This window comes from Candoia aspera, chromosome 5, assembly GCF_035149785.1.
Source record: "Candoia aspera isolate rCanAsp1 chromosome 5, rCanAsp1.hap2, whole genome shotgun sequence".
Classification (NCBI taxonomy): Eukaryota; Metazoa; Chordata; class Lepidosauria; order Squamata; family Boidae; genus Candoia; species Candoia aspera.
Window position 1 is genome coordinate 49,751,249 of NC_086157.1, and position 72,089 is coordinate 49,823,337.

Sequence of the window (72,089 nt, forward strand, 5' to 3'; positions counted from 1 at the left end):
TATTTATGTCCTTGAATGATCTGTTAAATATATATTTTACCGACTAGGTAGAATTCATTGTAAATTCCTATTTTGCTTCACATTTTATACTGTATTGCTGTTAATTATATACTAATTTGATTTTAATAATGACCTGCAGTTATTAAAATGATAGCAAGAGATTTAGCTATGTAAAACCAAATTAATGCTAGACTGGAAATTCTTATCTAACATTCCATTTCATTCAATTTCATATTTGTAAATGTCTTATGTATTTAATTTTATTATTTTAATTTAATTGGTCTTCCTTTTCTTATCTGTCCTGTCTTTTTTCTTCTTTTAAATGTTTATTGGAAATTAGGGGGATGTGGACCAGGTGACAAGCCTTTTCTGTTTTGGTCCCTAAAGTTTGGAATTCGGTGTAGTTCTCTCATGGCATTCCGAAAAGCTGCCAAAAGAGCCCTATTCCCCCAAGTTTTTCACTCTACTTGATTGCTGGAGGTGTTCATCTTGATGGAAGTGTTTACAGCTTTGTATTTTTAATATTCTTATTCTTCTGATTGGGGTAGGCTATAAAACCTGTAAATAAATAAATAAATAAATAAAATAATCCAGTAGAACATATTCTAGGTAATAAATGGATTATTGCAACATGACTCTGGAATGTTAGCTTTGTATTACATGCTTGCAAGATTATTTGAGCACAAAGTTGCTCATTTGCTCTGAACCACTTCCATTATTCATAAGCTTTCTGTGAAGTGTCCTGAGCATTTAGAGTAAGGACTCCTGAAGGGCAGTCTGAAAGACATTGGATTTAATATTAAAACTTTTCCAAGCAGAGTATAGAATTCTATTTTCTTTCATACTTGTTATTTCTGGTATGAATTATGCAGCTGGTATACTTCGCAGGTATTCCTGTAGATGGTTTAAAAATAGTTTAAATGTTAATTGTACTTTCTATCCTTGAAATTTGCATATATTGAATTTTCTCTTTTTCTATAGATCGAAATAGTCAAATTCTGTTCTGATAAAATTTATCTATTCTGTTTCCTTTAAGGTTTTGGTCTAGGGAACTATTTAATAAAGTTCTCAGACTGTTCACCAATCTATCTCAACTATGAAATGCACCTAACATACTGGGTTTTACTGGGATCAGTATGGGATTCCAAGGGATTCCTGCCATGAAAACCAAAATTTCTGGGGGACAGAAACACGGTTTGTCCTTAACCTAGGATTGGTCCTCCTTCTGCATAGTTTTCAGAGATCATTTGGAGACAGGGTATTTACATTGTCTTAAATATTGTATTTATGATTCCAAAATAAAAAAAAATTCTAAATCCAAAACACCTTGACTTTCCAGAAACAGAAATTATTTTTCTAGGGCTGGAGGCTACGCCAAAGAACACAGATGTTGGCTATTGTTTGTGGGCTAACAAACAAAAAAGAGAAAATGGGTAACAACAACAACAACAAAAGGCTTGATTCACACATCATACTAAGCAATAATCGGATGTTACATTTGGATCAATTCAATAAATTAAGGTTTGTTCAAACAAGCCATAGTTTAGTATAATGTGCTAATGTGCAAATCTTTATCTATTGTATCAGTAAGAATTGTAATCACCTTGCTATCGAAGATACACCTCAGGAATTTAACATTAACTGATACAATGGTCTTGTCCTATTATAGTTGCATCTGAGCCAGTATCAACAGGATTGTTAATATGATTCTGGATCAACTGATGTTCTTCACAGAGATCCCCAGTACTAGAAATCAAGATACAAGAATTGCAGACATAAGAATGACACAATCAGAAAATAAATCTATACTGTTTATAATGTAATTTCCAAGTCTTTTTTCTTTCTTTACCTTGCTATGCTTATCACTTTTGAGGCTGTACTGATACTGTTTTATGTTTTTGTACTTTTGTTCATTAGTGTAATCATAATTGTGCAAACCAGCTGATTTATTCAATTAACATACCATTATGTTTTATTTGATTACTGAGGATTTGAGGAACAGGTTTGCTGATCAGACTGAAAGGTCTAACTAATCCAGAATCCTGTTTCCAAAGCAACCAAGCAGATGCTTCTTGAAAGCCTCAAGTTTTAAAATGGATTCCATGCAGACACTGTGACAAAGAATCACAGCAGTCCTCATTTCCCTATATCTTCCTAATCCTATTTTTAATTCATCTAAGATGAACTGCCATCACTACATCATGTGACACTGAATTCCATAAACTATGATGTATAGAGTATTCTTTATGAGAGTAGATAGTTGCTGCTGACTACTTCAACTTTTAATGCTGCTCTTCTATCCCAAAGAGCCTTACATGTTATTAAACCAAATGTTATTTAAATAACAGTAAACCATGCAATTCAAACAATATTATGCGAACAAGAATAATAGATGACAATTTACTAAATGGATTTTATTGCAAATATCACAGAGAAGAATAGAATATGAATAACAAGGTAAGTCTTCTCTAACCTTGGCATCCCCTTCCAGAGGATGGAATTTAGCTCCCAGAATTCCCCAGCTAGTTTGACCACATGTGAAAATCCTGCAACTTGAAATTTAAAATTTTAACCGTAGATGCTTACAGAAAATATAAAAAAAATTGAGCATCTATAACGTAAAGCAAACTTAGAAAAATTGTGTTCTGTGTTGTTAGACACACACAGACACATATTTAATTTTTTAACAGAAGGGATTAAAAATGATACAATGCATATGTGATTGTACATTGGTGCTGCCAACAAAATGAATCTTAATTTGATCCATGATCATACCAAGTATCCACAATCTGAGTTCTTTTCTTTGGTATCTGAAACAGAGAACAGTACAAACATCTACCTAACTTTTAAATTGTGCCATTAACAAAATGTAGATTGTTACAATAAACTATACAGTAAACTTAAGTTTGCAACTATGAAATGCTAGTAACATTTTGAAACATTCATTTTACAACAAAAGGGGGGGGGGAAAAGCACGTAAGTCACACTGGCACCCAATGTCTAATTATCGCAAAATTTGTATTTCCTGCCTAAACTTACACATTCTGGGATTTGGAAAAATAGCAGTACATCAACAATACCCCTGATTCCCCATAAAACCTGAATCAGAAAACGTAGTAGATAACTGCATTTATCAAAACGATTGATGTATACGAGCAGTGCTTAAAGCACTGTATTTTCATTTTCCTGGCTCCCTACATATGAAAAGTCTGTTCTCGATCAAATTGGGGTTTGGGGGGGGGGGAAGACGGAGAGAAGAGACAGACAGCGGGATAGTACTTTCTTTAAAAATGCCGTAATAATAAGGTACCTCTTATTTTCACTTTCAAAAGGCTGTGGATAAATTTAATTTCGGCGAGCGAGGGGGATGTGTTACGATTCGGGAGGCGGGGGTGCCCGGGGCAATGCCTGTGGAGAAGCCACCCCAAAATGTTGGGGATTTTCCAGGCCTAAACAACTCCTTACTCCCCGGCGCCGAGTTGAGCAAGTCTGAGCCCGGAGCGGAATTTTACGGCCGAGCTGGAACGGAGGCGGCGGCAGGAGCGGCAGCTGCAGCGGGAGGGGCTGACAGGGACCCACCGCCCTTCTACTTCATCCACCCGGCCCGGCCCGGTTCCTTCTCAGCCGCGCGCCCGGCCCGGCCCGGTCTGGGGCCGAAGAGCAGGCGGCTCAAGCAGCAGCGGCGCCGGCATCTCCTTCCGCATTTCCCTGGGTCTCTCTCGGGCAGTGACGTGACGTGCTGACGGCTGCCCGGCCCGGGGAGCTTGGCCGCTTCCACTCAGCTCCGAGCTCGGCCCCTCCCTCCCCTTCGCTCCCGCCCGCCCCGCCGCCGCCGCCGCCGCGACACTACCACCGAGATCGGCCCAGCTACGCGGAGAAAGGCCTCCCAGAGCCCGCCACCACCGCCCCGCCTGGTAAGCAGCACGGGACAGGCCCGAGCTAGGCCCTTACCCCTGCGCGGAACCAGGCCTCGGCGCCTGCTTCAGTACAGGCCCCGAGAAGGCCGCAGCTAGGCCGCGCCGGGGTTCCTCCTTGCAGGAACGGACCGGAAGCCTTGCACGGGGGTCGGGCAGCTGTAGCTCAACTTTCAGAGAGGGGAAAGGCGGTGGGCTGTTGTAAGGTGCACAAGGAGTGGGGGTAAGGCCCAGGCTTAGGGGGCAGCGGAGCCAGGCCTGAGTCGGAGGGAGAGCTGCTAGGAGGAGGAGACAAGATGGCGGCGGCAAGGGAGTCTGAGGAAGAGTGCTGGACGCCATCTTGAATTAATCGCTTCTGGCCCCAGACAGTCCCCATTACAGGCGGGCAGGGCAGGGCGGAGACGGCGCCAGTGGGGGAAGCTTGCCCCTCCCTTCCCTCTCTTTCTTGTGCCCAGTTGTCCTGCTCGGCTGCTCCCGGGCCCTACATACTTTAGTCCCGCCACATTCTTCCCCTCCACGTAATATCCAGCAGGTGGAGAGGCATTTTCTGCTTATTATCGCTTTGCCTCTTATCCCCGAGCGTCAAACAATGACCGACGGAGCACCACTGATTTACACAGCCACCCCTCCCCCCCGCTATGTTGATACAGGGGTACTGCTTGCAGCGCCAGGTGCTCGATTTCGTCCAGATGGTTCTGTCCGCAAAAAAGTAACTCCCTAACAGAGAATAGATACATGCCAGCGGCGAGCGATACCGAGGAAAATAATGGTCTGGGTCAGTTGGATTCGTTAAGAAAGGCTGATTGCTTGATCGGCTTGAGGGAGCATAGTGGTGCCACAGCCTCAGCTCTAGAATTAAATTCAAAATCCCACAGAAACAGGCTTCCAAGTGCACACATTTGTGGAAAGAAAGTAGTCAGGGGAAGGTTAAGCTTTGATAAATTCATCAGTCATTAGGTGCCATAAATAATGTGATGTATGTTGCTCATTTGATAATTTTTTGTTGGTAATCAACAAGCTTCACATTCATTCTAGGATGGCTAACAATATATCCTTTGAGGTATAGGGAGTTGAAAAGCAGCTTAGAGAATTCTTCCTGCTGGTGTGATATGTGAAGTAGGTAAATTGGATTGTTATAGATCAAAAAACTCAGAATGAAGATCATTTGATTACTGTTTTGAAACAACATATTGCAGTCAGTAAACAAGCATCTGAAAAACAAATAGGATAAACAATACCTTCTGAATGACCATCTTAGCCAATTTGGTTTGTGCCTCAATATCAAGAAGACTGAGTATCTAAAGACTAGCCCAAGCACCAGCACCATCCAGGTCAGTGGTGAAGATCTAGTGAAGACAAACTCCTTCGGTTACATAGGATCCCATCTGCAAAGTGACAGCGGCATTAATGAGGGTGAATGCAACACGGCTGTGGTGGAAGGACATCACTGGAGTGCTCTGTGATAGGTGTAAGCCAATTCACCTAAAATCGAAAATGTATAAAATGATGGTCTGCCCAGTAGCACTGTATGGCACTGAGTGCTGGCCAGCCACCAAAAGTGCTGAGCGCCCTTTACATGCCATGGAGATGCACATGTGCCATTGGTCATTAGGCATTTCCCTTCTTGACCACGTCAGCAATGATACAGTCCGGCAGCAGATGGATGTTGCACCAATAACAGAGAAAATGAGGGGAAAAAATGCCTACAGTGGTATGGCCACATTCTATGAGCAGCACCCCACACCGTCGCCTGCGCTGCCTACCCCTTTAATATCAGTGGCAAATGCCCATGTGGAAAATTGAAGCAAAAGTGGCAGGACACAATGTGGACATGAAAATCATCCAGTTGGGCCTGGTTGCTACATTTGATCATGTGAAATGGAGTTTGTTGATCCAAAAAGCAGACCTGCACTTGCAGGAAAATGCTAGGATGAAGAAGAATAGCTTCTGAGTTTTAAGGGTTAATGAAAAAGGAAAACTAATTTGCCCTAGAAGATGAAAGTATTAACCAAGTCTTCTATAGAGAATACATGACTCAGGCAGGAAAACAAAGGTATAGAATGTCTTTATGGAACATAAAGGCACGAGCAGGAAAACTTCTTTATCCTTGTGAGGTGAGTGGAAGCAGGAATGTATTCCAGATACTATAGTAATAAATTTTAGTAGACTGTATATAGGACTCAGCAGTGATAGTCAAGCAAATACAAGTTTTTAACTCTCCAGAAGCTTTATGTTATTAAAATGGATGAAATTGCAAAAATAAAGTTAGTACTTGCACTATTTGAAAGAGATTATACCAAGAGATTATAGTCTAACTGAAAATGCCACAGAGTTCATGAGTAGGAAAAAAAGTTTGAAGTGTTATAAGGAAGGTACCGGTATTTTGCTCTGGTGCAAGTGAATTCTTCTCCCGTTGCTTATAGGAAACAGTGAGGGGATATCAACATATCAGCCATTCTTTTTGTACACATGGTACTGCTTAATCAGGAATGGGGCAAGAAGTTCAAGTCCCAAGGGCATGACAATTTCCTTTCCCCATTATATCCCTGAATGCATTATATATGCTAGGTGCTAGTCTGGAATGCTTATTAAAGGTCTATTTATATAAAACCCTTTTGTTTTAATTTTGTAGACATTGTGACTGATGAGATTTAAAGGCCATGGATGAGGATGGGCTTGAACTACAGCCACATGACCCACATGCGTTTTTTGATCCAACAGGTATGCAAGGAAATACCTTATTTCCTAAATTCTATAACCAATTGGGTCTTCGGTGAATGATACCAGATTACTCTTTTATTATCCCAAGTCTGGATGTAATTTATTTAATAGTTAATATTCTATTTTGAGAACTAACTTGAGGCTAAAAAAATGTAAGGAATATTATATATATTTAAAATATTTCCACATGAATACTGTTGTGTACCAGTTTTCTGAATAAAGGTAAGGTAACATTTACAGGCTATGTGGGAAGGCAGATTATGGAATGTCTGTGAAGACCGACTGAAAAAGAGATTATCAATTACTAGCTTTTACAATAGCTTTTTACCTTTTACCACACTAAACGATTTTGAGGGAGTAGTGCTGGTTGCTAGCAAGTGGGAAGCAAACTATATAGAATATTTCATAGGAGTTCCATGATTTGCATCTGATAAAGGGATAGAGAAGATTAAAGCCCTACAGATTAAATTTATTTCTGGTATACTAAATAAGTTATAAACATCCCTGTTATCATAATCAAAATTTGCTGATTTTCACTAAACTTAGATTTATAACGATATAGGACTGATTATTATTTTATATATTTCAGGAGCTGATGAAACGCATTTGAATGGAGATGAAATTGTTGTCGAAATACAGGAAACTGTATATGTATCAGATGTAGAAGATTCTGATATAACTGTACATAATTTTGTCCCTGATGATCCAGATTCTGTAGTAATTCAAGATGTCATTGAGGACGTTGTTATAGAAGATGTTCAGTGTCCAGATATCATGGAAGATACAGATGTATCTCAAACTGTTATTATTCCTGAACCAGTGCTGGACACTGATGTCACTGAAGAAGTGTCTTTATCACACTGCAGTGTTCCAGAAGATGTTTTATCATCTGACATTACAGCTTCAGCAATGGCGATACCGGAGCATGTACTTGCAAATGAATCGATACATGTACCTGATATTGGACATATGGAACATGTTCATGACCATAATAATGTTGTTGAAGCAGAAATTGTCACAGATTCTCTGGGAGAAGATGTAGTTTCAGAAGTCTTGGTGGCAGACTGTGCTTCTGAAGCTGTAATTGATGCCAGTGGAATATCTGTGGAGCATAATGATGAGAAAAGCAACTGTGAAGACTACCTGATGATTTCCTGTAAGTGTCTGTGTAAAGTATTTTAAGAACTGTAGTTTAAACTACAGATTCCTTCATCCAGGCTACTTCCACTGATTTTGTTCTTGGATTTTTGCAGTGCTAATGTAATGTAATCAATACAGCATGTAGGTAGTTTTAGATCCTGGCATTTCACGTATTGGGAATGTAGCAAACACTTTTTAACGCCACCACCATTCTACATATTATAATAATTGAATTAGCCTCTGCTGGCCTAATGCAGGAGTAATTTGTTTGGTGATAAGCACTCTTTTGTTCTAAAAAAATAAGAAATATTTTAAAATTAAAATAATAAAATTAGTATCTGTATCCATGGCTACTGTTATAACATTATTTTTAAAAAGAAAGACCCTGCAGTGAACATATCCAGTTCCATTGGGACTGGGATATTTATATTGATCTAGGTACTATTAAAATACCTGTTCGTTGCTGCATCCATTGCCTGTCATTCTCTGATCATTGGGACTGCAGAACCTTGATAAGTGCAAGATCCAACACTTGACACCTGTTATTACTAAGATCATAATGGAGGTCCTACCGTAAGTTGTTGAGACTGATACAGTACCACTTTCCACTTATTCATAGGGTCTGGAATGCTCCTCTCCCCAAATTTGCAAGGTGCCCATTCTTACATTTTTTAGTTTCTTCTGGAAATCTAGAATTTTCAGTGGCTCTTCCTTATTTGTAAATTTTAGTTTTGTTTCATTTTCTATTCTTCCATCTTCTTTAATGAATAAAGGTTGTATGTTAATTTAATCTATTGTTCTTGTATTTCAATAATTTTAGCGTAAAACATAAGATGTGGTTGTATAGAGTCTATACAGGAATACATTAAATAAATGCATTTCTCTGTTTGAATGTTGCCAGTAGAAATATATGGTGTAGAGCTAAATGGCAACAGTTAAAGGATTGAAGAAATACTGATTTTTGTCCTTTTTCTATCAGAAGAGAATAGAGGAAGCATACTGAACAGTAGATGAGTAGTGAGTATGCTAGCAAAAGAAGGAGAATGAAGTTGGAGGGTCAAATGTAACTGGAGCAGGAAAAAGAGAAGTTATTTCCTAACTTGTGAACTACTTAATGTACATGTTGACACTGTAATTGTGCCTATTATTTCTGGGCAAATACAAATTTTACAAATAAAGTTATTAGTATCCACGATTAACAGGCAACATGTTACGGTCTATTTCCTAAGTCCCAAGCTCGTGATTTGCTGTTCCATGAGATTACAGTTTATTCTTGGGCTAAGTGTCTGCTGCAGTATAGTAACACTGTGCTTTGGTGCCTCTTTCTTAGTAACACTATTGATTGCTAGATACAGGATTGCAATAATATGCAAAGTTGTTGAAAAGTACAGAACTAGATAAAGGAGGCATCCCTACATTATCAAGGCAGTATTATACACTAGAAATCTAGGAGTAATCTTTCATAATCTGGCAGCAGCTGACTAACAGTAGTTGATGTGAGAGCTCCTCTATATCCTCTTAATGATTGATTTGCCTTTTTTTCTCTTAATAATATGTATACCCATGTAGAGTCTTGTTATATATGAGAATGTTACAATCCTTATTCCCAACTAAAAATATACTTTATTATTTTTCTTGTAGCACACTGTAAATCTATATTCTTTAGGATTTGATGTGAATGCCTATGCTACAATTTATGCTGGATGACAGTTTCCCTATTCATCTTTTTCTTAAAGCTTTATCAGAAAGTTGCATCTCTTTTATACCATGCCTAATTTGTGTAGTCTAGGCTAGCTATAATAGTGTTTCAAAGTAATATGAAAACATACTTTTCGAATTCAGTATTCCATTTACATAATGCATATATCCAGTGTGACATACAGTAGACACACCTATTTTGTCGATTGTAATTGAAATTTAATTCATTCCTGTAATATGTGACATATTGTGGAGGATTTTGCTGAGGGTATATTTCTCAATCTTTTAATTGTTTAAAATCATTCCCAATACAAGTACAATGTATTATTGCAAAGACAAAGCTATGGAAATTGATTGGGCAAATTATATGAAATGGCCATATATAGAATGCTGTTGTAGATGGAAGGCTTGGAAAGTAAGAGGAACAATTGATAAAGAGTATGAATTAATGAAATGAATTATGAAAAAGAAAAATGGTAATACTGTGAAACTAAGAAAAATGGGAATGATGTAGCAGATCTGAATAAAAGTAGTCTGATTTTGTTGGGTGGAGATGATGAATGCATTTATAAATATGAATGAAAATATGTATGTCAGAAAATATGAGTGAATTTCATCTAGGTTGAGGTGAGTGCGTGTAAAGGGATTTGGTATGTTAGTGATAATTGCATGTTGCACTTCAGTGAATGGTGATAATGGAAGAATTGTGTAACATTTAGAATTAATGCAATTTGGGGAGTGAAAAATTCTGTTAGGAGACATGAATGGATGGGTAGGAACAAGATAATGTCCATTCATACATAGATATGCAAAGGAATGATGGATTTGATGGTTCATGGTGAAACACTGAGAGAATTAGTGAAGGATACAAAGAGGAGAAGTTCTGAATGTGGGGCAAGACCATTTTTTATTAGAGCTAGTAATGAATCTTGGGAAGGAACGAGGGAAAGTAGAATGATTGCAAGAAAATAAAAGTACAGAGCCTGCTCGTAAAACATTAGAAGGTAAGTTAATTTTACAACAGAATGAATGGAAAGTGGACATCAGGAAAAATGATGTGAAATGGTTGGAAAAAATGGACAGAATTAAGTGTGAAGAGTTACACTAATGAGAAGTACATGAAAGGATTGGTTGAATGATGTGAAAGAGTCTGGATGAGAAGAAAAATACATATATTGTAAAATAATGATTGCTGCAGAAATGATAGGATAAAGATATGGTGTAATATGTAAAGAGAAAAAAATAATTGCAAAGAATGTAATCAAAGAATGCAAGAAATGGTTATGATTAAAAGAGAAAATGCAGTGTGATTTTGAGAGAAATACATTGTTTTGTGAGTAAGGAGGCTAAGCAAGAAGCCTGAAAGAGAATGATTGGAATTAAAAATAAAAGTTATGCAATAATTTGGGATGAAACTCGAAATAAGGGAAGACTGGAAAATTTAGAAAGTGCGGTGCAACTTTTTGCTGAACAGGTTGTGTACAGGCAAGATTTCTGCTCAATGGTCATTGGGAAACGTATGCATATGAGGAAGGAAGTTTGTTGTACATTTGCTGATTTAGAGAAAATGTTTAATAAAATAAATAGGATTTAGTTAAAGAGTGTTTTGTAGAAATACGGAGTTAAAGGCAATAATAGTGGTATACAGTGGAAGTAAAGTATGTGTGAGAATAAATGCAATGCTTAGCAAATAATTCATTGCTGAACATAAAGTAAAAGAAAGATTTATGATGTCCCCTTGATGTTTAATGTGTTTATGGATAAATGTATAAGAAATGCTTGTAAATATGTTAGAGGTATGTTATTCTGGTAATATTATTGATTTTCTTGTAGTGGATGATGCTGTCAAAACAGAAACTGACAATTCTGTTGACCTTAAATCTGAGTCAGAAGGTGATCCATGTAAAATGGATGGCATTTGCCCAGAAGTCATCAAAGTCTACATTTTCAAAGCTGATCCTGGAGAAGATGACATAGGTAAGGCTTTCTTAAACCAAATCAAAAGTTAATATGTTGCTCAATGCTTGGAGGTCTCAGGATGAAAGCTGAATCCCTGAAAAGTGTTCTGAGAATTTGTCATACTAAAAGCAAAAAGAACCTCAAAACAGCTTAAGAATGTCATCTGTGACAACAGCACTTTTATTACAATTATTCATATATCATACCATATATAGAGCCAGTTTGGTGTAGTGGTTAACGTGCTGGCCTAGAAACCAGGAAACTGAGAGTTCTAGGCCTCCCTTAGGCATGAAAGCGAGCTGAGTGAGTTTGGGCCAGTCACTCTCTCTCAGCCCAACCAACCTCACGGGTTGTTGGGAAAATAGGAGGCAGGAGTATTAGGTATGTTTGCTGCCTTGAGTTGTACATAAAAAACGGTGGGATAAAAATCTAATAATATGAATTAAACTTTGGTCAGTTATCTTTCACTCTGTGAAAATTCAGACCATAAGTTTAGTCTGTAATCCTGGGCACACTTACTAAATTAATTAAGCTTACATTTCAATAGGTTTTCATAATATCCCCTTTTTTAAACTCAGTCCTTTCCAAATGTCTGTTGACAAAGGCTTCTCTTACATTTTTTAAAAAATTGTGTTACTGTTTTTTTCAGTTTCTTGGATTTTTACCATAGTGAAGTAGAAGAATATTCTTACAAATAATGTTGCTAATTCTTTTTAACATAGGAGGCACAGTAGACATTGTGGAAAGTGAATCTGAAAATGACCATGGTGAAACTTTAGTTAATCAAAATAGCAGTGTTCGCATTCCAAGGGAAAAAATGGTCTATATGACAGTAAATGATTCTCAGCATGAAGATGAAGATTTAAGTAAGTATGTGACCTTCATTTTGATTAAAGATTTTAAAAAAATATATAAAACGTGCGTTACATATTGTTTCTTCTGTTAGATGTTGCTGAAATTGCTGATGAAGTCTATATGGAAGTGATAGTAGGAGAGGAAGATGCAGCAGCCACTCATGAACAGCAAATTGATGACAGTGAAATCAAAAGCTTTATGCCAATAGCTTGGGCAGCAGCTTATGGTAGGTCATCATTCCCAAAAGTTAAAGATTGCCTGATAAGGATATTGGTATCTGGTCTTCTATATTTGGAAAACTAATACAGACTTTCTTGAGTGGTGTTCAGTATTTCTGCCAGGATTTACATATAAGAGTACATATACATTATTTGCATCTTGTTTGAAAGGAATTATGACTTATTATTTGAAATTGAATTAAGAGGAAAATTGTAATAAGCAACCAACTCTACTTCTGTTATAGTTAGAATAGTAATAAAAATTTAAAAATGGAGAACAATTTAGCATCTAGGAGCATTTAGCATCTCTGCTAAATCTTTCTGCTAGATAGTTGTGCAAAACCAGATAATTGATTTCACCTTACAGAGAAGAGGGTTTTTTTTCTGAATATATTAAATACTGAAACTTGGCATTTGTTAATTTTACTCAATATTTTAAACCAGATCAATAAAAACAAAATTAACACACCTCCTATAAAATTTAGACTTTTGTCAAGTTAATTACACTTTTTTTCTTTTTGTCAGAACTTCCAACTTGGAAGTAACCAGCCATATGGCTACGGTATTTACATGCATTTTCCAGTGGCCTTGGGAAAAGACACACTATGGTGATTGGAAACCTGTGGTGTCTGCTTGCCAAGGACATCTACCTTTTACAATGTTCTTTCTACTTGTTTGTCATGATACAATCAAATTCATTCTGTGAGATAATAAATTCCCTTCTCACTCCTGTGGGTGGTATGTGTCTTCCTCAACCTCAGGCCCTGTACCAAAGGCCTGGGAGTTGAGGGTTCTGCGTAGTATCTTAGCTGTACCTAGCATTGCACTCTTCTGGACAGAGTTCTGATGTTGTTCCTGGGATCTGTTGGAGCCACTTTCCCAGCTTAGGAGTCACAGCCCTGAGTGCTCCTACCACCACTGGGATGACTTTGGCCTTCACTTTCCATTTCCTCTTTAGTTCCTCTTTCAGGCTCCGGTACTTCTCCAGCTTCTCATACTCCTTCTTGCTGATATTGCTGTCACTTGGTACCACTACATCTATCACCACTGCTGTCTTCTGGTTCTTGTCTACTACCACAATATCTGGTTGGTTGACCAGTACCTGCCTGTCCGTCTGGATCTGGAAGTCCCACAGGATCTTAGCCCTGTCATTCTCTACAACCTTCTGTGGAATCTCCCATCTGGACTTGGGAGGGTCTAGCCCATACACTGTGCAGATGTTCCCGTACGCAATGCCAGCTACTTGGTTGTGCTGTTCAATGTATGCTGTTCCTGCTTGCATCTTCCAGCCTGTCGCTATGTTGGACTGTCTCTGAGGCCTCTCTGCACAGTCTGCCCCTTGGGTCCTGCCTAGTTTGGTAGACCCCTGTTTCTAAGGATCTGGTGCTTAGTGCCTGTTCTTGTACTGCTATGATCAGTGCCGTCTTTTAGTCCAGCCCTTTCCAGCCACTGGTAGGATTTCCCAAAGTCAGCCACCTCAACTATCTGTCGATGGTACATCCCATGCAGGGTCTTATCTTGCCATGGCACTTCCTCTGCTTGGTCTTCGTCCCATGTCTGCTGCTGCTTCTGGCATTCTCTCAGCAGTACATCTTTGGGTCCATCTTACTGATGTATTCCTGGATGCTCTGGCTTTCATTCAGGACAGTGGCTTTGACACTCACCAGACGCTGCCCATTGTCTCTGCATGTTGGACTTGGGATGGAAACCTCCATACATTGTGAGAAGCTTCTGGGTCTTCATATTGGCAGCCTCCATGTCTTCCTTTGGGAGCTTGTTGCTAGCAGCTGGTTCATTTGTGCTGCTAGGTGTTCATGCACTGCTGTTAGTTTCTTTATCCAGTAGGTGTGGATCATGTCTGGGCCAGGTGTTATCCAGTTCCTGTTCTGGGAGATTTGGGAGATTGCTGTGATCTGCTCTCAGGTCCTGCATCCACTTTGCAGTGGTGTTACATGTCTTCTCTTTCTCCCAGACGTTCTACTACTGTTCAGTTTCTGCTGCTGGTGGCTCTGCTGTTACTGTGTTGTTGCACTGCAGTTGGGAGTACACCTTGGATGGTTCTTTGGAGAACAGGGCATTTACCTTTTTGGCCTCTGCTTCTCTAGTGTATCTCCTTAGCCTGGTAGTCAATGCTGTGAGCCTTTGCTTAGCTGTCTCTAAGGCTTCAGATGGAGTCAGGCTCTTGTATTTTTTCAGTAGCCAAGTCTTACCCTTAATCTCCACACCCTTCTGCAGTTCCACCAGCTGACTGATTTCTTTCTGAGTTGCCTAGATTTTAGCCTCCAACCTCATTTTCCGGTGGGGTATGTACTGCTCTTCTTCTTGATCATGTAGCCAAGCATCTCCAGATTACAACGGCTGTAGCATATACCAGTTCATTGGTTTGAGTTGTGGTGGTAGTAGGGATTGTCTCTGTTGGCATCTTCTAGCATACTATCTGATGGTATTTCTCCACTGATCCTTGGTAATCAGTCTCAAGGGTTGAGTGTAGCTAGTTTATCCATGGTCTTATGCCTCATATCAGCTTCTGTGCTCTGCAATGGAGGAGGTGGCAGTGAAGTTCCAGCTACAGGTGTTGGCTGCACATCCAATTGTTCTTCTGGGTCTTCTTGAGTCTGGGATGTAATGTGAGTTGGTCTATCTCAAGTTGTGAGAGCAGCTTACTCTTCACTATGTTGAATCATTGGGTAACTAGCTGTTTCTCAGTTAGTGTGGATGCAGGTCTTCTGTTCATCAGTAGTTCCCTCATGTGTTTCATATATCCCCTCTCATTAGGTCTACTGTTGCAGTAGCATTCCATCAATTCCAGGTTCTCTTGTCTCATCCATGTATGGTTTGTTCCAGTAGCCCACTTATCGTCAGATTGTCCTGGTTCCCCAACATCTGGCATGGACCTTGTTAATCCAGGTGACATCTGAACTCACTCTCATATTCGAGATAGGCAGGTGAAGCGTTAGGGGTCTTTGCCCAAGGACCCCTACTGGTTAGAGAGGTACCAGCTGGAATTCAAACCCTGGTCTCCTGCATCAAAGGGTGGCACTCTAACCACTTATGCTATCCAGCCGCTACGCACACGCATACACGCAAACACAAATGTATTTGTGCCTCTCTGTATAGTCAACGAGGACAGTGAGCAAGATAGATACAGATATATAAGCAAAAAGCTACACATGAATAATTCACTGAATAGAAGAAGGCTTGATTTTTTTACCTGAATCTTGCTCACTGTCCTAATTGACTATACAAAGAGGCACAAATACATTTAATAACATTGAGAGCTGATGATTCAGTCTTATCTTTTAAAAATATAAAGTCATATTCAGAGGCAGTATGTGGACTAATCCTTAGAATGCTAAATTCTAATCCTCACTAGGAAATAACAATGATGCAGTTGAAAACCGAAATGGAACTGCAAGTGCCCTCTTGCACATAGATGAGTCTTCTGGTCTTGGGAGACTAGCAAAACAAAAACCAAAGAAAAGGAGAAGGCTGGAATCCAGACAATATCAAACAGGTAATAATTCAGCTACTGTGATGATTGCTTAAAAATAAAATTAAAATGGAAATGCATTCTCCATTAGCATTTTTAAAAGCACAGTCATGTATACATATTCTTGGTGGGAGTTTTGTGTAATATTGCTGTTTTTCATTGAAGTTGTATTATCAGCACACAAATACTATTTTAAATAACTTTTTTCTCAGGAGGAAAATTATTAAAAGTTAGGTTGAATGCTGCAAAATAAGAATAGAATAGAAATAAAACAAGGTTGATTGGCTGAAACTCAGCATGGAAATTTCAGCCAATAGAAGATGGCTGAATAATAGAGATGAGGGATCATTTTTGAATATGTGGACATATGTTCTCTGGATACATCCAAATAATGTGGCATAAGGTTTTGAACACAGTACATTTTTTCTGACAATTTAAGAAATTTCCCTGGTTTTTTGTCTTTTGCTTAAGGGAAGACTTGGTCCAAAATCATAACTTTTAGGTATACAAAAACAAATTGAATCTAATAAATTATACCAATTAATGCATTACTTGCAGTCCTCAAGATAGATTCAGGCTTTGGAAGAGGAGTTGACACAAACGGACTTGTCAACAGAAATGTACAAGTTATGTCCTAACATACAAAACAGGAAAAAAATGAAGCTGCAATGGCATACAATGGCACTCAAGAACTTATTGAAGGAAGGCAGGAATTAAAGGAAACCATCCCAGGCATACTGCAAAGTCACATTGGTGCACCTTACATACAAGTTTTTTGGGGGGACAGAAAATGAGAGGGTTTGCAATTCTAGTAACTAGCAGTCACCATTAATAAATACACACACACACACACACACACAAATACACCTATGTAACTGCTTTCCAATGTCCATTACTAATTTACTTGGTTACATGTGTACATGTCACAATCTTACGTTTTCAGGAAATAATAGCATATGTGCTAGGTTACAAGTGATGTTCCAAGTGAGAAATACATCTGATGGTGGGGCAAGTACGATTAAAAAATGTGGATATGGAGAGTTGAGAAGTGACAGGAAACAGGTAGTTTACCAAATCTTCCAAACTTTATTGGGATAGATACAACATTTTAAATCATTCTATTTCTTTTATACTTAGGAAAGATATTTAGGAGCAATTGCATCTCAAATACAGTCTTATAAATAAACAGCCAGTACAGCCAGGTATTTTACCATGCTATGGTCACGAACAAAAGCAGTTAGCAGTAACTCCATCAGTTCTCTTGTGAAGGACGGGGAAATCCCTAGCAAACCATGGTGATATCATCTTAGAAATGCTGCCACTATGTACTTGCATCCCAACATCTGATGCATGTGTTTAATTCATAGCATTTGTATGGTGATGTCACAGTCATCCTTTGCCGCCCTTCACAAATGTCTGTGGACAAGGATATTAAGGGGAACAAAGGAGGATAATACCTTCTAGCAACTGCAGTAATGAATACAATGAGATAGTGTATGTATGCACTGGTGTGCTCGTATTGCCAGCACAGGCTTGTTATAGGTGTGGTTGTACAGAAGCAATGAGCACAGTCTTCCTGGCATTTCTAGCAGTTGTGAAATGCATTTGAGGCAGGGTTCATGGAAGAGCAAGACTGCTATTAAAATTCTATCTTTGCTGGCAAAGTCATAGTGACTGAAACATTTCATCAGACTATATGCTTTGTATGTACTTGTATTCATCTTTCTAACATAACAAGTTATATAATATCTTTCTGAAGGTCTCTGCTCAAAATCACAGTTTCAAATTACAGTTAACATTACATTTTATGAATTTCTAGTAGATTGACTTCCTTTCTTATTTAAAAATTTCATGTAGCTATCTTCTGTCCTGATGGATATTTTGTGTCAGTACACACAGGCACATGTGTGTTCCTGTGTGTGAGTTCTTTTAGAGGTACATCTTCAAACATGACAGATATGAGTCATTCCTTGAAAAGATGTCTATTCTCACAAGATTCCTTTGAGAGAATGCAGATTTTGCAATTGCTGACATGTCAAGATACTCCTTTCTACAGGGTTAATTTGTCTAATTAAGGGATATGTTGGCACTTGACATTGCTACCTATTATTGAAATGCTGTAAGCCTTTCACATTTGTGTTGGAAGATTTTGATTCAGTTTTGTAGGAATAAAGCTGACATACCCTTGTGATTAATTCTTGACAATTAATTGATCTGCACTTAATTTGCAGTTCCAGCAGTGTTCAGGATGTTGGTATTCTACATAGTTCAATATGAAAGATTAAGCATATGCTTAATTTTGCTGCAGAAACTAATAGGAACTTTAAATGTATAACTTTGGTGCAATTATGGTCATGTTTGCCAGGTATTTAGTATATGCCATTTTTATTATTTCTTTTTTTCCTTTTATTATGCAGCCATAATTATTGGGCCTGATGGCCATCCTTTGACCGTCTACCCTTGTATGATTTGTGGAAAGAAATTTAAATCCAGAGGCTTCTTGAAAAGACACATGAAAAATCACCCAGAGCACCTTCTTGCTAAGAAAAAGTATCGATGCACTGATTGCGATTACACTACAAATAAAAAGTTAAGTCTGCATAATCATCTTGAGAGCCACAAGCTTACTACCAAGACTGAGAAACTAATTGAATGTGATGAATGTGGGAAAAGTTTCTCTCATGCAGGAGCTTTGTTTACACACAAGATGGTGCACAGGGACAAAGCATCAAACAAAATGCACAAGTGCAAATTCTGCGAGTATGAAACAGCAGAACAGGGATTACTGAATCGTCACCTTCTAGCTGTGCACAGCAAAAACTTTCCTCATATTTGCGTGGAATGTGGTAAAGGATTTAGGCACCCATCAGAGCTCAAGAAACACATGCGAATCCACACTGGTGAAAAGCCCTATCAATGCCAATATTGTGAGTATAGGTCTGCTGACTCTTCTAACCTGAAAACTCATGTAAAGACTAGGCATAGTAAAGAAATGCCATTCAAGTGTGACATTTGTTTTCAAATATTTTCTGATACCAAAGAGCTGCAACAGCACATTCTTATGCATCAAGAAAGCAAAACACACCAGTGTCTGCACTGTGATCACAAAAGCTCAAACTCAAGTGATTTAAAAAGACACATAATTTCCGTTCACACAAAGGACTACCCCCATAAGTGTGACATGTGTGATAAAGGCTTTCATAGGCCTTCAGAACTGAAAAAACATGTTGCGGTGCACAAAGGGAAAAAACTGCACCAGTGCAGACATTGTGACTTTAAGATTGCAGATCCATTTGTTCTGAGTCGCCATATTCTCTCAGTTCACACAAAAGATCTTCCGTTCAGATGCAAGAGGTGTAAGAAAGGGTTCAAGCTGCAAATGGAACTCAAAAAACATATGAAAACACACAGTGGTAGAAAAGTTTATCAGTGTGAGTACTGTGAATATAGCACTACAGATGCCTCAGGTTTCAAACGGCATGTTATTTCCATTCATACAAAAGACTATCCTCACCGCTGTGAATTCTGCAAGAAAGGCTTTCGAAGGCCTTCAGAGAAGAATCAGCACATTCTGCGGCATCATAAAGACATTGGGTTACCGTGAGGACTGGTAGATAATGGATTTGGGAAGGGTGTAAAAGATTTGCTTTTTAGGCAGCCATTGTATTTTAAAGCAGATCTTACAAACAAAATACTGTGCATTTGATTTAGTGCTGTATACAGATAGGAATATTGCTTCTAGTTGACTTTTATACATTTTGTTCATTAGTGTGTTCTGAATTATCTTCCGTTTGTTTAATAAATGAGGAAGGATGGCAACAATAAAGTTGCATTTAATAAAGTAAACTCTGTCTCATACTGAATTTTTCAACCACATTAATTCTCTGAAATATTTACCTGCCATGCCAACTGAGTTTTGACACAAATTAGATTTCTAATTTGCTCAAAGATGTCATAGGGCTGTATAAAAATCAGAGCAGAATTAATGTTAAAATATTGCATTGTACAATAGGATCCACTTAATTGTCCCATTGGTATTTAAGGAACTTATGACACGCTATTCATTTGAGTGGTTACTTAACTGTTTTCCAATATTTGAGGTTATTTCTTTATAGTATTGAATTCTTCCATAATAAGTAAGAAATACATTGGTTGCTGGGAGCATTTATTTTCAATAGGTGTGGATTTTAAAGAAAAACTTGAGGCACTTGTTCATTAAGTATTCGTTATCTGCTTCTCTGCCTTTTTGTTCTGTATTGCAAATGTAATTGTGTTTTTGAAACATATTGTTTCAGTTGTTGACAACAGATACTCAATTGACTGTTGCTAAGTTTACTCCAAATTAAATGCAGTTTTATTACAAGACTCCAACTGTATGGAATTTTTGGTTTGGTCTCATTTTTATCTATCTACCTGCAACCTTGGACAACTTTCAAAGATAAACCATCTAGAGGGAGAACAGGTGGAGGAATAAATAATAGAAGCAGGTCATTTTTATGGAATATTTATTTTCTTCCAGTTTTTAGAATGTTTCCTCTATTATTCTTTTAGGGACACAGAATTTTTCTTACCAACATAATTTCAGTAGGAAGGAATTAGACCTTCACATCAATAGCTATTAAGCAGTAACTTTTTAATTACTCACCGATGTACATTGAATGACCACCTATGCTTGGAAATTCTTGCTAAGATAAAGCTGCTTCAGTCTGTTTCATGGTAAATGTTGCATTAGTTTATAATGTTCAAAAGCATGCTGGAAACTTGACAAGTAAAAGATTTCACATTTCAAGTGAAATACAAGCTAGTTTTTTTAAAATAAGTTACGATATTCTGGCTATGTTCTGTTAGCTTGCTTTTCTCACCTGTCCTCCCTGACTTTGGTCCTAGAATTCACTGATCAAATGTACTGAAAGTGAAAAAAAAAAGTTTCAAATAAGTTTTTGCATCATTCCTTTCCCATGTCTCATCCCTCCTTTCATCAGAAATTTTAGGATTCCAAGGCATCAGTTTTATACCGTATTATTACATTGCCAGAGAATACAATGTGTGTACGTTCCTTCATATAGCTTGATATTCCCTGGGTGATTCATTTTAATATAAAATTAGAATTATAATACAAGATAGCTGTGATACAAACATAAAAGCTTAATGTTAACATCTTATTTTGTGTGAATTGTAAGATGTATGTAGAAGTATGTTTGTTTCTGACCTTTTAATGTGTATGAACTGTTGCATGTTCACCAAATTCTTAGAAAATGTTGGTAAAAATCTATTATTGTCAAGCACACTCTTGAGCTTTGATCGCACAGCTCCAGTGTGCACATTATACTGTCATAAATTAAGTGGAACATGTGAAATTGTATGGAACCCTTTAAAACTTATGCATTGTGGTGATAACTATTGCAGGATTAAGGCCTAAAAGCACTTGCATTTATTAAAGCAAGTATTTTCAAGATCCAGCAGTTATCCATGGAATGTAGGTGCCTCATTTTTCATTGAAGTCCTACATAGATTTCTTTGCACACAAATAATTTTCAAGCCTCTTAAGATCTATTAACTTTTGTCATATTCAGGGTGTTCCTCAGAAGTATTACCATATTGGAATATTTATTTAAACAAATCTCAGACTTAAGAGTAGAAAAACCTGGTTCACTTCCTATTTCTCTAATACTGCCTGGGATCATAAATATATACATTGAAACATAATTTTGGACACTTAGAAAAAGCAATTAAGAATTTATCAGTTGAGTGGATTTTGTACAATGCGGCTGTATAAAGAGCAAATGAAAACTAGTTATTGTTAATGTACTGACATTAGTTATAAACTAGTTTTATTTGATTAGCAAATGCTATAAAATTGATGCTTAAGTTTCATGTTTTAAACGGTACATAAAAAAGGACATAATATAAATAATTGTTCTGTAAAATGCTTGTTAAATAATTGATGTCCCTCCCTCTTGTACACTTTGTAAAAAGGAAAAAGAAAAATTACATAGACTCATATATAGGGATGTGTGACGTAATGTGTACTTGATAATGTGAAAAAATAAAAATCAAATTATTTTCCTGTTAATTATGTTTCATTTGCTACATCACTGTTTTCAACAATAATTCACGCTATTTTAGCAATAAAATTTTAAAATTCAGTTGTATAATTACTTTCATGGAGTACTGAGAGATGCCAGAAACTGAACCTGGAACCATCTTCAGGAAACCATACCCATAAAATGAAGCCGATGGCCCCACAAGCTAACCCTGTTTGGATTCAGTCAATTCCTTTCCTTGTGTGAAATGAATTGTTTCTGTGTGTAATGAAAATGATTCTGCTGCTAGGAACAGTAGCTGAGATCTCAGCTCACTTTAAAAAAAAGTTTATGATGCTCGATGAAAATTTTATATTTGTAGAACTATTTATTACAAACTGGACCTCCCATAAGACCAATTCTGTCAGAACTATTATTACACCTTCGTCTGATTCTTGATCCAGTTGCACAGGTGAAGCTGACTTTGTCTTCTAGCCTGTGAAACCCAACTCATCCAGGCTGCTTTAGGGACCTAGGAAGGGTGTGCTTCCAAATTCTAAGAAGGCAGCATACTGGAAGTGTTTGGTTCAACATTAATGCCCGACAATCTCTTAGGAGTAATCTGCAAGTTCAACTCAGGAGAAGAGCTGGCAGGCCTCTGCCCACTTGAGGGACACACTGGCTGGACTCAGGTCCATCCCTGATAAGTGGGTCTGGCTTCAGAGGACTCAGACAGATTTCTCTCTGGGATAAGTGAAAGCTGGCAATTGACAACTCAGGCTAACTGTTCCCATCTCCTGTTCTCCTCTGCTATGGATGAAAAAGGAGAGGCGATCATGATCGTGTACCTTTATATTAAACTATATAGTAATTGGAATGGATGGTCAAACTAGTATGAATAATATTTCTTCCGACTCTAAAAGGGTAAATAGAGATGTCATAATGAAGAAAATGTTATCAGATAGAAGGAAAGACAGATATTTAAGTACAGTGCAACATATTAGATCATTGTACTCTGAATCTTGCCAATAGGTGGCAATGGTGTATAGGAATTAAAGGAAGCTCAATAAATACAAATGAGAAAGTTTGCCAGCAATCTTAATTAAAAACATAAGATAAAGAAAATTTAACACTTGTGCTATAAGAATATAATGGGATTGGAATTCAATACCTATTTAATTCTAGGAAATGAGTTCCCCTTTTTTATGATGTCATAGATGCATAGATCTATCTATCATCTATTGACTATCTAATTGCTAAAGTCACCAAATTTCATAAGAACTCTGGGCAACATACTTCCTAATAAATTATTTTCTTTTTTTATATATAGATTATTGGAAGTTTTAAAAATAAACAAAAACTAATACAAACTAATACAAAACAAGGCAGAAAAAAAGAAGAAAGAAATCAGAGAGCTGAAAGTGCAAGAAAGAAAAAGTAAAAGAAAAATAGAAAAGAAAAAAGATACAGAGAAGTGGCTTTCAATCTTCTTTACAGCAGTTATAAATTTACCTCTTTATCTAAAGTTACATCATGACTCTCTTCTTTCTATAATCTATCCTATCTAATCGTCAAAACTAAAAATCATAAGTTTATATTTTTTATGTTTTATGCAAAAAGTCCATAATTGGTTTCCAGTCAAGCAATAAATGAGAAACTGTCTTTTCTCTAATCAAACAAGTCAGTTTGGCCATCTCAGCAAGCTCTATCATCTTCACCATCCATTCCTCCATTGTAGGTATTGCCAAATCTCTCTGCATACAATAATCTCGCTGTGGTTATCATATACAAAAACAAAGCTCCATGACTTTTTTTCCAGCTGTTTGTCCATCAGCCCCAAGAGGAAGAATTCTTGTCTCAATTGTATATTGATCTTTAAAATCCTCTGAATCAGTGTGTGTATTTGAATCCAAAATTTTCTAGCTTTCTTGCACGTCCACCAAGCATGATAAAATGTCCCTTCTTGTTGTTCACATTTCCAACATAAATTTGAAGTGCCTTTATACATTCTAGACAATTTCTCTGGTGTCATATACCAACGGTGCATCATTTTATAAACATTCTCTTTAAGATTATAACATGGTGTAAATTTCAATCCTTTCAATCACATATTTTCCCATTCGATTTAAAATTTATAGCCCACATATTTATAGCCCACCAAAATTTTTAGCTCACTTTATCATAAATTCTTTCACTTCTTCTGTTTCAAATTTCAATAAACATTTCTAATTTTAGCAATTACATGTTCATCATTTGTACACAATTCTATTTCAAAATCAGTGTTACAATGTTCAATACCATAAACTCTTTTGTCTACTTTAAATCTTTCTGATAACTAAATAAGAAAACCATTTGGCAAATATATCCCTCTGCCACCAATTGTTCTCTTGATTTTATTTTGTATTCCCCTTGCCAAAATTCTAGTATCTCACGATATGTTAGTAATTTGTGTTTGCGTTATTTCTCTTCTATAAAATGCTTCTTGTGCTAAGAGCCACAAAGGTGTTTTCAAGCACAATCTGGATTTGTATCTATTCCGTATTCTCAATATGGCATATCTAACATAATTTTTAAAATCCACATTAACCTTGACTTTATCATACCACAAATATCCATGCCACCCAAATTTCAGCTCATGACTTTCTAACTCCAAAAGCTTTCTACTTATCAGCAACACCTGCTCTTTCATCCAAACCAAATAGCAAATTGCAAAATACAATTTCAAATCAGGTAAACTCAATTCTCCTTTTTCCTTTGCATCTTGTAACACCTTATATTTAACTTGTGGTTTTTTTCCCTTGCTGCACAAACTTAGATACAGTATATCCTTTTGCTACTGTTTAAATGGTGCATCAGTTGTCAAAATAGATACTATCTGGAAAAAAAAAAATTCTAGGCAAGACATTTGTTTTTATCATAGATATTCTCCCCAGCAATGACAGTTGTAGTTTCTCCCACCTTAATGTATCTTTTTAAACTTGTCTTAACATAGTTATGATAACATACAATTCATATTTGCCACGGTGATACCCAGGTATTTTACTTTCTTCTCAATTTTAAAACCCATTTTATTCATCAATTCTGTTTGATCCTATATTTTCATGTTTTTTGTTAAAATCTTCATCTTCTGTTTATTAATCTTAAAACCTGCTAATGTACCAAATTATTTTAGTTTTCCCATTAATGTTTCAATTCCCTTTAAAGGATCTTCCAAAACCAACACCAAGTCATCTGCAAAAGCCCTTAACTTATAAGTCTCTTTTTAAATCTTTACTCCCACAATCCTCTCATCTTGTCTTATATCTCTATTCAATATTTCAAGGACTAAAATAAACAAGAGAAGAGACAATGGGCATCTTTATCTTGTTCCTTTTTGTATCTCACATGGCTTTGTTAGATCTCCATTAACAATTATTTGTGAAGTATAAATTGATTTCACCCATTTTATAAAGTTCTCTCCAAAGTTCATATCTTCCAAAATTTTGAACAAGCAAGCCCAGTTCAAATTGTCAAAGGCCTTCTCTGCTTCTAAGAAAATCAGTGTGGCTTGTTTTTCAGTATGTTACTCTAAGTATTCCAAAAGTATCTCCCTTTTTAGTGAAATTGTAGTTTCACTATCATTTTCTTTTTCTTTTTGTAATTTATATGCCAACCATTTCCATGGTTCGTTTGCAAACTCAAAGGTTTTTTTGCTTTACACAGTTCATTTTTATTTCCATTTCTCTTACAGTAGCTGTCATTGTAAAAGCTTAATTTGTTGAGAAGTACTTATCTTCTCTGCAAATGTCTTAATTTTTCTTCCTTTCTTTTTATCTTATCCAAAATACCTTGTGTTTTCACTTGCCTCTTCTTTTTGAGTTCACTGTTGTGTTGTATGAAATAACATCTGACAAAAGCTTTGCTTGAGTCCCAAACCATTCTTAAATCAATGCCTTTATCTTAATTATTTTCAAAGGATTCAATTTTTTTTTACAATCCTCTACTATTGCTTCTTTCTGTAGCAACATTTTCATTTAGTCTCCATCTACAAGAACTAGATTTCCTTTTATAAACAAAACTCACAGGTTTATGAACCAAAAAAGTATTTGGTAATATCTCTACTTTATGAACGTTGGTAGCAAATTCTTCTAAATTCAAATCATATCTATTCTTGAAAAGGATCTATGTCTTTCAGAAAAATACATATACTCTCTTGAATTGCCATTTTTCTGTCTCCATATATGAACAAGCCCTAAATTGTCCATCAAATTAAAAAAAACTTTTGGTAATTTGCCTTGTGTTATTTTAATATTTTTCTCAGAAGTTCTGTCTAGTTGTGGGGAGCTCACTATGTTCCAATCTCCCATCAAACACCAATTTTCATATGAGAAGCCCATTAGTCTCTCCATAAAAAAAGTCCATTTCTTTTTTTTAGTTCCTGCTGAAATAAATTCTTCACTGAAATTTTTATAAATCAAGTATTTTATGTCCTTTTTTCTAATATGTACCTCTTGTAGGCAAATTCTGTTTTGATTTTTTCAAATAATGATTGTTTTTCTCTATTGAGGAGCATTTGTTCCATTTATATTCCCCGTTAAGCATTTATAATCCATAATCAAGCCAAAAATTTAGAAAAGTCAATATCTGTAGCACCTAATTCAGTATCACCCCTTCCAGTTTCCTGTTGCACCTATCAAGTATTTTGTGTAGTCTCATATGACACCTCCATTGTTATCTCCTTGAACTCTTCTTTGAATTTTTCTAGACATTCTTTCACCTTCTGGACAGAATTCAGTCGGAACCTCTTACTCACAGTCACTCATGTCCTTGTCACCTCAGAGCTGGATTATTGCATTGCATTCTACATGGGTCTGCCTTCTCTGGGTTAAATCTGCTCACCCAGTAAGATCTGGGAGAGAATGCTTGCTGAAGGTCCTACCACCATTGCATTGCTATCTTCAGGGAATCTGAGGTTGAGCCTTCTCCAAGATGACCCCCTTCTTTGGAATTGCTCACCTCCCTCCCTACCACATTTTCAGAGAAGCTGTAAAAACATACCTCTTCAGAAAAGCATTTAGGAATGAGTAATATCATGCTGGTGTTTTGGATTGATTAATTATAATTGTATTAGTTGATTTTTGTTTCAATCTTATCAGAATAATGCTTTAAGCTTTTTAGAATCTCTAGAAATGGAGTGACCTATAAGCCCTACTAACAAATTTTAGGAAATTGTAACTACCCTCTCACCATTCCTATGTCATGTTGGAAATGTCACCAAACTCTACAAATATTAACTGAAATTGCCAGAGGTAGTACAGCAAACTGTTCATCTACAGATTATAATGGTTATGGAAAACAGAAGGATTGATAAAATTGTACAGGTTTTGACTGCACCACTTCAAATTGCAGATAGAAGATTACGTCTTTGATCCAAATAATCATTTCTCAAAGTCATTACTCCTTAGAAGAGATGTCAGAGTTTTCCTATAGACATTTGTGTGAATCAGCTATTTAGATTCACAGTTTCAAGAAAGTTTGTTATAGATTTGAACTATCAAGTTCAATTTAACTAATGTGTTAATGCATCCTCATTCTATCTTACTGAAATGTTGAACAAAGTTGTGGAAGTTGTTCAACTTTTACAGACTGCGGAAAAGTATAGAGAGTTTTCAGTGTTATAGGAACAAAGAAGTTGAGCAGGTTTTATAATTCAGCTTTATTATCATTAATAAATTTCAGTGTTCTGTTGACAACTTTCCTTATAATGCTGTCCTCGTCTTACATTACAAAACTTTCTAAGTTTGTAAAGACTAAGAGAAAATGCCTGCTTAGTTAATTAATGACTGGACTGATTATGGTTAATATAGTTCAGCCAACATAAAGGCTTAAGAAAAGTGAAATACACAAATATGTATTTACGAAAACCACCTAGAGCAGAAACTCACATTAAAATTATTTCTAAATTATTCTTAGCTTGTCTGGATTTGGATAATATTTAGTTAGACTTTCCAATGTATTATATAATTTAGTCTCCTGTAGCCACAAATTATTCTGTTGGATCTCCTCTAGGAAGAGCAGATCAGAAAATTGGACAGAACTGAGTAACTTCTTTTAAATTAATACTATATTAAGTTCCCATGGCTTCTAAGAAAATGTGGTATAGTCTGAAAAGAGCTGAATAGATGGTGGAAAGCAGGGTGTAAAGGAACAAATACATGCCCTCCAATCCCTACTCCCTTTTATTCCCTCTGTTAATATTCCACATTATTGTTCAGAATATTGATGGAAAATGTCAGCTTTCTAGAAATAATGTAAAAATATTCAGAAACCTTATAATGCAATATTACATTTACATTTAATTCTGAGCATTGAAGCATTGAAATAAAATATATGTTTAAATAGGATTAAAAAAGAAGAAAAAGTCTGCACATTTCCTGAGCCTGTTCCTTAGTATCCCACTTGACTGATCTGAGTTAATCATAGAAGTTGTTACATTCTTTCTCATGTCAAATCCAATAAAGCTATGCTTAATTAAAATTATGTTACATATATTCTAGTTTATCAGTATGCTTTCTAATAAATGAAGCCTTGACATATCAAGGTGCAGGAGGATTGGTGCAATTGTGAAATGAGATATTTCTAGACAGAATATTGTGTACGTACGTGTACCCAAAATACCATTTCAGGCTGAGCAATGTGAGGCAGAATGCAGAAAAGGAGTGGAAAATAGTAAGCCAAAGAAATTAAAGGCATGAGATAAGATAAAGAAAAGGAAATATTGCTAGAGCTAGTTTACTGAAACATCATTCACTATACCAATCCATATCTTTCTGTACTTATTTCCATTGGAGGAAACAGTGAACATTGACTGCTTCATACATTGCCTTTAATTATTCAAACTTCTGACCTCTCTCTTTCTTTGAATATCTCAATAATTCCATCCAACCATGACTTTTTAGATTTCCCCTTCTGCTCGAGCTATTCATTCCTCCTTCATATATTTGTTTTACAATTCAGTCCTCATTCATTCTTTCTACATGACCAAATCATCTCAACATGCTTCTTTCATACATGTTACTGATTTTGTATTCAGTCCATATTCAGTCATTTCCCATTCATTCTTAACCCTATCCTTTCTTGTTTTATTACACACAAAGTACCCCATTTAACTGTTTTTATGTTTCTGATGACTTAACTCTCATTTGCATATTAAGTGAGCAAAAGCACACTTTTATACAAGCCGTGTTAGCTTCTTTTGACATTTGTCCATCATAACTATCCACATATTACTCACTATTTTCTACCAACATTTGCACTTCTCTAAAATTCTACATCCATTTTGCTATTTGTAGTAAATACAAGGTTATTACAAGTTATTATTATTATCCCACCTTTTTTTATATATAGCTGAAGATGGCAAACATATCTAATACTCGGGCCTCCTACTTTCCCATGTGGTGGGTTGGGCTGAGAGTGACTGGCCCAAAGTCACTCAGCCAGCTTTCACTCCTAAGGGAGGCCTAGAACTTACTGTTTCCTGGTTTCTAGGCCAGCACCTTAACTACTACACCAAACTGGTTCTTTATGTGTAACTTGCAAATGTTCACTCTATTTTCTTTGTCAAAGAAAACTTTGGTTTTCGAGCCATTAATTTTGAGATTATTATTGCACCATATAACCTAACATTCACTGCAAATCTTTCAGGTTGTCAGCCAACAAAACAGAATCATCTATATACAAAAATACTTGTACATTCACATCCCCAACTAACACACCTCTAATATCAGCCCATGTACTTCTTGTATATTCATTCATAACTACATCAATCAGCTAGGGGGACATCACATATCCTTGTCTGATTCTTTGCTTAATGTTGAACCATTAGTTGAGTATCCCATTTACTTTCACAGGCTTTATTTCCATCATGTACTACTTTTATCACAATCAGCAACCACTATTCAATTCCATATTCACACAAAATATTACGTAATTCAAACCTTTTCACTTTATCATACATTAAATACGTTAATACATTAAAATACATTAACACATTAAAAAAGACAATGCATGTTCTTTCTTCCTATGATGATTGGATAAAAAGACCTCACAAAGAGCAATATTCAGGGCATCTTACCCAAGATTATATTTCAGAGGGAGGAGGATTTGGGAAGTGTGGGTGGAAAGACAAGTTGAAGGGAAGCTTAGAATCCCACCCTTGGAAAAGCTCCATCTGGCAAAGTGAAACATCTATGAAAGTGATTGTTCTACATCTTCCCCATGTTCCACCTAGCCACTTCACCTAAGAGAGAGAGAGGGCAAAATCAGGAGGAGTTTTGGTGGCAGTAGCAAAAGCAATAGATCCTTTAAAGATACTGCTGGGTTAATGAGAAAGAAAAATAAAAAGGAGAGAGAGAGAGAGAGAGAGAGAACAGCCCCCACAACACAGAGGGCATATAACACTAACATTCATACATTTCTCTTTAAAAAAAATTTTTTATTATTTTTTATTAAGAACATTATTCAATTTCAACAGCTACCATACAATATAAAAAATATACAAAAGCAAGAAAAGATAGCCATAGAACAAAGAAAAGACTATAAGAGTAAAAAAACTAAAGATGGTTTCCGACTTCTCCCATGCAAGCACAAACAAAATTTGAGAAGTAATCTCCCACCTGCAGTTAGACCATATTAATATTTCAAATCAAACCATTTAGTCACTAAAACCCACAAATAAAGCTTCATTTTTTCCCCCATCACATGCAGGTAGTCTAAAAGTGGTTGCCAAGTGGTGATGAATCCGTAGGCAGTATTCTCTTATTAAAGCTCTTATCTTTGTCACTTGGGCCAAATCCATTAGTTTAGTAACCCAGCCCTCCACTGTAGGTATACGTGGCTCTTTCCATCGTTGTGCATATAGAAGTCTTGCAGCTGTGATCACATGTAAAAGTAAAGTTCCAAGTTGCTTCTCTAACTCCTTTTCCATCAAACCCAAGAGAATCATTTCTGGGCAGGGGGGTTGTTTGTTTTTTTGTATGTTCACTTTGAGAATCTTTTGTACAATATTACATATTTGGACCCAAAACTTTTTAGCCCTCTCACATAACCACCAAAGATGATAAAAAGTTCCTTCCCCCTGTAAACATTTCCAACAGACATTCATTACACATTATACATTTTTAACAACTTATCAGGGGTTAGATACCAACGATACATCATTTTATAAAAATGTTCTTTTAGATTATAATTCAGCATAAATTTCAAACCTTTGGTCCACATATTTTCCCATTGATTAAACATCTAGTCTGAAAATCTCCGGCCTACCCTAGAGTTGCATAACAATGCCCCAATTTTGCTCATTATCATCCAATATGCATTTTCAAGCCAAATTCTTCCCCGTTAGTAGCAGTTAGTTTGCAGACATAGCAAACTAATTCACCCATAGTTTGTGCTTTCACTCCTGCTGCCTATCCCTTTATTTAAGGGTATAATAATGGCATTCTTCCAATCCGCAGACATAGAAGCAGACAGATTAAACATGCTGCACAGTCACCCAATAATCAAACCACTTCCATATTTCAATATTTCTCCTGTTACCCCATTGACACCTGCAGAGCTACCTGTCATGATCGCCGTTGCGATGTTTGCGACATCGTAACGACTCGCATGACAAAGCGCAGATACGTGTCAATGACTGGAGAGGTGCGGGTGATAAACCGGACAAAGAAGGTAATGGGTTTGGGAGATCTATTGAACAACAAAGTCTCACCGCCCGGTAATCGACCATTAACACCATTACCAAAGAAATAATCAGGACGAGGTTCAGAAGGGTGCGGCTGGGCTTTCAAGGAATACCGAAGTCTAATCGCCCGGTAATGGACCATTACCTCGCAGGAAGATAAACGGGGCGATGCCCGGGGCGAATGAGGCTGGACGACCTCTCACCTAGCAAGCCTGGATGACCTGTCACTTCGTGAATCTCGTGGGGCACACCCGGGGAGTGTGGGGGTGGAGCGCTGTTTGGCGCGAGACTATTTAATTCAACTTTTGGCGCGCTTCCCTCACTCTCAGCTTTTTACTGGTGTGCATTCTATTCTGAATAAAAGCCAGAACCTAAACTTGACTTAGAGTCTGAGTCTTTTATTTAGTCTTAGGCATTCCTTACACTACCATTTTTCAAACTTTTCATGGCATTATGAATTTTGGGGGAGATGGGCGGTGACAAAGTTTGATAAACAAACAAATAAAAATCTCAATGTCACCTTTTAAGTATCATTTCCATACAAATGTCTAAAATTTCCTTTCCAGCATTCCTTCTCTTCAGTTTCACCTAAAAAATTTCATCATGTTTATCTTTTTACATTTCTTCACTCTTCTGGAGGGTTCAGCTGTCTTCACCCACTTCCTAAACATTTATTTGCATCGAAATCACTTGGCATTTTCTCTGCCTCTTTTAATCTTAACTGTTCCTGGCTCTCTCTGACTACTTTCTTTGCAACTATTTTTTCTCTCTGTACACATTACACAATATTTTTCTCTCATCCTCATTTTTGCAGCAATCATTCTCTTAATGCATTTATTCTTTCACTTCATTATTCCACTAAGCAAGCTTTTTCCATTCATTCTGTTGGGAGATATCTTCTACTAATTTTTCAAAGAGGACTTATACTTTCTCTTCCTGCAGTTATTCTACCTTCGTTCTTCTTTCTTTCATTTCTTTCCTTTATTTCCCATGATTATTTTCCCCCCAAGATCTGTTTTAGACTCTACCAAAAATGGTCTTTGTGTGTGTGTCTGTGTGTAGAATTGCTTTAATCAAGTAAGAAAATGACCCTATGCAAAGACATTGTTCAAAGATGCTATTAATGGTATTTGATAGATTTTTATTTCTAATCAATCCTGTAACATGAGTTTTCTGAAGATATTGCAATGCTTGAATGCATGAAGCATGAGCACAAAGGAGGAGGGACATTTTTCAAAGGCGTTTTCAGGAAAGTGTAAACATACTGGCATTTTTAAAAACTTGGGTACATTATTTGCAACTATCCCAACAATTCCTGTCCATCTTTGTTTAGCCCTGGTACTATAACATGGAAGCCAAAAACGTGTAAGCACTAGCATGTTTAAACATACTGCTTTTGCAAGAAGACAGAACAATACTTTTTTGTACCATGTATCACAATGTTCCTTATAGAAAACTTAAAATGCCTTGAGGTCCTTTATCCCGTTTCCTGCTGCACTAAATGGACCGTAACAAAAGTAAAAACAAGTATGTTAACAACACTAAGATCTTAAGCAAATACACTGTATTTATTTAAATTTATTAAATTTATTTATTTTAAATGTATTACCCTTTGAACGTGCCAAGAAAGCAAGGTAAGGAGGAGCACAGCTACTTCTCTGAAGGAGAAAGAAATAGAAAAGAAATCAGTTATTGGGTTTTCTTAGCACTGGTGATTAACTAATACAAAGCTATGTAGAGATGAACAACAGAGGCGTATTTCATCATAGATAATGTTACTCGAGCAAAAAACGAAGGCATGACAATGATTCTTCTCTTAATTTCCACTCCCTTCTACCTTTCCCTTGAAGTGTAACAAACTGGTCTGCACCAACTGCTGCATCATCTGGGCCAGATTGTCACCTTCTATTAAAAGGTCTAACTCCAACTGGCTTCTGTGGAAAGTTTACTGCTCTGACAGTGACATTAAACAAAGAAACTCTCTCCTTCCAGTGTCAGTGAGAACACATTTTAAATAAGGGTTCAGCTATGCTGCACTAATCTAAACTTCAATATAGCTTTTCATCAAAGAATAGAGCCTTGATTTGTTTTTTTCCCCCATCTTAAACTCCGTGACAGTTTCTGTGATTACTGTAACAGGTTTAAACTTCTCTCTGCATGTGATTGTGATGTAGCATATAGACATTTCTGAAAGACCATTATTTTCAGCTGCACTGTAAAAGAACGTTATATTAAAAATCTTAATTTATTTACATGACGTTTTATTTATTTATTTATTTATTTATTTAAGGACATGTGGTTAATTATGCTCTTATTTTCCTTTGCATTCTTCAGAATATACTCTTATTTTAAGAAAGGATTACTAGACATCCTAAAAAAAAAACCCCTAGTATAAAATCCTAATGCTTTAAACAGAAAAATCTTTTGATTTAACATTTTGGATGCACTTTATTGTACCTCATATTGATTCATATTAAGATCTAGATAAAATTCAACTGAATTCAAATTGAATAAGCTAACTTCGACAAATCTAATTTATTCCATGTGTTACATTACCATTGGGACATTTAGCCCACCATAATGGTGTATTTGTATAATTAACCACAAGTCTCCCTGAGATGGGTGGTGACTAAATTTGATATATAAAATAAATTTTAAAAAATATAAAATGTTGGAATGACCTTGGGAGACAGGAGGAAGAGCCACAGACTAGACAACAGTCAGACAAGCAGCAGTTGTGTCTGCAGAAGGAATGGGGGTCTGGCAAATATCTCAGAGGGGACCCTCCCTAGTTTCTTGGACTGTAAAGGCAAGGAGGTAGAGGTCTACTTTCAGACTTGCAAGATTCTGTTAATATAACCTTACAATAAAGTTAGAGCTAGTACTTCTGGATGTGCTTCTTATCTGGACTACCTTGCAAAGCTGACAGTATTTTTAAGATGAAAAATATATTAGTTGGTATATAGAGAGAAGAAGAAAGCCATATTTTAGTTCAGTGAGAAAACGGCCAGCTCAATGAAAAGAAAAGATGAACCAATTCATACATCAACATCAATCATGCTTGCAGTCATTAACAAATTACTCTTGCATTTTCATACCACAAAAAGCCAGAATTTGTCAGAAGGCTCTCTTTCTCACACACATCAGCTCCTTCTTTGACTGAGTATGGCTGACAAACCTGAAAAGCTTCATCCACTCTTTGTTAGCTCTGCATTCCCCAACCAATGTATCCTCTAAATGTCTTGACTTCGACTCCCAGAATTTCGCAGTCAGCATACCACTGCTAAGAGTGGTAATTCACTCTGGAAGAGACACAGATTGGAGATAATTGGTTCAGACTCAGAACAAACCAAGGGAAAACTCAGTTTGTTCTTGGAAGAAACCAGAACTCCCCAGTTTGACCAATGTGCTAAAGAAACCACAAATGCAACCTTTTCTATCTGTTGCTTACAAGCTGGCCCAAATAAAGCAGATGTGTCACCTTTTGTGATGCATGTAAATTGGAGGTGGGGGAATGTGACATGACCCCCACTTTCCAGAAGGGGGCATTCCTCCCAAGCCAAGTCCTTATTCTGGGCCACCTTGCTAAGACATTTATTGCAATCAGACTCCTTCAAACGCCAATTCGACAAAGCAATTCAGTGTGGCTATGACATCTTAGGTTTTATTCAGATGCTATGCCTCCCAACTCTCCATACAGCACTAAAACTGACTGAAACTCCATTTCTATTATTTTGTATTTTCACCTACCATATTAAGAAGGGGGATTGGGGCACCTTGTACCAGATATGAGCCTCCCTTGCCCATCCCTCAGGAAATGGACCAGTTTACACCATGGGTTGTATGTTGAGGAGTCAGCATCAAGTCCTTTCCTGTGAAATGTGAAGGCAAAGGATATGTTGTTAATTGATTGCCAGAACAACTTGCCATTCATCTATTAACTAGCTCATTTTAGGTCTTGCTATCATAGAGATGGTTTACCTGTGGCTGAATATTAGACTGACATAAATTCTCCATGCCAAAATATGCCCTGCACAAAAAAAGGTTGTTATATGTTGAGAAAATGATTTCTTATAATGTGTGAATGTATTCACAGCACCAACACACAAACAATAGTACTGAAAATCTGGCTGAGGCCATAATGTGCCAGTGCTAAGTGAAGCAGATATCACTATAGTAGCAGTGTGCCTTTGCATCAGACAGCTTCCTATGTTCATGAAATTGCTGTATTCAGTCCAGCGGCTTGGGTGGGAAGCTTATGGAAGTCTTAGACCAATTCCAAGTATATCATGTTGGGTGGGGGGAACCCCTAACTGTTAGGCTATTTAATTATCCACACTTTCCTATGCCATACTCTGAAACACCTACCTCTTCATTCCAGTCAGAGAGAAGCATTTCAGGCGTCTTTTATGTAGAGTATGAACATTTAACACCTCAAATAATATTGCAACTGAAGTGCTACACATGGCAATAAAAAATAACATGTTTTATCAGTCTGATTTATTTTCCTCACTTCTGTAGGACAAAGAGTGCACAAAACATAGACATTTCTCAGAGTGACAAGGAATTAGGGAGAATAACACAATTACAATTCTGTGGTATTGTTGGGTTCATTTAGTTGTTGAAGAATATTTGAGCCATAGTAATGGCTGGTATTTTATTTTAATAGCCTTTGAAGCTTTTTTCCAGTATATCAGTGAGTCCCTTATGTCATGTGCAATATGCTTTCAGTGAAATGTATTAGACTTGTTAGAAGTAAATGAGTCATAACATTTCAGCTCTCTGTTATGTTCTGTGTTGTTGCAGTTATTGCTCTGAAGGATATGGAGACAGTCATCTCAAGATAAATCTCCCTCTTTCTCTCTCTCTTTGATGGTTATAGATACAATTTTTATGTCTCCACAATTACATTTCTAACTTCAAAGCACTCCACATTTTACCACTTTACAGCTAAGATAAAGCAGCATCAGAAATCGATTCATATCTGACCCTCACAAGAATAATATACAAGGTAAGGGGATCGAAAATCATTTTTTTGACAGAATTAGGAACACTTTCAGCTTCCATTTTTTTAGGCAGAAAAGAAGATACCCACACTTATCAAATAGTCTGTGAATTCAGTGGTAATCAGGGAACCAGCAAGCAGGAAGAGAATAACATTATGACTGAGAGGTGCAGATAAACCAAAAAGATTATTTTAGGGACAAGTGGAGAAAAAAAGACAATAGAAAATAGAATGAGGCTTTAATACAGATATGTAATATGACAGGGAGCGACACATAAACTTGGGTTGTATAGTTAAAATTCATTAGGAATCTGGAAGGCGTTTGGCTTGATACGTTATTTTCTCCCAAGTGTGAAAACACTAAGGAGTAATTACATTATATGAACCGGGCACCCTCCAAACTGCATTCTCAGCCAGTTAGAGCCAGCATATATGGCCCCAGAGTAACTGGAAGGCACCACATGTGGAAAGCTGCACTGTATAAAAATATAACTATATAGGAATGCCATGTTGTCAACTTTGGATTTAAAAAATGCTAGTAGCCTGCTAGAGTCAAAGTGCAGAGCCAATAGCAAAAGTTCTAATGTTTGACATAGTGAATTCCAAATGAAGACATAATTCTGGTAATGGAGTGAGGTGATTTCCTGTCCTTCATGACCATAAGATATTGTAAGCAATTGCAATGGTAAGCAATTTTAGTATTTCTATTTCTATTATTTCTTTTATTCCTATTATTCCTATTATTTCTATTTCTATTTCTGTTTCATTGTATCAATGAATGGGAAATGATGTTTCTAGACCATGAATGCTGCTTGAGAAACACCAGTGTATCACTTACTTGTGCTCAAAGGGCAATCTGTATTTTTAACAGAAAACTGCCTGCTTCCTTGGTCCTGGATCTTGTGACAATAGCATGCTTGCATGATTATGTAAAGGAGACCAAGTGAAGAATTATTGACATGACAGCATGAGGAATTTGGAAGCCAATCAAGGTTTACCACTGAGATAGAAGCTTGGGGAGATACGCATAAATTATTCCATTTTTGTAAAGAAGGGAGATGAAATGTACATATGCACAGACTCGGTGGGCAGAATGGGGCCTTCAGTCACCTGAGCGGCGGTCTGTTTTCTGGGCTCATAAATTGGCCAGGTAGGAATAGTGTGAGTGGCTGGTGGTTTTCTGTGATTTCTAGTCTTGCAAATATTTATTCTTCATATTTATTCATTATATTTATATGGCCACCATCTCACAAAACATGATTTAAACACACTGATGCTCATAGCATCATGATGTCTGTCTGAATAGATTTGAAAATTGAAAAACTGAAAATTGTCAAGATCATTTTTGTGTATACTTTAAGCTAGATACAGGAGGGTTGGGAAACAGAAAGGCTAGCTGAAGAACCCAAAGACACTGCCCATGTCATTTTTATAGTTTTCTAGATTTCCTGAAGAGAAATCATAGCAACCACTCAGGAAAAAAATGAAGCAAGGTTAGCCGGGGAGAATAACCTCTTCTGTTAGCATAGCCAAAGTTTCGTAATGCACATGCGTTATGTTTCCACCCTGAACATAATGCAATTTAGGGTAGACACAGAATCACAAAAATAGAGAAAAACCTTCATTTTTCATAAAATCATAGAGTTGGGAAGGGCAGTTTAATAATGAGTCCAATTTCCTGTTCAATGCAGGAATGTAAATAAAAGCATTAATGAGAGATGACTGTCTAGCTTCTCCTTCACATTCCAATGAAGGGAACAGGAGCCCACCTCTTCTCTACCATGGTTAGGGTTTCCTCCTCTAACATTCACCGGCATCTGGGTTTCTGTACCTTAGATCTATTTTTCCATATCCTGCAATCTGGAATGGCAGAGAATTTATTTTGCCTTTCTTCTCTGTGGCACTCTTCTTGCTATCCTCTCAGAATCTTATCTCACTTCCTTCCCCCTTCCCACTTCTTTCCACCTCTCTTCATAGGACTGGTTTTAGATGCCTGACCAATCTTGTGGATTTATGACTTATACCAATTTAGAAATTTTTCTACTCTTGATACAGCCTCAAACCAGCATTGGCTTTTTTTGTTTGTTTTTTTGCAGCCAGATGGTGCTGTAGATTCATATTCAGTTTGTGTCAGGCTCATTGGCAAGAGTTCGGCGGAATTTCTAGATGTCATAAGTCCAGCTTGGGAGATGGGGACAGAACCAGTCAGGAGGCAAAACAATTCCTTATTGAAAGGTTTTATTCCAAAAAGGTTTCGATCCAACATGAAGGTTCTAGCTTTGTGTGTGTTATTATTTTTGTGAAAACTATCCTGATTTCCTACTTTCAGTCTTTCACTCTTATTCTAGCCATTAAATCTGTATTACTACATTTTACACTCTAATCTCAGATGTTTATTACAAGTTTTAATTCAGTATTCTTACCTACAGTATATCTGATTTCTATTCCGATATAGAGCATATCTTATATTCTCATGTAAGTTTTCTATAATACTATAATTCTACACCCTTATATCCCAAATGTTTCACTCTCAGTTCCTACCCTAGCTGTTCTGTCACTGGTGGCTGAGCTAAAACTTGTTATCTCATCTTCAGCAACAGCCTATGCCATTGTTCTGCACAGGCCATGTATACACTATGTGTGCACCCTTTATGTACTCCAATTAACCTACTTCAGGACTTTTTGCCCCCAGGCATAAAGTCTGATGAGTCACTGTATTCAGCCTCTCCAGTTGTTTAAATAAGTTATTTGGATGTTTCTTGGGTTCACGGGTAGGATAGCAAGTTCTGGTATCAGGGACGGTATGGAAAGACGGTACTCACTGTCTGCTTGGTAGTAAAGCCTCGCTGCTTGCCTTGCCTGACCCAGACTCTCCTACCCCAAACCCATCTGGAAGTGACTTTTTTCTCTTATTTTTGTGCCACCTCCAACTGTTAATTGATAAGGTGCTGGTATTTTGTCTCACATGTAACCTGCATCTGTCTAACCAACCTGTATTACCCTCCCTTCCCCCCCGCAGCTCACCCCAGTTTAAATCCTAGGCACACTATGATTCTGATGAAGTGACCTGCAGCTCACAAAGGCTTTTGTCTTTTGATAATATTTGTGACTTGGAAAAGATACTACCAGACTCCTGATTTTTTGCCATAGAAGTGAAGGAACTGCACACAAATCTGGACAAGTTCTGTGTTTATTTTTCCCATATTAGGGGCCTCATTGTCAATGCGAAGAAAGGAGTTGCTGTTGTGGAACATCACCAGTAGACAACCAAAAAAATCAGCTGTCAGCCTGCCATCATCAAGCCCCACCACCCAGAGAAGTTTCAAGGCATTTCCATTGTGAAGAAGTATGCTATTCAAACAGTACAAGACACACACAGTCTCTGGCATTAACCCTGCATCTGTCCCATTTGTCCTTTGTGTAACTATCTGTTTGGGAGATAGTTTGCCTGTCCTTTTATGTTTTCCCTGCCGATTACCAAGGCTACTTGCCAAACTTCCCGACTTCACCTAGACACCAAGGTATTTAGAGAGCAAGGGGGAGAGAAAGCCAGATGTGCCTCAATAGGATGCACTGTGTGTGTGTGTGAATGAAAATACATAAACTGGGTTTTTATTTTTTAATAAAATTAATGATACACTGTTTCATTTGACTGAGCTGTGACTTTTTATAATTTCATCTTCTTAAATTACTTTATTCAAATGTATCTGACATTATTAGAATAGCTATATATATTTGAATGTTTAGTATTCAGTGTTCAGTGCATGCCTAGTTTGTCCATCATGCTAAGCCATCTTTTGCTTATCTGTGTTTATTGAACGAAACACAATTAGGTTCCCATAATATGCCAAACTAAAATAATCCATAACTTAGTTGATGTGTGTACCCAGCCACAACACTGAACTATATTGCTTTGAAATGCCTCCACTGGAACTGGAATATTGCTGAAGCATTAAACTATGCTCTGGGATAAACCTTGGATTCCTCTGAAGCTTATCACGGTGTTGCTAAAACAAGAAAAACGTGAACTTATGATTTATGGGTTTGATCATTAGAAAGGATAGACTATGGGAAGAAGGAAATTATGTTGTAATCTAAGAGAGAAAGGATAAAATATAAATGTACTGGTGGTAACTGCTGTTAAGAAGATTGGAAGCTCCTTCTTTATAACCTTTCCTTTCCCTATTTCTTCCTTGTACTTTTTTTACTTCCTTTGTACTTTTTTCAGCACTGCACCCTGCTGAGCACAGTGAAGTTAGTAAGAATTAATAGGAAGGGGTGGGGACACACAGACCACATCCTAGCCACATCAGAAGACCCTGCAGGTCTGAGGTCTCTCTTTGGCCTCTTTTTTCTTGGCCACCTCCTGTTCCTTTGACCAAGTCTTTGCTGAACCTTACCTTGTGAAACTCTGGAGGAAAAGTAGCAGAGCATTTGGACAGCCAAAAGAACATTGCTTTCAACAGTAAGTTGTTCTTACTAAACATAATAGAACATTGGTTCCCATCAAAATATTACAATGAATGTGTTCTGTATTGTGATAGTTTTGCTTTCCCAACATATCCCACATTAAAAAACAACAAGATGTTTACAGAGTGGAAGAATAATCCTACAGGCATATGTAATTGTGGAAATTATACTACACTCCTATACTTCTGAAAAGGGGAGGCTTCAATCTTTTTAAAAGATGAAAAATACAGAAAAGGGATAACACAGGGTCACAATGATTGGAACATATCACTATATGATAGTCCCTCTTTTGGGGGAGATGGGCAGTAATTAAATTTGAATAATAAATAAAATAAATATATGAATGCCCTTTGAGTGGTGAATGAAGCATGATAATTCCACACTTAGCCTCTAGCATGGGTGCTTAAGATGCTTTTTAGACGAGGCGTTTGTTGCAGGATCATAGTGATTCATCCTCAGGTTTTGGTGAGGGTTTCCACTTGAGACATCACCCTTCATTTATAATATTTTTAATATGTTTAACCATTACCTTCATAATTTTTCCCATAAGAAATATGCTAAGGAGGAGAAGATGGAACAGCTGCACAAAGTCTCTTGCTAGTGCCAAAGTCTCTCTTTAAAAAAAACATTTTTTTTGAAACTAGAAACATTTTTTTTTTACTAGAAAGATCTAGAAATGTTGGTTGAAAACTCCTGTACTGATTATAAAAATCAGCATCCAAGGCATTTGATGTTGGAAGGCACCGTTAGAGACTCTGGGAGAGATTAAAGAGAAACTGTACAAGTTGATACATCTTAACATCTTAATTTTGGAGGGAAAAATAACCCAGAACCAAAACTCAATTTTTTTTACAGCTCTGTTCAGTCTGATTGTAGTTTAGAATTAAGAGAATTTTACTTAATTAAGTAAAGAATGCCTGTTGTTCCTTCAGTTTGATTTGCTTTTTTGTTTCCTACAGCTGATTTGTAACAAAAATGTTAACAAACCCTTGGAAAATCAAATTATGATTCTTTCAGGGTCCTGACTATTTTGAATCTCACTTTCTAAAAGAGAAGAAGTATAGAAGCAAGCCTCACACAGTAACTTGAATATTCCCAGAAAGTTTAATTTTGAGAAAACAGTGAGAGAGAAAGAAAGAGAGATAAATGTTCTTGTTCATTGGTACACTGGTTTGTTCTGTTTATAGTTCTGTAATTATTTGCAGGAGTAAAATTACCACTATAATTATATCATTATTATGCAATTATGGCAGTATTAATTGAGCAATTATATAAAGCCAAAGTTCATTAATACAGCAAAGAGTACATAAAATAGAAGCTTGTCTTCACTGAGTATCTGAGGTGCAAAGTGAGGAAGGAAAGGATGTTGCTGTAATAGGGAGGCTACTGGCAAGCAGCAGAGCACAAAGATTTTCAGGTCACTGATGAAGAATGGAGGTGAGAGATGAGTTAAACCTCTTCCCACTCACTAAAGTCTATCAGAAGCTTTCTGGGCCTGAAGGGGAAAGTGAGATCAACTGGTAACTTCAGAGCACTTAGGAAGGGCTGAGATGCTGCCATATCAACTACAATGCCAAATCATCCAAAGTCAGGCTAGTCTTTAAAACTGAACTCTTCATGAACTAGTATGGGTCACTAAAATCTTTGTCCACTTCCTGGACAAAAAAATAATGGTTATTTAATAGTAGTAGTATAATGAGGAGGAGGAGGAGGAAGAGGAAAGGGAAGAGCATTAGCTATAGTTAATTAGAATAAGGGGTGATAAATTCTGTGAAATTGTTTTAGCTCATCTGCTGACATTCAAAACATGCTTTAGAGTTTTGCTCTAATCTCATATTATATCTTCGCCCAGATCTCAGCACTCCTGGCAGAATCTGACTTCTAAGATCACTGCCTGCAACTCCAGGTAAAGAGAGAAAGTCAAAAGGACCCCAAGGAAATCACTGTATAGGAAGGTGGCTCATTAGTTAGCATTCTGATGAGGTATCCTCAACTCTGGAGGTGACCCAGTTAGCAATTTACAGCCCTTCTATGAAAAGGAAAAAAAAACATTTAATATATTATGATATAATGCATAAAGCTGTGGCAGCAGACAACTGGGTGAGGAAAGAACATCAGCACCCAACTGATAAAATGTGCGCCCAGAACATGTTTAAGAAACAATTTTATCCAATTTGTGAAATCAATATGCATAGCTGAGATTCTGAAAGCCCACTTCAGGGGTACCCTTGCCTTATAGATAGCCTATAAGTAACTCACAGGAAATGAATGAAATTAAAGTAAAATTATTTATGGGTTATCTATAGGCCAAAAGAACTCTCTCAAGGTGGATTACAAAATTCATAAAAAAGAAATTCACAATTAAAATCTAGTAAACAAGGTGGATAAAAACAAATAAAATAACGAAAAGGTTAAATCAGCCCATACAAAACTAGAATGTTTTAGGAGGTCATAATGTCTTTAGAGTTTTGGCAGTGGAATGCAAAAATAAGGCCTGATATACCCCAGCACTTAATAAGTTTAATAAAAGTAGTGATATTGAGGTAAAGAGAAGCTGGAACACTGAAGAAAGAATTAATCGGATTTCCGCTTGCATAAAAGACTTTTTAGCCAAGTTGGTAACCTGATCATGTCACACATACCTTTCCAATGAGGCTGCCTTACCTAAGAAAATTTAGAAGATAAAACAATCAGAAAATTAGATAAGAACTTTATTGGCTCTCAGAAACAATGACAGAAGAGAAAAAGAAAATGACTCCCTCTACACAGACAGTACTAAATTTAATCCATAATTAAATGGTTGTATTTACAGGAAAAGAAGTTTATGTTTTCTTTTAATCCTTAAAATGGCAGGGTCATCTTAAACTTGCTGAGAACATGGTAATAGAGCCAGATGAGTTTCTTTTATCTAAACTTCCTGTTGAAGTGGATATTATCTTATAATAAATTTGGAGTCATCTCCCTATTGGACACTAGATTCTATTATATGGTGATATATCCGTGCTGGAAATTCATTTACTAAATTTCCAGCGTGGATATATCACCATATAATAGAATCTAGTATGAAATAATGTTTAGGATTTTGCTCAATAGATTTCAGAATGTAAAAGGATCACTTGGAACGTAGGCATAAATCATATCTTGCATGATGCTGGATGTGGGGCTTAATGCATTGCAGAATTATAGCTCTGTATGATTAATCCACAGTTGATGTAACACAAAAAAATAAATGTCTTATGTATTGTTATTTATTATTGCTGTTTTTCATCCACTGTTGACTCCAACCCCCTTCATTCTTAGTTTGGTCCAGAGATATTCCTTCTTTTGGCTTTGGTTAACAGTATTCAAAGCTGCTGATAGTTTATATTTAAAAGGAACAGGGTATGAATTATCACTGTCTGAAAGCAGAATTGCATGTCTGATTTACTTACTTTACAGTTATCTTTCAGTGGAGCTACAGTTACGGATTAACTGTTTAATTGATGTTCTTACAATCATTGCTTCATTGCCAAATGGAATTAAGTTTCAATATGTTCAAAAAGTAAAGTACAAATTTAGGAATAATTTTCTTGCATGTAAGGAGAACTTGCAGTATCAGGTGAGAAAGTTAAAACTTTACTGCAGTTCTTAATCTGAGATGCTTCTGAAGTTCATCTCTAATTGAAGATATCACTGAGAGGTTAGGCCCAACAGTGTCTGTCAATTGGTGGAATGGATGTTGATTATGAAACTATTCTTCTTACAATTCCTCGTGTTCACTTAAATCTACTCCAGAGAGGGAAGACCCCATAGATCCAAACTGGAGCCAATTTGGTAAGTAGTTTTGGGACCATCTTTGGAGCCATTGTGCAGGAATGTAGAAAGAAGGAAGGAATTTCTCTATACAAAGATATGTTCAATATGCTGATTTTTTTTCTAGGCCATTTGCTAGGTGCTTAACACATATGGTAAGCCCAGAGTCCATTGGAGTTGGGCAGCTAATAAATTCAAATACAGACATAAAGACCAAAATCCATCTGGAAGGCGCCAAGCTGGAGGGAGGTTGTTGATCACATTCATAGCATCAGAGTTTTCATAAAGAACTAACAGGCAAAATCCTTTGCTAGAACAGATGCTGTTGGCAGAATGAATTGTCCTGGCTACCATAAGCTGGAAAACCCTAGAGATGCAGTAAAAGGGGAAAAGAGGGATCAGCTTCATTGTATGAACAGAAGTCCATTTATGCAATATTGGCTGGAAACCATAATCACTGTCACATTGAGCTAACAAAATCACACATTCATTTTTCCAGTCAGTCAAAAATTATAGAAAAAATAGTTTTTTAACAAAGCACAGGACAGTAGACAAGCTGGAAAGGTTTCACTTATTCACATCTTAGACATAACCAAACAGCTTAAGACAGCAGTAGGAAAATATTTCTCTTGGCCATTTCATCACTAGGGGTTCATAATAGCCTCTACCATCATCCAGCTATCACTCAGGTAATATAAAGTCTGTTCTCTTTACTATTATGTTGCCACCATAAATGACTGATGATGCTAGAAAACACTATAATTACTAATGAGGCTTGTTAACATTTTAATCATTCGAGTCCAGCAAATTTTATCACTATACAATATGGAAATTTTTTTTAAAAACCCTGTACATGTAGATTCAGAAAAATGGAAAGAACAGAAAAAATTAAAATATATATCCCACTCCCGCCCCCATAGTCTCTGCTTACATATACAGTGAGAATTAGTGAGATTAGTGAGTTTGACCCTCACTGATCACCTGCCTTCACACCTAGACTTTCCTTCCCATTGGTGGGCACCTTCTTCAATCTCTCCCCCTCTCTTGGGAATCAGAATGGCATTTCACTTAGCACAATGCTCTCTTTGTTCTTGCCTTTTTCTAGTCTCTTCTAATCCTAAATCAGCTCCAAGCAATAATCATCAATATATTGGCTATGAGAGTTGTAATAGCTTGTGTCATGTCCCCCGTTGTGATGTATACATACATCACAACGGGGAACATGCCTTTCCGGTGAAGGGGAGGGGGAGGAAAGAATCAGTGCTAATCCCATAAGCACTGAAAGACAATACAGATAAAGGACAAAGGAGCCATACCTTTGCCCTGACCCGGGAAGCCATCATCCTATCTCCCTGACATCTCTGCATTACCACGGGGGACACACCTGCCCCGGACACAGGAAGAGGACAGAGGTAATCAGCGCTAATCCCCCTGATCACCCATCGAGACTCCGGAATCGCCCCCTGATCGCCCATCGAGACTCCGGGTTCACCGTCGGTCAGGACTTTGGGACAATGGGGGGTGGGGAAGGATCAGGTCCGCACCGCGGGTATTTACTGGCTATCTCGCATGCCATGTGCTCATTCCCGTCTTTCTCCGTGTCTGCATTCTATTCTTAATAAACCAGATATCCTTAGCCCTGGCTGGTGAGTCTGTGTTTTTTTTTCTGAATAAGGCAACCATCACAGCTTGTGTGCCCCCACTTTCATCTTCAGCAAGAGGAGCATGAAAGTCACTTGAATCTGGTTACTTTGGTTGAAGTTGCTTCCTTTCTAGATTTACCTACAGTGGTTAAAAGTGTCATCCTAGGATAAGAATACTTTAAAAAATAAATATAATTGCTCCCTGAGTGCTTATTGTCTAACTGGAATCTAAGTGTCAAACTAGATGTGATTGTTTGAGATCAACTGCTGGGCCTCCACTTTGATTGTTTTAAAAGGACAACCAATTTAGTAAATGAAGGTGGTGCAGAACAGAAGGAGCCATCTCTCTGAGCTATTTTCTCCCTTCTGTCTGAAACACTGGACCTTGGTGCTTGGGTAGATATACAAGTTCCAATCAGAAATATGGTACAGGATACATCTGTCAGACCTGGGCTGCAAAAGTCTTGATGACTGCTAGGTAGCAGTAAAGTTAAGAAATCATATATGCCGTCTTGTGCCATCTGGATGTTTGGATCCCAGGTCTGGTAGACTTAGTACGAGGGAAAAAAGATCAAGCCAGAGATTTCTACTTTTGCAGTACTATGATCCGCTAAAATGATAAATGAATTTGTGTGATATTCTCCCATGAATAAAAGTAATGATTTTATTGAGGTTAGGGTTGGGCAAGGAATAAATCTACCACTACCATTTACAAAACTAAATTTTAATGTATATCACAGGATGTTCAAACTTTATGATACGGCATCTGCCCACTGGGTTTCCACAGGCAAAGTGAGGAGCAAAGCCTGGTGTGCTTTTGTTCCACCAGTGCTGGCCAGCCTACAGTGCTGGCAAAACGAATTCCCACTTTCTCTGGCCAAGCCTGAAGTTATCTTGTGCAGGCCAAATAGGGAGCAAAGCCCAGAGTGAGTTTTAACAGTGTTCCTACTATACCTGAGCAAGCATATTCAAGCTTTTACAAGATGTGATTCCTTCAGAGGTCCAAGCCCACAGTTTGAGAACTCCTGGAGTTCACCCTAGCTTCCACACTGTTATGATCCCTGGCTATATCTTCTGTCTAACCCCACCTCCAACAGTGTTTTTTTTCAATTACATTAGTGATGGTTACTGGCTGTTTAGTCTTCTAGTGCTTCCAGACCTAATTGCTGTATATAGTTACCAGATCTGCTTTTTAAAACTAGGTCCAGGTTCTTTTTCAGAGAAACATTCACTGGATTGCATTGTAAAAGTGTTTTCACATTGCATAAGACAGATTTGACCCTTAGCTTGTAAAGAAATGCTGCATTGGACAGTCTACTCATTTGAATTACAAATGCCTCTGCTTCACTTTTTGATATCATCTTAACAGCAATCAAACATTTGCATAAATAGCTTGAGACAAACAGAAAGATAATTTTAAGTTTCATATATAAAAGCACTTAGGATGCAGTCTCAAGCACACTTATTTGGATATAAGTGGATGTAATGATAAACCAACTAGAATTTACTAGTAGGTAAATGTGCATAAGCTCTATTTCCTAAAGTGTAGTGGTTAAGGCATCAGGCTAGAAACTGGCAGACAGGGAGTTCTAGTCCCACCTTAGGCACAAAGCCAGCTGGGTGACCTTGGGCTAGTCACTTTCTCTCAGCCCTAGGAAGGGTGCAATAGCAAACCAATTCTGAAAAAAACTTGCCAAGAAAACTGCAGGGACTTGTTCAGGCAGTTTCTGAGAATTGGACAGAATTGCACAGATTTTCTTTTTAGTTTTATATTTGTTCTCTTGAAAGGTTGTCAAAGGGCTTGAACTACATAAGTTAATAGTAACTTATGTAGCTAGGCATGCAGCTTGATAAAAATATATTTTTGCCAATACTGTTATGCTGTGTATATATTTCTTCTCCCACTATAACTGTAATAACCATCAGTTTTATAATGAAACTGAAATATCTAGAAGAGGTTCTTAACATCTTCCTAGTCAGATAATGACATGTCTGCAAGCAAACAACCAAGCTCACAGAGCACCAAGGACTCCACAGTTCAACCCTGAGCTGCAGATTGTGCAGAGAGGCCTCAGAGACAGTCCAACACATAGTGGCAGGCAGGAAGATGCAGGCAGGAATAGCATACCCTGAACGATACAACCAAGTAGCTGGCATTGTGTACAGGAACATCTGCACAGTGTACGGGCTAGACCCTCCCAAGTCCAGATGGGAGATTCCACAGAAGGTTGTAGAGAATGACAGGGCTAAGATCCTGTGGGACTTCCAGATCCAGACGGACAGGCAGGTACTGGCCAACCAACCAGATACTGTGATAGTAGACAAGGACCAGAAGACAGCAGTGGTGATAGCTGTAGCAGTGCCAAGTGACAGCAACATCAGGAAGAAGGGGTATGAGAAGCTGGAGAAGTACCAGGGCCTGAAGGAAGAACTAGAGAAGATGTGGAAAGTGAAGGCCAAAGTGGTCCCAGTGGTGGTAGGGGCACTTGGGGCTGTGACTCTTAAGCTGGGAGAGTGGCTCCAACAGATCCCAGGGGCAACATCAGTGTTCTCTGTCCAGAATAGTGCAGTGCTAGGAACAGCTAAGATACTGCACAGAACCCTCAAACTCCCAGGCCTCTGGTAGAGGACCCGAGGTTGAGGAAGACACATACCACCCATAGAAGTGAGAAGGGAAATTTTGTTTGTTTGTTTGTTTGTGGCTAGTGCAGATATTGACACGTGATGACTAAAACTATTTGAGTCTTAATATGTAGAATCTTAAACAGAAAGTAGGATGGGAAATAATGTTATAATTTACTTTTTAGCTATATGCCATTAAGTCATCTAATTCTATTTTTTCTTAACTGTAGATGCCCTCATTTCAGGTTTTACAGTCTCCTTTTAGATCAAAATAAAACCAAGCAAGAGTGGCATAAGGACATGTCTTACCTTAAATCTAATAAAGCAATTCGTTTGTGCAGCACAGGCTGGGGTAGAAGGAGCAAGAGTGACAGCCTCTTGTTTGGAGGACAGGATTGCATTTTTCTAGGTAATCTGGCCTATATGTTCTGGGATAACCAGCTGTTCTAGATGAGGTAGAAGATGCTGTTCCATCACCAGTAATTAGTAATTGCCAGTACAGGTTAGGTAAAATGGAAGGAAGACCTCTTGCCCTTTGGCTCAAGCAGCAGATATCCTGGACTAACCTAGCATGTCATATATGATTAACCTGGAGTCCAGAATTTTACCTAGCCTATGCAAATAAGAAAAGCACAGGTACTTCTACACTAGAGCTTTTTACCAATTCAGAACTGCATTTTCTGATCTCATAACATCACTTGGACTTAGTAGCTGAGCTGGTTCATTTTTAGTTCAGCCACAATGTATTTGAAACTGTAGTAAAAGTGAACTTCTTGTTTGTATCACTGCTATGCTTGTATTTCATTGAGTAACTCTGGATCCCTCACTCTTGCTCAGACCAACTTACTTCACAGTTATACTTGTGGGGTAAAATTGGAAAAGGGAATGCTATTTATGCTGCCTTGAGTTCCTGAAGGAAATAGAGAGAGAGAGATCCCTCCAAAACCATTAGTGTGGGGTTGTGAGTGAATGCCATTCTTTGCGCTCTTTTATTGATCTGCTGGACAGGCACAGCATAGTTCCTGCACATTCTCAGCATTTCAGATCTGGTGGAAACAATTACAGGCTTTAAAATGGTTTTGAAAGATTGGAAAGTAAAAATAGTGATGTTGTACAAGTGTTCAAAATGAATGGAGAAGGAAGTAAGAATTCATTCCCTCAGTGTCACAAAAAGGTAAGGAACAGTGGGAGCCAAAGACATGTATCCCTCTTACTGGGTAACCCTTAAAATAAATATCTAGTCTATTGAACTGTACTTAGTATCATGTAAAAGCTTTCAATTATTATATAAATTAATGCTGTTTAGTTTGTTCCTAGTTCCTAGTATAGGCTAGTAATATGGGAAAATATGTTTATTATCTTGTCTGAATAACAAGTTCAAAAGATAATGTGTGATCCAGGCATGTACTTTGTATAGTTTTTTCCAAACCAGAACATTGCATGTTGGGATACCAAATGAACATTAGTGGTTCAACAGTGGTTTAAGGAACTCATGCATTAGCCTTCTAAGATAATCAGTGTGGAAATAGGAAAAGGGAATGTGTGGGCTCAATGCTTTTTTCAGTTATAATAAATCATGTTGTTTTTAGACGAAAATTGTTATAGCTATTACATGATACCAAAGTCTGTCACATATCATTGGCTCTTTAAATGGATAATACAGTCCTGACTGAACCTTTGCATCCATCTTATTGAGCAGATATATAGATTCCTACTTGGTAGCAACACATTCTTCTGGAGTAAACAGATGTAGGATTGGACAAGCTGGTACAGATATTTTTTCACAAACTTTGGTACAGCCATTACTTTAATTGATTGATACTGTCTCTCATTATCTTTGCTTTCGTAATGATCGTCTCTCATTATTTAGGTTTTGCAATAATGAAATACATATTCCCAACAATTTCACTAGATATAATAGTAATCATGCTGTTATAGAAAGAGAAAAAAGGGGAATATCTGCGCTCACATAGTGCTGTACATAGCTCTTTTATATTGTCTTCAGTGAACGGTATGATCAACTTCATGTAAGCTTAGGGCTACCAGATACAGACTGCAAAAATGCAGATAATCACTTGTTGACAGCAGAGAGTTAATGTTTTCTATGTCTCTTTGCTGCTGTTTCCTGGTCATCTAGATCTGGTAGCCCTACTTGGACTTGGCTGCTTCAGAAAATTACTAGAAGGATTGATGTGATGAAAAATGACATACAGCTTTTGTGCTATGTGATCCTGTACATATATGATCACATATAACCAGTGGAAATTAGTTTGAGGTAAATATATATTAAATTATACTGTAGTTTTGATTTCTTTTTATTTTGGCTGAAAATACTTAGATGAATATTTGATCACTCACATATAACTCTACCACACTTATCCAGCAAAGGGAATGAGCTAATTGTTAAATTCAGTTCAACAAGTTCCTCATTAAGAACAAATTACTTGAGTTTGAAATCTGCTAATTTTCCAATCAGGGTAAGTGTTTGCACTTGTGATTTGGAAATAATTACCACAATGTATAACATCTCAACCTATGTAGAAGCTAATGAGAGAAGAATTCATTTCTGTGGGATAAGAAAAAAGCTTAAATAATCTGTGATGCCCTATAGATATTTATTAGCTAAATATTATGTCATTTGTACATCTAATAACTTTTATAGCCAATTCTAATTCTTTCAAGTTGGTTTTGTACTTCACCCTGATTCCATGGAGAAAGAGTGTTATAATGTTAATTTATGTAAGAATTATGTCTACCTTGATGCTAAGCAGTCATTCCAAATCTGGAAGAGATAAATTGCATTATATTATCAACACAGCTGACACCATAACCAGGTTTAGACAACACCAAAAGGCAAATCTAAACCACATTATAGTTAAACATGATCTAAGAACCCAGCCTTTCTGGAGTTGTTTATGGCTTAGCATGTTGTGAGCTCAGTCAAGCTGTAGCCTATCCTTGGTTAAACAAACTATACATAAAGCTCAGAGGCATTATGGCCTCAGTCTGTATGTCAGCCTTCTCCAACTTGTACTTTTCGGAGATGTAAGCCTACATCTCTCCTAATGTTGAGCAACTATGGCCTAATGCCAATCACAGTCCAACTGCTACCTCATACACAGGCACAAGACTGGGAACAGCTGATATGCAAAGATTGATGTCTGTTTGACATCATCTGTGTGTTACTTATGTCTTCACAGGAAAGATGTTTAGAAGAAAAGTTTTGGGAAACGAAAACTTGTTCAGATTTTTCCACTGGTATAGAGTTACATTAATTGCTGTAAAACTGACATTTCTGCTGGGATTTTACTGTTTTTTTAGTTGTTTTTAATTTAGGCTGCACTGTTTCTAGTATAATGCTAAGAATGAGATGTGTGCGATTTTGAGGTGTAGTGAGATAACCTGAAATAGATAACTTTAAAGACATTCCCACCTGGGGAGGAAAGTCTATCAGCTGCCATAACCCCAGCTGCTGGCCTTGCTGCTTGTAGACTTCCTGGAGACTTTGGCCACTGTAAAAACAGGATTTTGGTCCTAATACACCTTTGCATTTATCCAGCAGGGCTCTTCTTTGTTTTAGGGGAAGTAGCAAAGGAAATTTGTTGTTAAAGAGAAAATGCATTACCCTAAAAAAAAGACAGAAATCCTAAATTTGGAAATACATCTCACTACAGTGAAGAAGACTGTGGCCAACTGTTTTGCATCACTGTTGCTCTGTTGTTAGGCTCAGCATCAGGGTCTCAGCTCTTCGTTCTTGTGATTCCAGTTCTTCAGTTTAGGAATGGAATTGATAGTGTCCAAATAAGAAAATCTTCAAATAAAATGCTTTCCTCTCCAAAATAGGATTTATGGCCATTCAACTTATTTAGCTGTTAAAGGTCAACGATTTTTACCTGGGAAAAAAGCTTTGCATCCTTAGTTCTTCCCTAAGGATATATTTCATGACATCATTAACCAAACACAAAGGAATTTACTGGTTTTAGCTATTTCCTTCCTGATTCTTCCTATTGCAGGCTTGCAGCCATTTAATACAATTCTCAGCAATACAGAAGACCAATGCCAGCATGCTATCTTGAGAAATTGTACCAAAAAGCAAAGAGGTGAGGGAGCAGGAAATTTGTTTAAGTAGAACTGATAGCAGTGGCTGCAAATTTTATTACTGCTACATTGTCTTTTGCAAAAATGAGTCTTCAACAAGGTTTGGAGTATTATCCCCAATTTCTGAGAATTTTAAGACATTTAATCATAGCAATTTTTTTTACTGTACTTGATGAACTATTGGATTTATAATAATGATGCCAGAGATAAGTTCTGGTTTTCTTTTAAAAGATTTGCTCTACTCAAGAATGTTACAGTTAATGGTACAATGGGCACAGAAATGTTTAAATATTTGCACTTATGTAAATGTTACAAAGCTGAAAAAGACTCAGGGAGGTGACAGTATAGAAAAAAGAGCACACTTAATCAAACTTCAGCTATTTGTCTAATCTTGCCAATAATCACAAGCAAGAATAGTCAAAATGGGACTAATGCAAAACTATTTTTATAATGGGAAATGGAGAACTTAGATGCAATACTTGTTTTAATAAATAATAAAATATTATGGGAAACATATAATCTATTATATGGATTATAGTAAAATATAATTATCATTCCAAGAAGATCCATCCGCAACCTTATTTTGTGCCATTTTGAGGCTGATTCCAGATAACATTGATCTCATGGCCTCATCTATTTTTGGCAAATATTGATGTATTTCTCCATCTAGTCTGATTTACTGGAAATAGCAAAATTGACATTTTCCTTAGAATCACTGCAGTTATACGAACTTTGTGGTCAATCTGTTTTCCACTGATGGAATTCTTGCTTCTAGAAATGGGAGCTTTTGTCCCCATAAAATTTGTCTTAGAGATCAGGCCGTAGGGTATTAGCTCATAATTTACAGTATCTCCACAGATTAGTTTTTTTACGCTTCTCCATTGTTTTCTCTTTTCTGCCTTGAACAAGCCTTTTCAGTCTCTACTTTTTTAATGTTATGTAGTCACAGCTAGATCTTCATCCTGTTCTTAAATCCAGATTGCTTTCAGCTTGGGCTTTTATCATCTGTTAAAACATATCATTCTTGATCATTTGCAATATGATAATGATCAGAAGTGAGACATAAATATCACAAAAGATAATCAGATGTGTGGGGACATACTACTTATGATAGTACATCTTAACTGTGTGGGGGTGACTGTGTGTCTGTGTGAAAATTTGCTCTGTGCTATGAGCATATCTATAGTATCTTTAACTTGATTTTCTAATTTCACATTGTCTCTGAAAGGAGATTTGGAAATCAGTGATGTGAGCAGATGACTGTTACGCAACAAAAAGAAGGCTAAGGCATACTTTGCATAACATCCACAAGACCCACCTCCCTGTGATGCTATTCCATGTGGCTTCTGTAAATTGGAACACCAGTAAAGGATGGACAGGGCTCACAGTAGTATCAGGGTCTTTCAAAACAGATTGGTACCTTGCTTAAATATTTAGCCCTTGCTTAAATATTAGGGACAATAAACTAGTTCATAAAGTTATTGTTATAGGAGTAAACCTCTCTGAAGCTATAATCATGGTGCTGTACATTTTTATTTAAATAGATGTGAAACTTTAGGTTAGTAATTCTATTACATATGTAAATCAAAGAACAATTTTGAAACAGGATAATCAAGTCTATCTTCATAAATGTTTCAGGCAGAAACCTTACTAGGCCAATGGCAATGTTCAGCTTATTTAAACTAATGTAGCGATTCTCTTGACATTTCTTGTGACCCTCAGCTTCCCTGACTCATTATCTTTGTATAGTTGATTGGTTCTTGGATTCAGCATTCCTGTTCCATTCTCTTTTGTCTATTTACCATGTTTGCCATGAGCCTACCTTCTATGGCCCAAAATTGTAGCAGCCACAACCAATGTGGTATGTACAATAGAAATCTCCTATGGATGATTTGGTTGCTCTGGATACAGGCAGTTTGATTGAATTGGACCTGTTAAAGTAATAAAGTGCTTTTTTTATAGGCTTTTTTTAAAAGACAGCAAACATTTCCTTTGGTTTAAATGTAGCATCTAGCTTCTATAAACCCCTTGTCTTGGTTATATAGCTCAGAGTCCTACCCTGTGTCAGTTTCAGAGATAAATGATCTGTAACCCAATTTTCTTTCATTTTTTTCTTATATTTCATTTTTTATCTAGAGAGATTTGATTTTAGCAGATAAGGAAAAAAACAGTAATAATCTTCAAGTGATAATTTACTATTCCATGATTAGGTGATGAGCTGAACCTATTTGCTCTTAAACTATTCTTGTTATTCCATGGCAGTCTAAGCTGCAATCCTGTCTTCTCAAACCAGAATCGTCATGATTGAAAAGAGCTGCACTTCATGACAATGGGGAGAGAGAGACATCTTGCTAAGAGTTTGCTTTCAGATCTTCCACTGAACCATTTAGAACATTCTGATCTCTAACCTTATTAAATGTGTTAGGTTGCACATTTCAGTTTGCACATAAAGCTTTCATGGAGCATTAACATGAATTAGTAACTGAGAAGATTTCTTATACAGTTGAGTACTCTGTATTTTATATTCTAGAGGTGACGGACTCGTCCCTGGGGGAGCTGGGGGTGTTGATGACCAACAGGAAGCTCTGGCGTGGGCTGCTCCATGAAGTCACGAAGAGCCGGAAGTGACTGAACAAATAAACAACACAACACTCTGTATTTTAGGTAATATGAAAAATGGCAGAATTTAGAGCAGGGGTGAACAGTGAGAAATCACAGAGCTGCATGCAATTCCTGAAGCCTCTTGATATGGCCCATGTTTCTCCCAGAATTACAATATTGTAATTATTGTTATAGTGCGAATATTGTATTAAGTAGTAATATTAACAGTATTCAATTACCTTTTAATTAAATCAGATTTAGTTTTTGTTCTGGTTCCACTCTGCCCTATATTTTAGATTGTAATTCCCACTAAATACCAAGGCCACGATGGGCTCAGTCAAAAAACGCTGAGCACCTCTGATCTACAATATAATCAAATTAATTTTTATACAGACTTAACTTCCATTTGATATGAATGGAACTTCCCTTGAAATAGATCTTACTGTATATATAATGTTAGTTTGCACATTTACAATATAATGCAATAAAGGTTTACTCAGAAGCAAGCCACTCTGTGTTCCAGAGAGCTAAGTCCCTGTTAAAAATGCATAGACTATCAGCTGTCATTGTTTGGGGAGAAGAATCCTTTAATTCTTTTAAAAATCAAAGGTATTTAAGGCCATTCCCTCAGTAGTGACTTACAGCATCTTTGAACCACATTCAGCCATTGTTGAAGTAATATAAAGCCAGTTCTCATTACTGATATTTCAGAACAATGATTGGCTGACTCGAGAAGATGCTTTAAGTGAAGAAATTATGTTAGAGAACATGAATTGTTTTTTTAACTTAATAGCTTTAAATGAAAATTATTTTCACTTGGTTCTTGAAATTATGTATTTGAAATCAGTCCTTCAGATTTTGATGCAATGTTATTTTTCCACAGAGCAAAATGCACCAATAGGTTAAAAAACAAAGAAACAAACCCAAGGTTAATTTGTTATACTAGATTCCTGTTATTGTCAGTAGCTTTTTCCTTGGTTCTGATATCAAAATTCACCCTTTTGAGATTGTATGAAGTACCCATATTTTGATCAAATAGAGAATATACAGAAAATGAAATCCTTGCCTCCTTATTTCTGTATATCACCAATCTAAAACAGAAAACTTCTCATATATATACTCTCCAAATGGTCACTAGATGGCACACTAAATTCACTCACATAGATTTTCTGCTATTCCCATCTGCCCTGTGCATCTCACCTTGCAAACATTCTTAACAGGTGAAATGGGAAAGAATAAAGAGCTTTGTCGTAGATGTAAGTCTGTAACAAAGTGTTTGATTAATTTTGTGCTTGAATGGATCACTTGATCACTTCTGATGAATGCAGTGTTAATTCTGGATATGGGAAATGCGCATTCATGACTTTAAGTAATTCTTTTTTATATATGAAATCTTTATTTATTTAATAAACATAGAATTACATACAAACAATATCTTACAATACAAAAAAGAAAAGGAGAGAGAAGAAAAAGAAAAAAGGAGTAAAAAGTAAAAAGTAAAAAAGTATGTGTGTGTGTGTGTGTGTGAATAAGTGTAAAAGGGGGGGGGATAAGATGAAAAATAAATAAATAAAAAGATGAGGGTTTCCAACTTTCTGGACGGTACAGCTTAGTATCCTAGTGTTTTTTTTTTCCTTAATTCTCTAAATTACCTTCATTAATTCTAATACACGGTTTCCGCTGAAGGACTATGGCGGCTGGTTGAGCCTTGTAACAGCTCGGAAAAATTGATATCTACCACGTGGAGGTTGAGAGTTCTGCAGAGTCGGAGAGAGACAGGCAGACCTCGTAGGCAGCGCTAGAAAAGGAGCGCTGCCGACAAAAGACTCCAGCGGCTTCGGAGTGGCAGGCGAAAGTTTTGCTTTCTATTTCAATATTTCACTTTTGCCGCAACAACAAAGCAGCCAGGAAGCCTGGAGGTACATTGGTAGTACCCGCGTGAGTAGCCTAGTCATCTAGGCAATTCTGCAGCCCCCTTCATCTCTAGTAAAAGAAACAACAACTTTTGACTACAAAAGTGAAAAACAAACTTTCTAAGCGGAGGGGGGGAAAAACTTTTCTATACTTTGGAGACCAAAAAACTTTACTGCCAGTCCTCACTTAAAAGGAACTGAATTAATTAATTTCTAATGCCATATTGGACTATATTACAGATGTTTATAAGTTTATCTTGAATTGTATGCTCTGTATGTTTGGATATAAATATTATACACTGCTTTATATAGATAAATATAACATTAGGTGTAGTGATTAAGATAGGTAAATAAAGATTTTTATAAGGACAAAATGAACACAAGGAGACAGAACAGGAGAGGCTCAAACTGGGGAAGGAGAATGGTTGAAAGCTATGTTTGAAGATTTTACGCAAAAAACAATTCAAAATATTACTCAAAATTTAACGCAACTATTAGAGAAAATAGATGGCTTTGAAAAAAGGTTAGATCGTAAGTTAGAGACTATGGACAAAAGAATAAAGCAGATATTCAAGAGGTAAAAGAAAGTGCAGAAATTAGAAGTAGAAAATGATATAGAATTAGACCGATTAACTGTGTTAGAGTTAAAAGAAAAAGAACATTGTGTTAGACTTAGAGGTGTACCTGAAAAAACAGAGGCAGAAATAAGAGAAATAGTGGTCCAAATGCTTGCAAGTTTAATTGAATGGGAGGAAGAAAGGCTAGAAGAAGATATAGAAAAAATATTTAGAGTTAATTTGAAATATGCAAAAATTAATCAGAAACCAAGAGATATAATAATTGAATTTGCGAGGAAGAAGACCAAAGATTTGATAATACAGGCCTCCTGGGGGAAAAAAATTAATATTGAAGGAGAGGAGATTATGATACTGAAAGACATACCACTGAGAATATAAAAAAAAAGATTATTTCTTTCTTACTGAAGTCCTTAAACGAAATAAAATCCCCTTTAGGTGGGAAGTACTGGAAGGAGTGAATGTCACATTCCAACAACAAAGATATAAATTAAATACCATTTTTAAGGCTCAGGAATTTCTCAGAAAATATAAGATTTAGAATCAGAAACAGATAGAAGGGAAAGGCCAAAACGTAAAGAAAGTAAAGTGAAACATTTAAATATAGAGGAACAAAGTGCAGAGGAACCAGCTTCAAGTTCTAAAGAATTTGCAATACTCCTTTCAAATGAGTGAATTAAAATGCCTTTCCTGGAATATAAATGGAGCCAACACCCCAGATAAAAGGAAAAAAGTCTTTCACTATTTATACAAATTAAAACAAGATATAGTATGTCTTCAAGAAACTCATATTGCGAAAAAAGTAGTAAATAGTAAATATCTGGTAAATAACAAATTAGGAAATGAATTTATAGCAGCAAATGAAAAAACAATAAATGGAATTGCAATATATGTAAAACCCCATCTAAATCCTAATAAGTGTTGATAAAAATGGGAGATATTTAATAATAGAATTAGAATTACAAAACTCCAAAGCAATACTGGTTGGAGTATATGTTCCTAATGATAATCAGAATAAATTTTATGAAAATTTATTAAATGAACTTTCCGAATTATCTTATAACAATTGGATTATGATGGGAGATTGGAACGGAGTTACCTTACCAATTATTGACAGAAAATCTGGACAACAAATTTAAAAAAATCAAGGAAAATTGCCCCAATCTTTTTTTGATATGTCAGGAAATTTGGCTATTGTAGATGCCTGGAGATATAAAAATGGTACGGCTAGAGATTATACATTTTATTCAGACAGATTCAAATCGTTCTCCAGGATAGAGATATGGGTATCTAAAAATTTGGCAAATAAAATTTTAAATGTATCAATTCTTCCCCGATTCTTCTCAGACCATAATCCAGTTCAATTGGCTATAAAACTCCACACAAAAAGCTATAGGTGGAGATTAAATGAAACTTTGTTGAGAAATAAAGAACTTGTAGAAGATTGCCAAAAGAAATTGAAAGAATTCTTTGAATGGAATCTAAATAATGAAGTGAGTATTGGGACAGTATGGGATACTAGCAAAGCATATATGAGAGGATATTTTATGTATTTAAATAGTTGCTTAAAGAGGAAAACACAACAAAAAATTCAAACAGTTCTTGACCAAATTAAGATAAAAGAAAAAAACCTTCAAATAAGACCATCAGATGAAGGTATAAACCATCAAATAAAAATTTTACAGCAGCAATTAAAAATACTTACAACAGATGAAATTGAAAGAAAATTGATATATTAAAGAAATTTTGAATATGCTAATAAACCTGGAAAATGGCTAGCATATAAATTAAGAAAAGGAAAAAAAATATTACTAAAATTTGAGAAAATGGGAATTAGTTGACAATGAAAAAATTAAAAAGGCATTTCATAATTTCTTTACAAATTTATATAAGAAACAAGAAATTTCAGTTGATAAAATTGAGAACTATTTATTAAAACAGAATTTAAAGAAATTAACTAAAGACCAAAAAGCATTAATTAATAATCCCATCACAACCCAGGAAATTAGAGGGAATTAGAAAATTGAAAATAGGCAAAGTTCCAGTTCCAGATCGATTTTCAGCAGATGGATTTTTTTTTTATTATAAATATTTTCAAGATCAAATTTTGTTACCACTTAAAGATTTATTGAATGTGATTCTGTTAGGAAATCCAATACCAAAATCTTGGTCAGAGGCAAATATCATACTAATCTCAAAAGAAAAACAAGATCCATCATTAGGCCAAAATTATAGACCTATTTCGTTATTACACAATGACTATAAAATATTTACTTTAATTTTAACTGAAAGACTAAAAACAATTCTTCAAGAAATAATTATGACCAAAATGGTTTTTTACCCCAAAGATACATAAAAAACAATATAAGGACGGTCTTAAATATAATAGAGTATGCTCAATTTCATAATGAAAAACAGATTATGTTGTTATTTTTAGATGCTGAAAAAGCTTTTGACAATCTAAATTGGAATTTTATGTTTAAGACTTTAGAATTGATGGATTTTGGCGATATATTTATAAAAGCAATAAAATCAATTTATACATTTCAAAAAGCCAGAATTGTGATCAATGAAGAGATAACACAAGAACGTCAAATAGAAAAAGGAACAAGGCAAGGCTGTCCGCTATCTCCTTTATTATTTATATTGGTATTGGAGGTTCTAACAGAAGCTATTAGAAAGGACCATCGAATTAAAGGGATAAAGATTAAACAAGAAACATATAAATTAAGAGCCTTTGCGGATGATTTAGTTATTATTTTACAAAACCCGTTAATATCAATTACTTATTAAAGACACTACAAGAATATGGAGAATTAGCCAGTTTTAAAATAAATAATCAAAAAACGAAGATGATAAATTTAAATATGCCACAAAATAATCAGAATGTATTAGAAATTAAATCAGGATTTAATAGTGTCAAAAAAGATATCTAGGGATAGAGATTTCAACCAATACTAGTGATTTATTCCAAAATAATTATGTTAAAATATGGAAGGAAATCAAACAAGATTTATTGAGGTGGGAAAAATTAAATTTATCACTTATGGGACGAATCTCTGCAATTAAGATGAATATTCTGTCGAAGATGCTATTTTTATTTCAAACTATTCCAATATTTATAACTGATAAAACTCTTAAATTATGGCAAAAAGATCTTTTAAACTTTATTTGGCAAGGGAAAAGACCAAGAATTAAATTCAAATTACTACAAGAAGACAAGGAAAAAGGAGGCTTGGGTCTTCCCAATTTCAGGCTATATTATGAGGCATGTGGTTTATTATGGTTAAAAGAATGGATCACCCTACAAGATCATAAATTACTAAATTTAGAAGGGCATGATTTAAAATTTGGATGGCATGGCTTCTTATGGTATAACAAATTGAAAGTAAATAAAACATATAACAATCATTGTATTAGATCATCTATTCTTAAAATTTGGGAAAAATATAAATCTACTTAACATCGACAATACCACTATGGATTTCCCCACAAGAAGCTTTTGTAAGGCAAGAAACAATAGGAAACTACAAGTGGCTAAAATATTCAGATTTAATAAAATTTGAAGGGACTAAATTTACAACGAAAACAAGAGAAGAATTGGAGAATGAAGGATATTTGTGTCATTGGTTTACATATATTCAGTTAAAAGAACAATTTAAAATAGATGCTAAAAGTTACAAATTTACAAAAAAACTATCTTGGTGGGATGAACAAATCTATGCTAATAATGACCACATGATCTCTAAAATATATAAAATGTTATTACAAATGAGAATACTAAATGTACAAATTAAGCAATGTATGAATAAATGGGAGAAAAAATTTGGATACAATATTGAATATGTTTGGGAAAGAATGTGGACTAAGGGATTAAAATTTACATCAAATTATAATTTAAAAGAAAATTTTTATAAAATGATGTACATGTGGTATACCACCCCGGAAAAATTATCAAAAATGTTTCAAAATACAACTTTAAGTAATTCTTGTTGGTGCTTCTTATATTAGAACTGTAGATTGAAGCCTCTCCAATATGTAGTATATCTAACTTGTTCCTTGATGCTGCAGTTTAGGGTATTTTTACTTGCTTTAGAAAAGATGTGGTGTGATACATAAATAATACCTCAGATGTTTTCATTTTTAAAAAATTAGATATTTCTTTGTTATCTTTTAAGATGCAAATTGTGAGCAAATATCAAACAAAATTATACTCAGCATGATGGACTGAGGAAAAAGCACCCATATACTCATGCAGAACCTAAAAGAAAAATAGTAGTAATTTGCTTTTATCACAATGTGCCACATTAAAAAATTTATAAGCTTTCTGTTTAATACTTTTAATTTATACACAGAGAAAAGGTAATCTGAATTTAGACTTTTAGAATTCACTAATTAACTTAATTGAGAATAATGAATACTAAGTATGACAGTGCATGAGATAAAAAAATATAAACTCATTAGGAAAAAACAAGTGGATTTTGGGCATTTTACAATTGTAACAGCGTAACAATTTATCTAAGTTATTAATAACTATAAACAATTATGGCATCCTTAAGATGACAAGCAGCTGAACAAAAAATACGCACCAACAGAAATGTGGCATAAACATCTTCAAATTCATTTTACACATTTAAAATAGTAGGTAGTACTACAATAACATGACACTGAAAACTCCACTGACTTTTATTTTTAGTGGCAAAACATGTAAAGATGCATGATCGTAAAAAGACTGGTTACCTTACAAGACAAGGACATGTCTATTGTTAGCGCACATCAAAAATATGTACAATAACTTCCATCAGCTTGAACTGCATTCCAAAAGGGTATGGGACATTTTATCTTTATTTTAATATCTTTTATTCATTTACAATTGTGATTTAAACATATCTGCAAACCATACATATTTATTTAATTTCCACCACCATCCGCACAGAGGCTACTTCTCGTTTTGCCAAGAATGACTTTTCCTTTAGTTGGGATTTCAGGGTTTAAAACACATTTCTTCTACTCAAACTTCTTCTAAGCCCATTATCCTCCATCAATCAGATTCCACCCATCTGTTGTACAGGCTGACGCTTCTGATTTTGCCTTGGGAACTGTACTTTTACAAGAGTCTTAGGACAGCTTCCTTCCCTATGCATTCTTTTCTAGGCAACTCGTTCCAGCCATCAGAACTACGATGTTTTTAACACTGAGCTTTTAGCTACAATATTGAAAAAGTCTTTCAGCAATGGCACCATCTTCTCACACTAATTTCCAGACTGGCCACAAGAATTTGGAATATTTATAGATTTTTCAGACTCACACAGTACCAGGTTAAGTGGACATAGTTGTCAATTTTAACCTGAATCTCTCTTACATTCCAAATTTACAGTACAAGCAGGTGGATGATTTATCATGTAAGCCCTGTTATTTCTGACCTTTGCCCCTCATATCATCTCCCACCTGCTCCTGAAAAACACTGCTTTACCATCCAGTACCTGGCCCAACCTATGAGATCTTTGGGGTTGGAAGGAAGATTCTTTCCCTATTTGATGAAATCCATACTCAGCAACAGCTTTTTGCTTCTTCATTTACTTTTCACCTCTTTTTCTTGATTGTGCTTTTAAATATCTGTTAAATAAAATAAAATGATTTTAAAAAATTATAAGGGAGGAAGCAAAATCATTCTCAAGTTGGTCAAGAACCTCTTCATGTTCATGGCAAGGAGATGAGGATTTTGTTCCTACAATGAAAATATAAATTTATGATTAAGACCTGTTTACAAGCTATATCTTTATAATTAAAAGTGATGGGGCTGCTTCCAAAATAATCTTCTCCACCTCAAGCCTCCATTTTTTTATTTACCAGAAGGCACAATGATCTATGAGACAACTCCGACAGGACAGGTTCATTGCTGGCAAGATCAAAGAGTAATAGGCAACTCTAAAGATTTTATCCATTGCTGTATCTGTTACCCAAGTTTCTTTCAAACAGATGATATCATAATGTTGCATTAAGTTTGAAAATCACCATCACTATTTGAACTCTCCAATAGTTTAATCTAAGATAGAGCCTTTCATTCAGTTTCTACTGTTGTGAGATATTTGTAAGTCTCAAATATAAGATTCATATGCTCATGATCATTTAAGCATCTTAAGTGGGTAGAGTTTAGTATCTGATAATGTTACTCAAGGTTTGTATAATGTTCATTATCTGGATGACAAGGTTCTGTTCTGTCAAAGGAGAAATGGACAACTTTCTGCAAACTTGGATATTATTTATGTGCAGTTGTTCACAGATTCAGAATAGGAAAACAAAGAATATGGCAAGTGCAGAAGTTTGGACACCTGCCAGTTGATTCAGTGCTATTTTTTCCATTTTTTATTGTTAAGTTGTTAAAAAGCCCCCCAAAAGGTGACTTACCCATTAGGCCTACAATTAACCAGGTGAAGACAATTCTGCAGGTGAACAATACTCTGACCTTTTTAACCTCTCAGGTTGTGATCATTGTTCTGTCTACTTTCATCAACCATAAGCTCCTCTAAACAGCTGTCTGAGCACCTGAAAACAAAGATAATTCACTCATACAAAGCAAGAGAAAACTATACAAAATATCTAAATGCTTCTAGCTAGCAATTTCAACTCTGAGAAACATTGTTTAAAAATTGAGGGTAAACAGAATTGCTGAAGTCAATGCAAGATCTGGAAGACCAAGCAAAATCTCTGCTAGAACTGGCCCAACTGCTGTTCAGATCTATAAAAGAGACCCTGCAAGTCATGGCCCATGACCTGCTGAAAACAACAGCTGTGCACAGTACAGGTCTGCTTATATAAAAACGATCTGTCTGGGAGAGACATCAGAAGGAAATATTTTCTCTGACCTCATAATGATAAGACTGAGATGTTTTGGAATAAAGTGCTTTTGCTCTATGAAACTAAAATAGAACTGTTCAGCCGTGACCACACAAGATACATTTGGAGAAAAAGGAGTGAAGCATTTGAAGAAAGGAACCCCTTGCCAACTGTTAAGAGTAAGGACAGCTCTGTTATACTTCAGAGTTGTGTGGCACAGGAAATATGTAGGGAAAAGAAAGAATGGATTAAATTAAATAACCACATAAACTAGAAGCTAATGTCCCACAGTCAGCGAAGAAACTGAAGCTGAAAAGCGGTTGGTTATTTCAGCAAGATGATGATTTGAAATATACACATGAAGTGTGGGAAAGAAAGATAAAGGTTTTGGAATGGCCTTCACCTTCCCCAGTCTGGAATATTATTGAATATCTATAGCAAGCCTGTACAACATATGGCCCCCCCAAGCATCCTTGTGCAGCCTGCTGGAGTTTTTTCTGAAAACTGAACAAATCCATTGCCACCAAACAGTGCTTCCAAAAAGGATACACCTCTGCCAGTTTTTCACAGTTACCTCCACTGCAAAAGACATGTTGTGAAGCATCTTCAGCACCACCAGGCCTCACTGCCAGCTCCGCTGCTGCTGCTATGCTGCACCATTAGCTGCCAAACTGATAATTGGCACACCAACTATTCCTCTGTGGTCCACAATTATTTTTAAGGTATCAGTGTGGCTCCTTCCCCTCTATGAGTTGCGCACATCTAATATATAGGAAGATATCATACATGCTGTGCAAGCAAGGAGATCTAAAAATATTTCAGAGCTAGGAGGATTCTGCAAGGGAAAATGAAAAAAAAAATCCAAGAGGACTAGAAAGGCTCTCAGGAAACATGTAATGTATGGAAGAAGTTTCATTTTTTCCAAAGGAATGCTGACTGAAAGGGTTGTTCTGCACCTGCCATATTCACTGTTTTTTGTTTGTTTGAAGCTGTAATAGCTGCACATGAATAGTAAATATGCATTCAGATTTGCAGAAAAATGTCATATTTAACTTTGCACCATGTAGAGGTTGTGTCAGTTTTTGTTCACTTAGGGATTTGTTGAAACATACAATTTGATGATGCCTAACATTTGAATGCAACTGTATTATCACACCAGAGATTGAATAACACAGCAATCAGTTGTGTTCATTGTTAAGTCAGAACTAGGAGGAGAATTCTTTGGGATAGTTATAGAATCAACATAATTTGATGTCAAGAAGAATTCCTAGTATCCACTGAATTAAGTGGTGGAGCAGGAGATGGCCCTTGAATTTTATCTAGTAGGGACTCTGTTGTTTACCTATGATATACTTTCATGGCTGATCTATTTCCAAATTCTACTCATCCCCATCAGAACCTACAGTATTACTTTCATAATATACTGGGAGTCCATTCCATTCCAGCAACTCCTTAGAAGAAACCACTGTTTTGTCAGCTGGATCTAACAATTCCTCATGAAAATGAAATCAGTTATAGATTGATTATTTGATTTAACATAAGATACAATGTCCTTAGTTTTGTCTTGTCTTCTATAGGAATGAAGTGGGCACTAAGAACCCTGGCATCCTACTGTAATGTGGAACAATTAATTATGACAAATCTAACATCTTAGTTTTTTCTAATAAAAGACAAAGGCAAAAGTGGACAATTGACTCCCATGAATTAGAACAAGTTAAATGTTTTAAATACCTGGGCATAGTATTTCAGGCCTCTAGAAAATTAACAGCCCAGGTAAATTATGCTACTTCTACTCCCCAAAAGAACTCACAGACGATAATAAAATTTTACAGGCAATGGGACAAATTACATTGTGGCAGCAATTACACTGTTCATGGCTAAAATAGTTGCCAAACTACTATATGGGATACAACTTGGCCCATACACAAACCTAAGGGTTTATGAAGCCATTCAATCGAATTTTCTTCAGTCTTTATTTGGTACCCCAAAATGCACCTCCAATGCAGTTCTGAGGCTTGAAGCTAATGTGCCAAGTATTAAGGCTCAGGATTCTAACTTCAGGACCCAAAATCATGTTCGACCCTACAGTCCTGATACCTCTGCTTTCATGGGGCTCCTTATTCACAGAGACTGTCCTTGTGGATCCAGGGAGGCGGAAGCTCTTGCCTGTGTCCTCATATGGTGTCCTTTTTATGATGCCCCAAGACGTGCTGTGATCTCCCCAATCTTCTCTAAACTTGAGGACCATACTGACAGATTTTATGTTTATTTCTTTTTAAGGGATGCTGACTCAACACACACACACCAGGCAGCCAAATATTTTTAACAAGTTACAATTCCGCAAAACTTTTAATTAGACATATTGTTTCACTGTTTTGTTTTTTCCTGACAACAAATTGTTGGATTATGGTCAAAGACCGTAATAAAGATATTCATTCGCTTTCCACAGATAATGTTAAATATATTAAACATTTGAATTGATTGAATAATCTGAGAGTCTGCCAATTGGTTGCACTAAATCCTTAATTTTGGTAGATGACACTGGATGACCTAGTGATCTAGGTGATCGCTAGACAGCACAAGATGTCAGCAATGAGATATACAAAACTGTATGCTAATTATCTTCTGGATTTTTGCAGCTCAAATATGATAATCCTAGATACCTTCTTGAGCTGTACTAGTGCGTATGTTTCTATTACAGTTCCTAAAATTCTGCTCGTTTCCCTAGATTCTTAGATATTAAAAATATCTAGTGGTTGCAGATGGACTCACATATATACTTGAGTCATAATCACTGCTCATTTGGATAATAAAAATTACTGAATGGTTAAAAAGATATTACAGTGCACTTTGCAATTAACGTGTACATTATTTTTCTTCTAAGGATACAGCTGAATTTACTCAGTACCCCTTGCTTCAGGACAGGCTGCTGAAGACTAGAGACAGAGAAAACGGGGAGGAGAGCTTCAATTAATGATCATAAGAATATGGGTTCATATACATGTCAACTCCGAGGATATACGAGTATCTTATATTCACCTTCAAATCCCGCTCGAGGCCCAGAACTCCATCGGAAACCGTTTGCGCTTGCGCTCTCTTTTGGGTGTCATGGTGATAGTAGGCCGTGCTTAGGTAGGTGGGCGGCATTCAGGAAAGCAAGAGGGCGGCCGGAGGATGTTGGCTTTTTGTTGCCCAGTCAGAAGGCTGGGTGCGCGTGGAAGGTGGGCGTTTCTTAAGTAGCCGGCGAGGACTGAGCAGCTACGGGAGGGGGGAAGCATAACGCGTCTTCTCGTTTTTTCTGTAGGTTAAGATAGGGACGGAGAGCGGTGTGGCGGACGAGGCGGCAGCTGTTGCTGATGCTCGCGCTTCTCACGCGCGCCCGACTGGCCGTGAGGAGCTGCTAACCCGTTGTGACAGTTGCGAGCGTCTTCCCGCCCCCTCCTCGCGCGGTTTATGTGCGTGAGCTTCCGCGCGCGTCGCCAGACAGTTGCTTGGCCGGTTCGACCGGGGCCCTGTCGACGGCCGTGGCGGCGGTGGCGGCCTGGCGTATCTGCCCGCCTACGCGCTTCCTCAACTCCTGCAAGGAACCATGCGGCTATGTGGGGCGCTTCTAAAAAGCCCCATTCCCAAACAAATCGAGTACTACTCTCGCTTTTCCCCGTCGCCGCTCTCGATCAAGCAGTTCCTGGACTTCGGTGAGTGATCCAACGGCACCTGTGCAGGCGCGATGTCACAAGCAAAGTGCGTGCACCTTCTATCCTCTTCTCTCCCTCCAGCCAGCCAAGAATTTCGTTTCAGTCTGGCCGGAGAGGAAGATCTCTAGGATACCTCCCCTCCCCGCGGTGTATGACGTCATCAATATAGGGTAGGGGCTGGAGACCGGGCAGTGGAGCAGCGGCATCTGGGGTGAATAGGGGCTACGGAGTTTATCTGAGCGCCCCTAATTGAGTGAGGAGCGTATTAGATTGTGGGAACTCAGAAGGCAGTTTGGAACCTGCTGCAGAAGATACAGAAGCTCAACAGATGGTATTTTTCTCTGCTACAGTGAGTGAGGAAAGCTCCCCTTTATTTTCTGGGTCGTATAACTGCTTCGAAGTTCTCCATAGGTCTCTCGTCCCGATAGTGAATTGGTGGTGAAAGCAAATACTGCTTTACAGCAGCCTCTCTCAACTTTTTGACCCTGGAGGAACCCTTGAAATATTTTTCAGGCCTTAGGGAACCCTTGCATGTTCAGGCTCAAATACAGACCACAGGTTAAAAAATTATTATATTGGTTTCATGTGTAGGCCTGTGCATATGCATTAACAGTGTTCTTAAACTGAAAGAATGGAACTTACTTCCTTAATGTGAAGTTGCCCGAATTTGAAAGAACCTTTCTTGGAACCCTAGGGTTCCCCGGATTCCTGATTGAGAAAGCCTGCTTTGCAGTGCTTTGTCAGCACTGTGCATCTTCAAACCATTTCATGGGCCTGTTATGTGACTGAATTTGGGTTTCCTAAATCCTTTTTCCTTCCACTATGGAAGAACTCTTTCAAGTCTCATGCTTTCTCTAATCAGAAATTGCTACGCTGCCCAAACTAGGCAATCAACCATGTTTTTACTCAGGCCTGCAAACCCTAGATTAGAGTTAGTACTACTTGTGTTTTCAGTATTGTGCTAGTTATGCAACAGTCTTCAGTCATTAATCTTATATATGAATTTTGAAATTTAATCTGTATAATTTTATATTTGTCTTTTGATCCTACAGTACTTGGGTTTCAGTACTGTAGCATATTACAGGAAATCTGCAAATCAAAGGAAATTGGGTTACAAGAAGAAAAGAATTCAGGGGAAACAAGAATGGATTGGCCCTCAGAACAGTTCTGATTAGAAGGGTCTTTTGAATCCTTTACTTTGTGGTTTTAAAGTGAGATAACCTAGCGGGCAGCCTGATCAAAACCAATTTAAACATAATTTGACTTACGTGCAGAAGTTTCTAGTTTCTAGTATTTTGATTTAATGTGCAGAAATGAATTTGAAAGTTTTGTGTAGTGCTGTTTGATTTGGGGAAGTCAACAACTCATTATTATGTCTTTTTCAAAAACTAATTCCTCTGCCATTCTGGGTTCTTAACACTGCATTTCTTTCTTTTCACAGTTGTCATTTCATTGTTTTTAACTACTGCCATACTTTGTTTTAAAAACTTTTTTGCCATTCTTTTTAGTTTTGTTTCAGTTCAACTCTGCCAAGCTGAAGCTCATATATATTGCTCCTAATACTTACTAAAGCATGTAGGCTATAATTGGCTTTTCTGAATCTGAAAAACCAGAAAACTCTTACCAGTTTAGGTAATATACACAACATTCTTAGTACATAATTTAGTGTTTACTTAAGGGGCCTTTTTTATTATGGTCTTAAGAGATATTAGATATTATTTTACTATAGCAGTTATAGCATCTGCCAGCTCACATCCTATGATGTTTAATCAAGGTTCAAAGACTAACCTAAGATAAAGCATGGCATCTGAACTTAAAGTGGCTGCCATTTCTGGGTACCATTAACTGGAATTTGAAACTGATAGCAACTGGCTGTGGTTTTAAATTTAGTTTGAAACTAATGGGAAAGGTTCTGCCCTTCTCTGGTCATTGCATCTGTTTTAAAATAGAGGCTGGCTATTTTATGTATTTTTTTTTCCAGTTACCTCTTTTGGGAAGGCTGCTTAGGTGTCTTGGTCACACAAATGCCAAACAGTTGCCAGTCTTTTACCAGCTTTGAAGCTGAAGAGCTGATAGGAGTTCTGCACAATTCTAGAAATAACTTCCATTCACCTTTGCAGCTTTAGAATTGAAATTCTCTTATTGAAGTGTAACTGAGGTAGTAAAGGATAATGATTTGCACTGGGTATTTAAAGCAGAACATTAGATTGATCTGTATTTTTGAAGTACAACTGAAGAATTACTTGTAGAGTATTGATTACCATTCAGATATTTTGGACAGAGCAAAAGTTGAGAACAATTAGTTTTGCCTTAAAACACACAAGCAGTACAATTTTACAACATTTATCTCTTTCTCTATAATTTACAGTGGTTTTCTGTGTTAATTTATAAGGAATCCTAGTCTATGTCTGTATTGGTGTTTCCCATATGTTGATTTTAGAATGTCCATGTCCCATAGTCACTTTCTAAAGCAAGCAGTCTTAATTTGGGTTCCATGAACCCATTGGGGGGGCCATGAATTTAGATGGGAAAGAAGTTACAACTTTATTTTCACGATTTTATGCATTTAAATACATTTTTTTTCTGAAAAGGGGTCTGTAGATTTCACCAGATTCTCAAATGGATCCATTCCGCAAAAACTTTGAGAACCCTTGGTCTAAATATAAATCTTACATCTTTTTCTCTTATTTCATTCCATAGTCCTTTCTCAGGATTATATTTTATGCAGAGTTTTAGGCAATAAGAAATTAATCCTTAAGAGGTTACAATACTTTTGTGATATGAATGAATATAAGGAATAGGTAAATCACCTAACATAATACATTAACATTCATTTCTGTATTCAGAATTATTGGAAACCTGAAACTGAAATGAACAGTTACCTTTATTATCTAAATGGAGTGCATATCAGCAAAAGTAGTAACTATTTGGAAAGGCTTCAGACTCCAAGTTTCTAACACTGACTTAATCCAAATGTAAAGATTAGATTATCTAACCAGCCACATTCTACTTCTGAGGGTTTTTTTTAATTGTAAAGGATGAAGAGGTACTTTAGTGACTAAAAATAATAATTCTATCAATTATAATACATTTATCTGA

The 72,089-nt window shown here is 36.6% G+C and overlaps 2 protein-coding genes and 1 long non-coding RNA gene across 5 annotated transcripts in view; 2 read left to right on the forward strand and 1 right to left on the reverse strand.

Annotated features, from left to right (window-relative positions):
- Positions 1-287: 287 nt before the first annotated feature.
- On the reverse strand, positions 288-3,400 carry LOC134498856 (uncharacterized). Its single transcript, XR_010068064.1, has 3 exons — positions 3,311-3,400; positions 1,604-1,746; positions 288-558 (listed from the first exon to the last, which is right to left on the reverse strand). It is a non-coding gene; the product is annotated as an uncharacterized LOC134498856 (long non-coding RNA).
- Positions 3,401-3,780: 380 nt separating this feature from the next.
- Positions 3,781-22,068, forward strand: ZFX (zinc finger protein X-linked). Its single transcript, XM_063305191.1, has 8 exons — positions 3,781-3,914; positions 6,547-6,635; positions 7,225-7,791; positions 11,307-11,450; positions 12,155-12,298; positions 12,379-12,513; positions 15,879-16,019; positions 18,413-22,068. Exons 2-8 carry the CDS (start codon positions 6,575-6,577, stop codon positions 19,597-19,599), a joined length of 2,379 nt encoding a protein of 792 aa, XP_063161261.1. The 5' UTR covers positions 3,781-3,914; positions 6,547-6,574; the 3' UTR covers positions 19,600-22,068.
- A 46,572-nt stretch (positions 22,069-68,640) lies between these two features.
- PDK3 (pyruvate dehydrogenase kinase 3) overlaps positions 68,641-72,089 on the forward strand; it is a 674,093-nt gene continuing 670,644 nt past the window's right edge. For 2 of the 3 annotated variants that reach the window (XR_010068065.1, XM_063305199.1), the window contains exon 1: positions 68,642-68,990. Coding sequence is in view for 2 of the 3 variants with exons in the window: in XM_063305199.1 (XP_063161269.1) it covers positions 68,885-68,990 (106 nt within the window). In the remaining variant the exon portion in view is untranslated. Of the gene's footprint in view, positions 68,991-72,089 lie in introns of all 3 variants that reach the window. The other variant, XM_063305200.1, reaches the window with a different exon arrangement.

What these genes read in the sequence shown, in the direction of transcription:
- ZFX (XM_063305191.1), top strand. Translation starts at nt 6,575, where the DNA reads ATGGATGAGGATGGGCTTGAACTACAGCCACATGACCCACATGCGTTT. An exon ending in TCCTGGAGAAGATGACATAG is followed by an intron (nt 11,451 to 12,154) that starts GTAAGGCTTTCT and finishes TTTTTAACATAG; the next exon opens with GAGGCACAGTAGACATTGTG. An exon ending in ATCCAGACAATATCAAACAG is followed by an intron (nt 16,020 to 18,412) that starts GTAATAATTCAG and finishes TTTATTATGCAG; the next exon opens with CCATAATTATTGGGCCTGAT.